This window comes from Diplotaxodon limnothrissa, linkage group LG13 (assembly GCF_057381915.1).
Source record: "Diplotaxodon limnothrissa isolate DT_005_m linkage group LG13, D_limnothrissa_male_GT1.1, whole genome shotgun sequence".
Lineage (NCBI taxonomy): Eukaryota > Metazoa > Chordata > Actinopteri > Cichliformes > Cichlidae > Diplotaxodon > Diplotaxodon limnothrissa.
This window is the reverse complement of record NC_140608.1, coordinates 33,049,252-33,103,863: the sequence shown is the minus strand read 5'-3', so window position 1 is coordinate 33,103,863 and position 54,612 is coordinate 33,049,252. Positions and strand designations below refer to the sequence as shown.

Genomic DNA, 54,612 nt, shown 5'->3' with positions numbered 1-54,612 from the left:
AGGCACGGTCAGGATCCTGTTTCTTGACTTTTCCAGTGCCTTTAATACCATCCGGCCCTGTATGCTTCAGGAAAAACTGAACAGGATGGAGGTGGACCCCTGCCTGGTGGCTTGGATCTCCGACTACCTCACCGACAGGCCACAGTACGTCAGGCTGAAGGACATCACGTCTGACACAGTGGTCAGCAGCACAGGAGCACCACAGGGAACTGTGCTGTCCCCTCTTCTCTTCACCCTGTACACCTCTGACTTCTGCTACAACTCTGAATTATGCCACATTCAGAAGTTTGCAGACGACACGGCCATCATGGGGTGTATCTGGGATGATCAGGAAGAGGAGTACAGAAGTCTGGTGAGGAACTTTGTCGCATGGAGTCACACAAACCACCTGCAACTCAACACCTCAAAGACTAAGGAACTGGTTGTGGACTTCGGGAGGTCCAGAGAAGGTCCACTGCCGGTTCAGATAGAGGGGGAGGAGGTGGAGGTGGTCAACAAGTACAAGTACCTCGGGCTGTGGGTGGACAATAAACTGGACTGGTCATGCAACACAGAGCACCTGTATAAAAAAGCCCAAAGCCGACTGTACTTCCTCAGGAGGCTGAGGTCTTTTAACATCTGCAGGAAGCTCCTGAGGATGTTTTACCAGTCGGTGGTTGCTGGAGTACTTTTCTATGCTGTGGTGTGCTGGGGGAGCAGCACAGCAAAGAGGGACTCATCCAGGCTGGAGAAACTGATCAGGAAGGCTAGCTCTGTGGTCGGCATGAAGCTGGACACTCTGGTGACAGTGGCAGAGAAAAGGACATTAAAGAAACTGATGGACATTATGGACAATGCTGGGCATCCTCTGCACACGGCCATTAACAACCAGAAGAGTCTGTTCAGTGACAGGTTGCTTCTCCCAAAGACAAGAACTAACAGACTTAAAAACTCCTTTGTCCCACACGCCATCAGACTGTTTAACTCCTCTCTGGAGGGGAGAGGGAGGGGAAACAGGAGGACAAAGGAGGGGGGAACAACTAAGCTGTAGTGCCTCTTCACCTCACTGTACAATACCTTGTGCAATACTTTTGTAAATAGTCAACAGTGCAATAGACTCAATACTTGAAATGTGCAATTCACTTGTATTTTTATTTTTTATTCCTATTTATTCTATTTATCCCCTTCGTATATTTTATTTATATTGTCTCTGTATTTATATATATATATGTGTGTGTGTGTGTGTGTATTATATATATATATATATATATATAATATTCTGTAACTCTGTAACTTCTGTCGGTGCTGTGCTTTTTTGGAAATCGAATTTCCCAGAGGAACCCACCCGAGGGATTAATAAAGTTCTATCTAATCTCTAATCTAATCTAATCATTATACTTGGAACCACTAGCTCAATTCATTAGGCAAAACGAAGAGATTAAGGGAATTTCTATCAAAGGGATGCAATATAAACTGGCTTGCTATGCGGATGACATTTTGGTCTACCTTGGACACCCAACATATTCTTTACCCAAACTGATGCAATCATTTGAACAATACGGCCAATTATCAGGCTATAAAATTAATATAGGTAAAACCCAGCTACTCTCATATAATTATAGCCCACCAGAAGAAATAAAATGTAGTTATCCCCTGGTATGGCAAACGGAGTGTTTTAAATATTTAGGCATAAATTTACCGAAAGATCTTACAAAACTATTTGAACAGAACTACCTACCTTTATACAAAAAAATAAAGGAAGATATAGTAAGATGGAACTTAATTCCTTTCTTTAGCTTTAATTCAAGAATTGATTCTATTAAAATGAATGTATTGCCAAGATTTTTGTATCTATTTCAAACCCTACCAATAGAGATTAACCAAAGTCAATTTAATGAGTGGGACAAAATGTTATCTAGATATATATGGCAAGGTAAAAGACCAAGGGTTCGCCTCAAAACTCTACAGCTGGCTAAGCAAAAGGGAGGATGGGGCCTCCCTGACCTCAGATACTACTACTTTGCAGCGCAGATGAGAGCAATAATATGCTGGTGTAACCCATCATACACTGCCCAATGGAAAACCACTGAGGAACAAATGCTGTCTATTCCTATTCAGGCAACTCTAGCTGACAATAATCTACAAACCTATATAAAAAACATTGATGACCTGTGGGTGAAAAGAACCCTTAAAACATGGAGAACTATTATAAAGGAATATAAACTCGAGACCAATATTACAGTTCTTAAATGGTGTGCTTACGACTCAGAGTTCAAGCCTAATGAATTGGATTCTAGATTCAAGGACTGGACAGGTAAGGGCATAACAGCCCTGTGTAGTATAATGAAAGATGGAAAATTGTTCAGCTTTGACACGCTTAGAAAGACATTTTCATTAGAAAAACAAGACTTCTATCGATATTTGCAGTTAAGGCACTATGCTGACACGAAGATGAGAAACGTAACAATGATAAACACACGCTTGATGGAACTGTTTATAAAAAGCTATAACTTTATATATAACATGTCTCTATAAGGGTCTAATGGATTTGAAACCACATTCGACTTCATATATTAGAACAAAATGGGAGAAGGAAGGAGGGATAAAAATATTAGAGGAAGAATGGACGGCAATATGGAGATATCAGTGGATGTGTACCAGCTCACGAAAGTGGAGGGAATTCGGCTGGAAGTGCCTAATTAGATACTTTATAACACCTTCTCAGAAGTCTCATTATGATGATAATTCCCCTGCTTGTTGGAGGAACTGTGGAAATCAAAGTGCAAATCACTACCACATTTTCTGGGACTGCTCTATCTTGAGGGATTATTGGAGAGAAATACATAATGCCTTACAGGATATCTTTAAATGTGAAATACCCCTCGAGAGTAAGACTATGTTCTTTGGATATATACCTCAGGAATGGCCTAAATATGATAAACATTTAGTAAATATTCCACTGGTGGCCTGTAAAAAGAGTATCACCAGAAAATGGTTATCCCCGGAGAGCCCAAACATACAGTGGGGCAAAAAAGTATTTAGTCAGCCACCGATTGTGCAAGTTCCCCCACCTAAAATGATGACAGAGGTCAGTAATTTGCACCAGAGGTACACTTCAACTGTGAGAGACAGAATGTGAAAAAAAAATCCATGAATCCACATGGTCGACGCTTCGACGCCGCAGCAATTAAAACAACAAACGGCTGCGCGCGCTCGGAGTGCACCAGTGAAGAAAATGCATTCGTCATCACAGAGCATGCCGTGAGGAACACCTTCAGGAGGGTGAACACCAGGAAGGCAGCAGGACCAGATGCAATCCCTGGCCGGGTCCTTAGAGCCTGCGCTGATCAACTAGCACCGGTGTTCACGGAGATCTTCAACCTCTCCCTGGCCCAAGCTGTGGTTCCCACGTGCTTCAAACAGTCCATTATTGTCCCTGTTCCAAAGAAACAACAGCCCGCTTGCCACAATGACTACCGTCCAGTAGCACTGACTTCAATTGTGATGAAGTGTTTTGAAAGACTGATGAGAGATCACATCACTTCTTCACTTCCTCCCACCATCGACTCACTTCAGTTTGCTTACCGGACTAATCGTTCCACAGACGATGCCATATCTCACCTGCTCCACACATCCCTGAGTCACCTGGACACTGGCAGAGGGAATTATGTTAGGATGCTGTTCGAGGACTACAGTTCAGCATTCAACACAATAATTCCCTCTAAGCTTTTCACCAAGTTGACGGATCTAGGACTCAGCTCATCACTGTGTCAGTGGATCCTCAACTTCCTCACAGACAGACCCCAATCAGTGAGGGTAGGAAAACAAGTCTCCCCCTCCATCTCACTCAGCACTGGAGTGCCTCAGGGCTGTGTTTTAAGCCCCCTGCTGTACTCACTGTACACTTATGACTGTGTAGCCACATCCGACACCACCTCCATTGTCAAGTTTGCTGACGACACTGTTGTTGTGGGCCTGATCTCCGACAACATCGAGACGGCCTACCTGGAGGAGATTAGGAACCTGGAGACCTGGTGCCAGGAGAATAACCTCCTCCTAAACATCAGCAAGACTAAGGAGCTGATCATGGACTTCACTACAAAGCAAGCGAGGAATTACAAACCCCTCATCATCAGTGGCACGCCAGTGGAGAGAGTGGACAGTTTCCGATACCTGGGTGTCCACATCACTCAGGACCTGTCATGGTCCTGTCACATCAACACCCTGGTTAAGAAAGCCCGTCAGCGTCTCTTCTTCCTCAGAAGACTTAGAGACTTCCATCTGCCACTGAAGGTGCTCAAGAACTTCTACTCCTGCACCATCGAGAGCGTCCTGACGGCAAACATCTGCACCTGGTTTGGGAACAGCACCAAGCAGGACAGACGAGATCTGCAAAGGGTGGTGCGCTCGGCAGAACGCATCATTCAATCAGAGCTCCCTGACCTGCTGTCCATCTACACCAAGCGGTGCAAGTCCAAAGCTAGGAAGATTATGATGGACCTCTCCCATCCCAACAATGGACTCTTCTCACTGTTGAGGTCTGGGAAGCGCTTCCGCTCCCTTAAGGCCAAAACAGAGAGAATGAGGAGGAGCTTCTTCCCACAAGGCTATTCGGGGCCTGAACCAGGTGTAGGACTGGACTCTCCCAAACACGTCACTATAAGACTGGACTCTCACGTCACCACACGCACCACCACACATTTCCTATAATCCTATAATTCCTATAATTTATAATCCTTATCTTTATAATCTCTTCTGCTATTTGCACATTCTTTACTGTAAATTCCTAAGTTAATTTGTAAACTTTTGTAGTAAATTGTAAATATTGTAAAACTTTTCTTCTGTCATTTAATGGTCGGGCATTGTACAGCTACAAGCATTTCACCCCCATGTCATACTGTGTATGGTTGTGTGTGTGTGTGACAAATAAAATTTGAATTTGAATTTGGTAGGATTTGTAAAGAATTTATTCGTAAATCAGGGTGGAAAATAAGTATTTGGTCAATAACAAAAATACAACTCAATACTTTGTAACATAACGTTTGTTGGCAATAACAGAGGTCAAACGTTTACTATAGGTCTTTACCAGGTTCGCACACACAGTAGCTGGTATTTTGGCCCATTCCTCCATGCAGATCTTCTCGAGAGCAGTGATGTTTTGGGGCTGTCGCCGAGCAACACGGACTTTCAACCCCCGCCACAGATTTTCTATGGGGTTGAGGTCTGGAGACTGGCTAGGCCACTCCAGGACTTTCAAATGCTTCTTACGGAGCCACTCCTTTGTTGCCCGGGCGGTGTGTTTTGGATCATTGTCATGTTGGAAGACCCAGCCTCGTTTCATCTTCAAAGTTCTCACTGATGGAAGGAGGTTTTGGCTCAAAATCTCACGATACATGGCCCCATTCATTCTGTCCTTAACACGGATCAGTCGTCCTGTCCCCTTGGCAGAAAAACAGCCCCATAGCATGATGTTTCCACCCCCATGCTTCACAGTAGGTATGGTGTTCTTGGGATGCAACTCAGTATTCTTCTTCCTCCAAACACGACGAGTTGAGTTTATACCAAAAAGTTCTACTTTGGTTTCATCTGACCACATGACATTCTCCCAATCCTCTGCTGTATCATCCATGTGCTCTCTGGCAAACTTCAGACGGGCCTGGACATGCACTGGCTTCAGCAGCGGAACACGTCTGGCACTGCGGGATTTGATTCCCTGCCGTTGTAGTGTGTTACTGATGGTGACCTTTGTTACTTTGGTCCCAGCTCTCTGCAGGTCATTCACCAGGTCCCCCCGTGTGGTTCTGGGATCTTTGCTCACCGTTCTCATGATCATTTTGACCCCACGGGATGAGATCTTGCGTGGAGCCCCAGATGGAGGGAGATTATCAGTGGTCTTGTATGTCTTCCATTTTCTGATGATTGCTCCCACAGTTGATTTTTTCACACCAAGCTGCTTGCCTATTGTAGATTCACTCTTCCCAGTCTGGTGCAGGTCTACAATACTTTTCCTGGTGTCCTTCGAAAGCTCTTTGGTCTTGGCCATGGTGGAGTTTGGAGTCTGACTGTTTGAGGCTGTGGACAGGTGTCTTTTATACAGATGATGAGTTCAAACAGGTGCCATTCATACAGGTAACGAGTGGGGGACAGAAAAGCTTCTTACAGAAGATGTTACAGGTCTGTGAGAGCCAGAGATTTTCCTTGTTTGAGGTGACCAAATACTTATTTTCCACCCTGATTTACGAATAAATTCTTTACAAATCCTACCATGTGAATTCATGGATTTTTTTTTCACATTCTGTCTCTCACAGTTGAAGTGTACCTCTGGTGCAAATTACTGACCTCTGTCATCTTTTTAAGTGGGGGAACTTGCACAATCGGTGGCTGACTAAATACTTTTTTGCCCCACTGTAAGTACATGGATGGAAATCACAATGGAAATCTATAACATGGAAAAGATAACAGCTTCTGTTAACCACAAGCTGGAGAAATTTACATCATACTGGGAAAACTGGGTCAAATATATCACGCCTCACAGGCCAGATTTTATTTTTACAAACCAATAACTGTGATGTATGAGAGCATATATTTATAGGATCACCCCCTACCAACACATCCGTTTTTTTGTTTTTTTTGTTTTGTTTGTTGGTTTTGTTTGTTTTCTTATTTCGGATTATGTGATTGTTTCAATTGCTTCTATAGTTGTAAATATTCTCTCTTTATGACTTGGATGTAAATTAAAATACTATTTTGGTATCTAAGGCAGATAACCTAAGCAAGAAGTATGCTTACATGATGTACAGACTGTGAATGCCTGCTTTTGAAACCTTAATAAAAAAAAATATAAATCAAAAAAAAAAAGAGTTTCAATTCAGGACATGAAACAGTTCCTTTATATTTTAAAACTTGTTTTAAAATAAGACAAGAACACAAGTGCACATTACAAACTACCAGTCAGAGGTATGAAGGAACCTTACAGTAATGGGTAAAAGCAACAATCACCCTTTTCAATATTCCACTCATTTGTTTTATTTCATTATTTGTTTGGCAACTGGCAGCTCGACACACCAGGACATAATCCAAATTAATCTCCGAGAGCGTCCTAGTCCAAAGCTGTACAAGAAGAGCATTAAAATGTTTGTGTATCAGATCTCTTTGCACAGGTTGGGATATCTCTTCAGAAGCGCCGTGGCTTGCTTTGGTGGCAGACGTCCTCCCTGGATGTTGCTCTGTCCAGCTTTATTCTTCGCATCAGCCTACGAAGGAAGAAGAAGATTTATTACAGATGTGTTTATGAGAGTAATGTTTCTAAACTACAACAAGGACACTTCTGCCCACTTTCAGCCCAACATTTTGCAGGAGTTCAGAGTTTAGAAAGAATAATGAGGAAGAAGCACAGGTGTGTGCTTCTAGTCTCCCAGGGCTGTTGCTGAGCTGGCCGGTTCACTGAAATGTAACTGTACCTTCTATAAAGTAACCGAACTCTCAGCTCAATGTCAAAACACAGAAAACTGATGTAAACCACCAGTCAAAGGTCGAATGTTTTTTCTTTATTTTCATAACTATTTACATTGTAGATTCTCACTGAAGGCATCAGAAGTATGAATGGACACATTTGGAATTATGTAGTAAACACAAAAATGTGAAATAATTCAACTTTTTTTATACTGTAGATTCTTCCAAATCCCCCCTTTGCTTCGATTAATGCTTTGCACACTCTTGGCCTTCTCTCCGTGGGTTTCACGAGGTCGTCACCTGGAATGGTTTTCCAACAGTCTTGAAGGAGTTCCCAGAGATGCTGAGCACTTGTCGGCCTGTTTGCCTTCATCCCAAACCATCGCCACTGGGTTTAGGTCAGCTGACTGTGGAGGCCAGGGCACCTGGTGCAGCACTCCATCACTCTCCTTCTTGGACCAATAGCCCTCACACAGCCTGGAGGTGTGTTTGGGGTCATTGTGCTGTTGAAAAATAAATGATGGTCCAACTAAGTGCAAACTGGATGGGATGTGTCTGCAGGATGCTGTGAGCCACGCTGGTTCAGAATTCTGAATAAATCCCCAAGAGTGTCACCAGCAAAGTACCCCCACACCATCACACCTCCTCCTCCATGGTCACGGTGGGAACCATGCATGCAGACCGCAGTGGACCATCAGACCAAAGCACAGATGTCCACTGCTTGTGTTTCTTGGCCCAAACAAATCTCTTCTGCTTGTTGCTTCTCCTTAGTCGTGGTTTCTCTGCAGCTATTTGACCATAAAGGCCTGATTCACACCGTCTCTGAACAGTTGATGGTGAGATGTGTCTGCTACTGGAGCTCTGTGTGGCATCTATCTGGGCTCTAACCTGAGGAGCTGTTAACTTGTGATTTCTGAGGCTGGTGACTCGGATGAATGTATCCTCAGCAGCAGAGGGGACTCTGGGACGGTCCTCATGTGAGCCTGTTTTGTTGTAGTGTTTGATGGTATTGTGACTGCACTGCACACAGTCAGTTTTAGCCATTTTTAGGACTGACTGACCTTCAGTTCTTAAAGTCATGATGGGCTGTTGTTTCTCTTTATTAGCTGATTGGATCTGTCAAATAGGGCTGTCAACTATTTACCAACCTGCCCTGCACAACACAACTGATGGTCCCAACAGCAATAAGAAGGCAAGAAACTCCACAAATGAACGCTGACAGGCTCACCTGTGAGGTGACCATGTCAGGTGACAACATCATGACGCTCACTGAGAGAAGGCCGAGGGTTTGCAGCCCTGTCAACAAAGCAAAGTGTGGCTGCTTTGAGGAATCTAAAATATGAAACATATTTTTATCCATTTATTTAGTTATCTTGTTTTTTTCTTTGCTACATAATCCTGTGTATCTTGCTTCATATAGCTGATGCCTTCAGTTTGTATCTACAATGTAGAAATGAGGAAAAATAAAGAAAAATCATTACATGAGAAGGTGGTTCCAAACGTTTGACTGGTAGTGTATATCTGTTAGGAATGGTTGTTTTCTGCCACTTGGTTAAGGTAAGTTGTACATCAAGATCACACGAGGATACATAATTTGCATATGATGCATAATTTATTTTCCATTTGTGTTACTCTAAAATAACAGTAACACTCTTCTCCATCCCCATTCTTAGTTTTTCTGTACTGCTAGAGTCACAGTTAATGCATGGGCATGTTTCACTGAATTCTGCAGAGCATGGACATACCTGAGCCTTTTCCACACACATATAAAAGCTGTTAATCTCATTAGAGCACAGAGTGTCCACAAAGTTGTTCTGCTTCCAACAGGCCATCAGGACTGACATTTCAGTGATACAAGAGGCCTCTGTGGAGAAAGACATTCGTGTTTACACATTAATCCAACTTGAGTCATTCATAATAAATCATTTAACTGGACTTCTACAGGCAACTACAAGTGTAAAGTAAATCCAGATACTTGTGTATAAACACAGAAACGTAACTCTGTTGTAGTTCTTTGAGAAAAACGTTTAATAAATGAATAAAATGTCTATTTGTGATTGATCTGAAACATCCTGCAGATCAAACTGACGTTTTAAATCATCTAAAGGCGGAGACATCTGTCAATTAATATTGCTCTTCTATTCTTCTACGACATCAGTATCCGGTCACTTTTGCAGCATTTAGTTCAATTTGAGTGGAGCACAGCCCCAAGCTCCACCCTGCTGCTACCATCAGCACTGAACTACGCTGCATGTAGTCAGCCTGTGGTGGGCCTTCTGCAGTCAGCCCTCTCGGTCCGTTAATCCTGCCGCGCTGATGTATTCATGTCTTTATGTTCTTACCCCCTTTCTTGGGTTTTCGGTTCGCTACAGCGTCTTTCAGAACCAGAGCCCTGTTGGGTTTGAGCACTGGTTTTCCGTTCTGTCCGCGGAGCAGTCTGCTGACCTTCTCCTGGAACACGATGCCTCCCTGCGTGGCCATCGTAGTGTGAAAGTCCTCCCCTCACTGTGCCTCAGCTCCACGGGGAGCTGCTGCCTCGCCGAGGAAATATTTTGAAACTTTGAGAATGAAAAAGCAGAAGAAAAGCTCTCAGTGTTTGTCTCGGTGCTTCATTACCTCACCAAGCTTAGCTGCGCGGCGCCATGTTTTACCGTAGAAAGAAATTAATTGTCGTAAAGGTCTTCTTCTGCTTTATATTATTATTGGCATATATTAGCATTGCAGCAAAACGCTGCATTACCGCCACCAACTGGCGTGGAGTGTGGACCGAAATGTCAAAAAATAAAGATAAAAAATCAAATCCTCCCAAACAAACGAGTCTGCCTTAAAAACAAACTATGGCCTGATAACTCTCACTTCTCCAGTTCTTACGAAATAAATCAACCAAGTCCAGCTTCACGTTCACATCACCAAGCTTTTGGATCATTGTCTTTTTTACAGCATCATATTTCTGACGATGCACTAAAACATGTTCTGTTGTTTCTTCTTCTCTATTGCAGAGTCGGTGTCGTAATGTGTACGTGTGGCGTGACATCATTTGCAAACGTTTTTTTAAATAATTGAAGGAAAACAAGTTACAAGAACACAAAAACGTTTAAAAGACAAGCCAGGGACTCACAGCAATAGCATTAAGAGTCAGAGAATATAATGAAATAAGACAGTAATAATGTTTTCATAAATAAGTAAATACACAGCAGGAGATTTTAAATAAAAACTGCAGTTTCTTACACAATTCAAGTTGTTTTCACAGCTTTCTGGTTGATGCAGCCAGCAATAGAGCTTCATTAATGTAAAAAATAGGACAGGGTTCTTGTTGCTAAATTTACAGTTATGAATGAACAGATTGATGGCATTATAATGGCATGGTCCAAAGCCAACAATAAAAGGATACTCAGTGGTAGCATCGGCTTGATACAAATCTTTATAAAAATCAAAAAATAACACAAATATTACTTTCAATGAGATGAGAATAATTATACTCGATAATAATCAATAATATAAAATATACAAGTTTTCTATTACTGGAGATATGTTGAGTTAGTTTTCCAGAAAATAGCTTCACCATTCCAGGAAGATACATCAGGGTCTAACTCCTCTAATACTGAAACCAATGAAGAAGTGAAATGATAAAATTCTAGCATCAAGCAAAAATGTAATTATATGCAACATTCTCTGACTGGAAGAAATTAGTTTAACATTTAAACTTATTTTCTGCACATTCCAGCACATAAAATAAAATATTTTGTGTGTTTACACTCAGTCTTTCAAATAGATGCAAGTAAAACACAGCAGAAAATAAATAAAGTCAAAGACTCAGCGGTCCTGTTGCTCTATTTTCACCTGTAAAGCAGGAGTGGGGTAGGCGGAGGTTTACCCTGGTGCAGGTGTGCCGCGGTCAGTGGAAGAATCCGCGAGTTTCTCTGTGAGTTTCCCATTACGTCGTAGCTACTCGGTGCTTGTTGGAAGTTTAGGGGTTTTTTCGCTGTAAAAAGAAGTTTTCTTCCCACGCACAGCGGACACTAATGTTTTTGTCACTTTTTATGGAATCAAACTCAAAGTAAGGTCAGTACTTCCACGCTTTAAACGCTGCACGCTCATACTCTCTCCACACTCGATATGTGATCCATTGTTGATCTGCACACAGCTGTTGTCACGAACGTCGCACTCGCTTACGTCACTGTCATGAGACATTCTCGCAAAATAAATCATGGTTTTAGTAACGCAGTAACGCAGCGTTCCTACGGGAAAGTAACGGTAATCTAATTACCGTTTTTGCAGTAATCCCTTACTTTACTCGTTACTTGAAAAAAGTAATCGGATTACAGTAACGCCATTCTCGTCCTTTTAGATCTGAGCTCAGCCTTTGACACCATTTCTCACTCTGTCCTTCTAAGCAGACTTTCCTCTCTCTGCATCTCTGACACACCCCTCGCCTGGTTTCAATCATATCTCCTCGACCGCTCCCAGTTTATTCAACTAAGATCATTCCGCTCTCGTCTATTCCCCGTCACCTCTGGTGTACCCCAAGGCTCAGTTTTAGGCCCTCTTCTCTTTATAATATACATCCTCCCTCTAGGTACCATCTTCCGCAAATTTGATCTTCAGTTTCACTGTTTTGCTGATGACACCCAGTTATATCTCTCTTGCAAACCTGATTCCTCCCTCCCACCTTCTTCCCTTACAGAATGTCTATCCGAGTTAAAATCCTGGTTTTTTAATTTTCTAAAGCTCAATGAGGATAAAACTGAGATCCTCCTTATTGGCACCAAATCCAGCCTTTTGAAGGCTAACCTTTTCTCACTCACCATCACTCCACAGTTTTCCCTTCTCCTCAGGTTAAGAGCCTTGGTGTCATCCTAGACAGTTCGCTTTCCTATAAATCTCCCATCAGTAATCTCACCCGTTCTGCCTACTTCCATCTACGTAACATTAACAGATTGCTTCCTTCTCTTTCCACCCAGTCTACGTCCATTCTTGTACACAGTCTTGTTACCTCCCGTATTGACTACTGCAATTCTCTTCTGCATGGTCTCCCCCAAAAATCCCTCCATCAGCTTCAACTGGTTCAGAACTCTGCTGCTCGCATTATCACCAGAACCCCTCCTACCAGCACATCACCTGTTCTTCAGGAACTTCACTGGCTCACAGTGAAATTCCAGATAATTTTCAGACTTCTTCTGCTCACCTTCAAGGCCATTCATAACCTCGCTCCTCCTTACCTTTCTGACCTGTTAACCACCACCTGTTCTGCCCGTTCACTTCGTTCTTCTTCTTCTATCCAGCTTGCTGTACCTTCCTTCCGCCTCACCACCGTGGGAAGCAGAGCTTACAGCTGCTCTGCTCCCAGGCTGTGGAATTCTCTGCCCCCTGAAATAAGAAACACTGGTTCTCTCCCAGTTTAAATCCCAACTCAAAGCTCATCTGTTCAAATCTGCATATTCACTGTGAATCCACTGTTTGTTCATTTTATCTTGTGCTTTTGTTTTATTGTTCTTATTCTGCCATTGTTTTACTAAGTGTTTTATCCTATTGTAAAGTGTCCTTGGGTGACTTGAAAGGCGCTCATAAATAAAATCTATTATTATTATTATTATTATTATTACTGCCCATCTCTGAACCCTAGTAAATACAAAATGCAGACTCTTTTTGATGATGGTTTCATTTATTGAAGGAAAAACGCTATCCATCTACCCGCCCATGTGACAAAGTGCCTAACCTTGTTAAATTCTGAATTTCTTTAAATAACAATATATTTTGGAAAGCTCAGATCAGTTTCAGGTGTGAGTACTGCCACACCTGCTGAATCAAGAAATCCCTTAAGCAGAACCTGTCTGACAAACTGAAGCAGGCTAAAAGATTTAATTTTGTTTGATTGTCAGTTGTTGGGATAGGATATCTTTCTAAGCCATGCTATAGCTATTAGGAATGGTTCTTGGTCAAAGTAGACATTCATTTTACCCGAATCTTTCCACTCATAATTGTTTCCCTCCATTTATTTTTCACAACATTAATTTCACCTTCCTCTGTATCCTCCTCACACTTTTGTTGGGACCATGGGTGCTTCTGCACAGCTGGTGCTAGTAACAGCAGCCTCCTGTGAGCCTTGTTGTTGCTGCTACAGTTGATGGTGCAGCTGCTGCTGCAGCCCTGACTTCTAACACGTCGGTTCATCTGACACACTTTGCTGCATTTATTCTCAATTTTACAGCTCCACCATTTCCCCATTTCTTCCACACTATACTCTGTTGGAGCGCGAGCTCACCGCAAAGGCCAGGAATGAGTCAGCTGCGTTAAGAGATTTAACTGGGTAATCTAATGAAAATCAAGGAATGGTCAGCTGTCAGTGTTTGTAAGGCCAACCAAGCAATTTGCAATCACGTTTACCTTCTGGTGCTTTCAATAGTGAGACATACCCTTCCCCCCAAAGTCCTTAGAGAAGAAGTATAAATACAAATATGTGGTGCTAATTATGAGATATTAGCCTTAAAGATAAAAGTGATTCCCAACAGTTACTCAGTCCAGCTCTGTCCACAAATGGAGAAAACCTGGAACAGAAGAGAACCTTCCCAAACCAAATTACTCCAAGATTGCACTGATGATTCATCCAGGAGGTCACAAAACCCAGGCGTCCATGGGAGCTTTCCAAGGAGAAAACTCACATTTAGTCATATTACTACCACACACCTGTATTTGTTTAGGATATCATGATAAACCAACACAAAGTACTGTGGAATTGTGAAGTGGAAGGAAAATACTACAGGGAGTTTAAAATGTTTTACAAATAAAAGTTTGACAGATGTGATGTGATTATTTATTAAGCTTCCTTTGATACCCAGTATGAATCCAGCTGATCTGTGAAGGCCTCAGATGTTTGTGAGAGAACATTAGTAAACAAACAGCACCACCACCAAGACTGAGGAACACATCTAAGGGGGTCAGGGATGAAAGTGTGGAGAAGTTATAAAAACAAAAACAAACCCCAAGTTTTAAACATCTCAAAGCGCACTGTTCAATCTATCATCCAAAAAAAGAGTAAAGTGGACCTAGTTTGGAAAGAAGAATGGGTGAAAATTACAATCTGTGGATGTGCAAAGCTGGTAGAGACTTGCAGCTTAATTTCAGTTAAAACTGTTCAACAAAGTTCAAAGAAAGTTTGATAAGACTGTTTTATTCCTTTGCCCTATGGGTCACTAATTTTCTCTGCCAGTTTGACACCTGTGAAGATAAGAAAAATAAGGATTTTAGCCATACTTTATTCGACTTCAGCACTCTGGAGGACTGCAAACAAGACCTGGACAGTCTACGGTATTTTATTGATGTTCCGAGCACGCTCCGTAAGTCTGTGGAGTTCAGCCCAGAACATCACGCCACTCAATCAGGTGATCTGCATCCACACTAGAGGCTTTCTGTGCTTCTCTATTTTCTTGTCTACACAGAACAATTAATGCAGGTTTAATCAGCATATCACTTTCCTGTTTTTCTTGTTATTATTATTGTTGGTTTTGGGTCAATCAGACTAAATCTTGGGTGGCTGTACGGTCTTATTCCACTTGCCCTGAAATTGAATTAAATATTTGTGTTGTAAGTGAAAATGTTCTGATGTCAAATCTTAATGTTCAACCGATATGCGTTGCTGAAATTAACATGCTGTCATCTACTTGCCCTTTACAGAATAGAAACACAGATTTTGCCTAATGGAGTACTCAAGACCCCTCGCGTTGAAAAAAAACTAAAGGAATGTCAGATTATAAGTGGAGTGCACATCACTAAGATACATTAATTTAATCTGAAGAACATTTTTAAGGTGGCGAAGTAGATGTCCATCACTACAGTCATTTGGTCTCATTCTGCCTCGCCTTCCTCGATCCTCAGTATGTGCTCGGCTTCTCTTCTACTTGGTCTATGTCTACATGGTGTTCAGAGAGAATGCAGGACAAGTCTTAACATCTGCTGTTGTCTGAGGGAGGCGGCATCAGCACAAATAACACTGGTACGGTGCGTGGTATCATGTGCCAGCTTTGTAACAACAGCTTTCAGAGTAAATAACACACCCATACAGTCATACTGTAAAAATATATGAGGAAATCATGAGACATAATCTGAAATGTCACCTTAGCTGCAGGACTGGCTGTACTCAGACTCCACTCTTCAGCCTTTTGAAGCTCTCTGTCTGAAAATAGCTGCGAGCGGAACGTGTGAACGAGAGGGCAGGAGGAATATCTCAGAACAACAAAGAGACAGCTAAATAATTCTTTGTTCATCACTATCAGAGATGAACCCTGACTCGTTAAAGGAAAGTGTGCGTTCAAACTGCTTTCTGTATTTTAGATAATCTTTTAAAACTTTCACAAAAACTACAATTTCATTTTGAAAACACACACACTTTACTCATTAGTTAAAAAACTGGTAAATCCACTCTTTAAACCCCTGGTGAAACTCTTTCCTGTTAACTCCCCGTCGGCTCACACACTTCAGAACATGTTTCAACACATTCTGTCAGTGTAATTTCCCCCCAAAGGGCTGGAGCATGTATTCACTTCAGTTTGGTTGTCTGTCTGTCTGTTAGCAGACCACTTTTTTTTTTCAAGATACCAATACCAGCTGGAGCTGATTTAACTTTGGTGAAAATCGGGTCAAGATCACACCACAATGTGACAATTATTCGAACTTTATATTATTCACAATTTTTCCAGGATCATTTTCCAACTTCACAACAATATACTAAACCTTGGGAGTACCTAGGTTATAGTCATGACCTGTTTGAAGCTGAGGCTGAGCTTCAGAAGCATTGTGTCAAGGCTTGGTTCAGCTGTCAGGTGATCAGCTGACTTGTGAATCATTGTCACGATCTGATGTGTGTTTAGGTGGTGATTTGGTGAAAGAGATAGCGAACCAGTACGCGACATAATGGGACATGGAAGCAGTGATGACCTTCCACCTGTTCATAAGTAAACGTAATCTTTTATCTGTTTTGGTATCTATCTATCTATCTATCTATCTATCTATCTATCTATCTATCTATCTATCTATCTATCTATCTATCTATCTGTCTATCTGTCTGTCTATCTGTCTGTCTGTCTGTCTGTCTGTCTGTCTATCTCTATCTCTATCTCTCTCTCTCTCTCTCAGGGGCGTGCTGGGTGTTTTTTATATAAAATATAAAACACCCAGCACGCCCCTGCGGGCGGTTTATCCTTCAAGCTCGGGTCCTCTACCAGAGGCCTGGGAGCTTGAGGGTCCTGCGCAGTATCTTAGCTGTTCCCAGGACTGCGCTCTTCTGGACAGAGATCTCCGATGTTGTTCCCGGGATCTGCTGGAGCCACTCGCCTAGCTTGGGAGTCACCGCACCTAGTGCTCCGATTACCACGGGGACCACCGTTACCTTCACCCTCCACATCCTCTCGAGCTCTTCTCTGAGCCCTTGGTATTTCTCCAGCTTCTCGTGTTCCTTCTTCCTGATATTGCTGTCATTCGGGACCGCTACATCGGTCTTGCCTGGTGTGATAGACCCCAGCCTCTATGGATCTCAGAGCTTGTTCTTGTGCTGCCATGATTAGTGCCTCTGTGCTGTCTTTCAGTCCAGCTTTGTCCAGCCACTGGTAGGATTTCTGGATATCAGCCACCTCCTCTATCTGCCGGTGGTACATACCGTGCAGGGGCCTGTCCTTCCATGATGGTTCCTCGTCTCCCTCCTCTTTCTTGGGTTTCTGCTGCCTGAGGTATTCACTGAGCACTCGGTCAGTTGGGGCCATCTTCCCAATGTATTCTTGGATGTTCGTTGTCTCATCCTGGACTGTGGTGCTGACACTCACCAGTCCCCGGCCCCCTTCCTTCCGCTTAGCGTACAGCCTCAGGGTGCTGGACTTGGGGTGAAACCCTCCATGCATGGTAAGGAGCTTTCTTGTCTTTATGTCAGTGGCTTCTATCTCCTCCTTTGGCCAGCCTATTACCCCAGCAGGGTACCTGATCACGGGCAGGGCATAGGTGTTGATGGCCCGGATCTTGTTCTTACCATTCAGCTGACTCCTCAGGACTTGCCTGACCCTCTGCAGGTACTTGGTGGTTGCAGCTTTTCTAGCGGCCTCTTCATGGTTCCCATTCGCCTGCGGGATCCCCAGGTACTTGTAACTGTCCTCTATGTCTGCAATGTTGCCTTCTGGTAGTTCAATCCCCTCAGTTCTGACTACCTTCCCTCTCTTTGTTACCATCCGACTACACTTCTCCAGTCCGAACGACATTCCAATGTCATTGCTGTATAGTCTGGTAGTGTGGATCAGTGAATCGATGTCTCGTTCACTCTTGGCATACAGCTTGATGTCATCCATGTACAGGAGGTGGCTGACAACTGCTCCGTTCCGTAGTCGGTATCCGTAGCCAGTCTTGTTAATGATCTCACTGAGGGGGTTCAGGCCTATGCAGAACAGCAGTGGGGACAGAGCATCTCCTTGGTAGATCCCGCACTTGATGGTGACTTGTGCTATGGGCTTGGAGTTGGCCTCTAGTGTTGTACGCCACATCCCCATTGAGTTCCTGATGAAGGCTCTTAGGGTCCCATTGATCTTGTACAATTCTAGGCATTCCAGTATCCAGCTGTGGGGCATTGAGTCATAGGCCTTCTTGTAATCAATCCAGGCAGTGCACAGGTTGGTCAGTCTGGTCTTGCAGTCTCGGCTGATTGTTCTGTCTACCAGTAGCTGGTGTTTTGCGCCTCTGGTATTCTTGCCAATTCCTTTCTGTGTCCCGCTCATGTATTGACCCATGTGCCTGTTCATCTTAGCCGATATGATGCCTGATAGGAGCTTCCATGTAGTACTGAGGCAGGTTATTGGTCGGTAGTTGGAGGGGACCGGTCCCTTCTTGGGGTCCTTGGGGATCAGGACCGTCCGGCCTTCAGTTAGCCATTCCGGGTGTCTCTCGTTAACTAGCAGCTGGTTCATTTGTGCTGCCAGACGCTCGTGGAGTGCAGTCAGCTTCTTCAGCCAGTAGGCGTGAACCATGTCGGGCCCTGGTGCTGTCCAACTCTTCATACTGGAGACCCTTTCTTGGATATCTGCCACTGTGATGGTTACTGGACCCTGTTCAGGGAGGTCGCTGTGGTCTGCCCTCAGATCCCCTAGCCACTGAGCATTGCCGTTATGGGTTGCATCCTTCTCCCATATGCTCTTCCAGTATTGCGCCGTCTCCAGCCTTGGTGGTGCTGTTCTCTTATTGTTCCCTTGCCACTGAGAGTACACCTTTGCTGGTTCTGTGGAGAACAGCTGGTTTATTCTCCTGCCTTCTATCTCTCTGGTGTACCTCCTCAAGCGGCTGGCCAAGGCTGTGAGTCTTTGCTTGGCAGTTTCCAAGGCCTCAGGTATGGACAGCTTGCTGTATTTCTTATGCACCTTCTTTGTCGCACCTTTCTGCAACTCCGTTAGTTGGCTAACCTCCCTCCGTGCTACTTTGATCTTGCCCTCTAGCCTCCTTCTCCATGGAGGGTACTGCCCCTTGTCGCTGTTCAACTTGTAGCCAAGCATCTCACTGATCACTGCTGCCGTATTGTAGATCAGCTTGTTAGTGTCGGTAATCGTGGTTGTAGGTATTGCCCGTATTGCTGCATTAACATCATCTAGCAGACCTTCTGAGGGTATATATATATATATATATATATAGATATATATATATAGACTGAAGGTGTCCACAGCAGAGTGGGCAATTTCTAAAAAAAAATGTATAAAAAGAAATGTGTATCCTCTCTTAGTCATGTTGCAGTAGGCTTTGGCTGCCAGGGCTTTCAGTGATACACTCACATTCAAACTGCTCTTCATATTTGTGGCCACCAGATGTTACCAAAGAGGACTGTGTTGCAAAGCTCCTCTGCCCTTCTGTCTCTTCTCCTCTTGCTCTCTCCCTCTCTGTCTGTGTGAGAGTGTGCAGCGAACCACGCCCTTGTCTTGCAGAGGTGATCCTTTCTTTTTTGCTTCCCATCCTTTGTTCCTGCTCACCTGAGTTTAATTAACTGTCTCACCACTAGGAGAGATCCTTACCTGAGTACAGAACTGACCGTGTTTGTGAAACTCAAACGTGTAGAGTTACAGCTGCAGTTAGCGCCTGCCTAATGCGTCCCTTAATTCTGGCAAAGCATTGGCCAGGGTTTAATCACCTGTTGGGGCAGTGTGTTTTGATGCATTCCCGACCTATAGGAGTGTGTAGCAACTTTGCTGCACTCAGCTGCATGTGACGCTGAAACAGCTGCAGTAATTCACTCCTTCACTTTCACTTTTCCTCTAGAGCAGTCTCGTGATGACATATTACACTCAGCCTTTGACCAAGTGATGAAAATTGATGGTGATACTCGCACGCAAGAGGAAAATACCCAGTTGTTGGTGCTAACAATCTACCGGGAAATAACTTTCCAGGCGGATTTTCCGATGGTGCACGCCCTGCCCTGAGTGTGAGAACCAAATGGAAAGTCCTAAAGTGCCCATGGGCCCACTGCTTTTAATGGAGGTGCCTTCTGAGCGCGTCAGCTTGAACCGATTTCTCCAGAGATGTGCGGATCAATATCGATAGTATCGATACCAACACTAGTATTGGTATCGGATCGATACATTGCTTTTATCCTTCAGTGTGTAGCCCGCTGAACTGTGTTAATTATGTCTTTGGGAAAAATAAACCTCCAACATGCACTATGAAAAATGTCCAAAGCTTTTTGTGTGCTGAAAGACACAAAAACATTCCAGGTCTCCAAAAACCCAGTTTCTGTTTAAAATGTTTCACAATTTGCTAGTTGAGAATTCGTCTCATTAATCGTGGCACACTACTCTCCCCCATTTAGCTGCCTGAGTCACATCGACAGTACTGGCCCTGTATTTACTTGGTACTGGATCGATACCAAAATGTGTAGTGTGGCACAGCACTGCTGTGAACGAGGGAAAGTGTGAATGTTGAAGGTTTTTGTTGAAGCGTCCAGGTAAGTATCTACATGTTAAATGACAACATATGTGTGTTCAAATAGCATCGACACACAGCTTCAGGTTCTTTATTTCTATATGATAATTCTTCATAATTAAACAATAAGAACAAGCAGTCTGATGTCCTGCAATCATTACGAAGCTATAATCTGAAATACAATAACACATTAAGTTTTTGCACAAAGTATCGGTATCGGATCAGTGTCATCGATACCATCCTGAATTTTACTCGGTATCGGATCAGAAAGGAGATCAGTGGTATGGCACATCACTAATCACCAGCGTGCATGGAGATATGGCTTTGTATTAGTTGTGGCGAATGATTCAACTCACTGTACCACAGAACTGAGAAAAAAGGAAGAAGTGGTACACACGGGTCTTTATTTGTTAGAGTGTGACACCGTGTGTGCAAAAGAGGGTATTACAGCTAAAAGGAAAAAAAGTGGTAGGACTGAGCTAAAGTACTCTCTGGCTCCATCCGGTGGAAGGAGCGTGAAACTGCAGGTCACTCCCCAGCCCTGGTGGACACGGGTAGAATTCATTAGAAGAGTAATAAATGCATAAATAATAAATAAATATTCTTGTTGCGTTCCCATATGTCTCCACTTCGTTAGTGACTCTAGTCACATGTATATAATGTTTCCTCTGTGAGAGCGTCTGTTCCTCTATCCCTGTGTCGCTCAGGATCTGTGTTCCCAGAGTTTCCCAGCCTCTACAGTTTTTTCAGTTCAGGTTTTCTCTTTAGTTTCTCATTTTTGATTGGTTTTCTTATCTTTGTACTGTTTTAGAATCATTAAATGGTTCACTTTTCGTTAAGTTCATTTCCTGCCCTCACTCTGCACTCTACATGATCTGCTGCCCGCAGTCTTGACAGGTCCTTTACTTCTGATACATGATTATTATCATCATTATTTATTTTTATTGTTATTAGCAGCAGTGGTATTTGACAATAGTAACTCATTCAATTAATCAGAGTTGTAAATCATTAGTATAGTATATTTTATGAAACTGATAAAACTAATAAGTGCTGCTGACCATTAGTCAGGATTACAGATGCCCACTCAACAGGTAGCAGAGGACATTACCTTATACGCACAATCCTTTGTACCAGCTTTGAACCAAACTAAGCTTTATAGACAGGAACAGGCAATCCTCACAGCCATGCCTCTTAGGCTACGTTCACACTGCAGGTCTTTATGCTCAATTCCAATTTTTGATCAAATCCGATTTTTTTTGTCATGTTGCTCACACTACAAATAAAATGTGACAGCAAACGCGCTCTAGTGTGAACGGTTCACGGTCCTCAAAGCGGCCCACATGCGCAAAAGAAGACGTCACACACAACGTGCTCTGTTTACGGAAGTAAAAATGGCGGCTACAGAGCTGGTAGGTGTTGTTGCAGGAATCTATCAATTTGTGCACAGTCGTAACCGACAGAATTTTGACAAATTCATTAGAGAAAGAAGGACACTGAGAAAACAGAGAGCCCGTGCTTTAACAGTGGCCTTGTTTGGAGCAGTGGCTGCTACCTCGGTGCAGAGGTATATATGGACATGGAGTCGGAACCAGTGAGTGGCCCTTGACTCGCTCCGTCTCCAGTTTCCGCCACCATGCTTTCTCGTTTGTCTTCTCCGGCGCTGATAATTGGCGTCTGTCTTGTGTCAGTGACGTAAAAGACGGATTTAATGTGACTTAATAATGTAAATAACCTAATAATGATCCTTATTGCTGTTTTAGAGAGGAGCGGTGCTTCAAAGGATAGTTGCAGATTTCTGTCAGACTCTGCAGATTATACAGAACAAATAAAATGTTCACGTTGTCTTCCCAACAGTTTCACTGACATCTACACCGGATGGCCAGGAAGCGTTCACGATGTCTTCTCCGGCACTGATAGTTGGCGTCTGTCTTGTGTCGGTGACGTAAAAGACGGATTTAATGCGACATGACCATCAAACAGCAGTCGCTTTCTGAAACATCGGATATGTATCGGATTCAGCACCACATATGAAAGTGACCCAGGTCGGATTTGAAAATATCGGATTTGTGCCGTTCACACTGTCACACCATGATCGGATAGATGGGTCGCAGAGGGTCAAAAAATCTGATTTGATGCGCTTTCGCCTGCAGTGTGAACGTAGCCTAAGTCTTCCCTGTTTTAGTTCCTGCAGCAGCACAGATTCCAGTACAGTTCCTGAAGCTGAAGCATTCGAAATGTAAACTCTCCCCCAGAGAGTGAGAGTGGGGGAGAGATATAGGAGAAGAGGATAATGAACTTAACCTGGGTGTCTATTGTCTTGGGTAGTCTGGGAGATGAGTGGATGATGGGGTGGGTACAGTTTTCTCTGTGGTGGGGTCGGGTGGGCTGCTCCAGATTCTGTGGGGCTGGGCGGTGCTTCTGTGGACCCCGGTCCAGATGAGCCTGGGCCCCCTGGTCTTGGTGGGTTCCAGAGAGCGGGGGTGCCTACTGGGGTCAGTAGGGGGAGCTGGCCCCAGGGAGGGGCCACTTGCCTAACCCCCACCTGTCTCCCTCTTCCCGCTCCACCACAATCACCCACACATGCAGGGCCTTGGGGTGCAGGTGTGTCACCAGGGTGCAGGGGAGGCATGTCTGTGTCTATATGGTCTGGTCTCCCCACTCTCCCTGCCGGTGGCTGACGTCCTCAGACATCGGTGCTTTGGTGGTTCTTGGTGTCCGCGCCTGGGTACTCAGGTATGCACCGGCTCCCGGTGGCTGCTTGTCGGGGCCTGGCGCCTGTGGCTCGGTCGGGCCCCTTTGGGGGGTGGGGTGCCCTCGGCCTCTGGGCCTGCGGCTCAGTCCCCTCTGGCACAGCTGGCTGCCGGTGGAGCTCAGGGGCACGTCACTGCAACCCCCTCTGGCTTCTGCTCCGTGGGTGCTGGGTGACCCCTCGCCCGGGCCTCTCCTCAGCTCTTTCCAGGAGAGTGGCGTGGTTGCCCCTCCGTTGGTCTTCCTTGGACTTTCATGCTCTGGGGGCCTCTGGATGTCTGGAGCCTGGATCTCCTCCATACCTGCTTCATGCCCTGGGGGACGGGGCTATGGCCTCTGTATAGGAATTTCTTTTACTTATGTATTAATCACATTATTTTATTGTATGATGCCTTGGTGCCACTGGATTTTAACATGTCTCACACTCATACAGTAAGACAAATGGTGGGGGGTCCAGTAAGGAAGTTGGGGGAAGCAGACGACTCCACAGGAAGAGTCTTTTGTGTCTTCGAGGACTCTGGGAGGCAGCAAGGGAGTGTGAACCTTAAGGTGTGAAACAGCTGTGTCCTGCCTTTTGTTCCTGGAGAAGGTATTTCACTGAGAGCCATGCTGGGCTCAGACTCTGCTGACCGTCTGCCCCGCGGTCATGCAGGGACTTCATCAAGCTTGGTTGTCTGTCCTTTGTGTGTTTGATTAAAGAATGTTAGCTACCGCTCGTCTGCAGGCTTTATTTAATGGAAAACTTCCACAACACCCCCCACACCCTCTAGCAGATTGTTACATGAAGGAACCTTTTGAATACAAGCGTGCTCATGCTCACAGGTGTACACACGGGTGCTCACAGACACAAACTACACCTTTCTTGGCTGCTACCTCAAAGCACACTATGCGCTGTCGCTCTTACGTGCTGCACAATGCTATCGGGCGATCGTGGCTCAAGAGTTGGGTGTTCGCCTTGTAATCGGAGGTTGCCGGTTCGAGCCTTGGCTCCGACAGTCTCGGTCGTTGTGTCCTTGGGCAAGACGCTTCACCCGTTGCCTACTGGTGGTGGTCAGAGGACCCGGTGGTGCCAGTGTCCGGCAGCCTCGCCTCTGTCAGTGCGCCCCAGGGTGGCTAATGTAGCTGCCATCACCAGTGTGTGGATGACTGGATGTGTAAAGCGCTATACAAATACAGGCCATTTACCACATAGATATATATATACACATAGATTATCGCGATGGTTTTTATGCTTGTTTTCTCTTTTTTTTCTCAACTGGTGATCCAGGTGATACATATATATATGTATATGCATGTGTATTTTTTGCCCCCCCCCCCCCCCCCTTTTTGTTGTATTTAGTATAATCCTTTATGATTATTTCTATTGTTTTTAAATCATTTATTGTATTTATCTATTGTATAAGTGTTTTTTCTCCTCTTGGGTATTTGTTACAGACAGCAAAGGAAGAATTTGGGGGGAAACATGTTTCTTTAGTGTGCATATGACAATGAATCTTTAACACACTGGGCTATTCAGCGTGATCGATCTGAAACACAGCAGCAAGTCCACCTCTGAATGGCTCAAAAAGAGGATTTGGGATGGCGTAGTCAAAGTCTGGACACAAATCAGACTGAAGCATGATTTAACCAGGCAAACCTTCCAGAGTGGGTGAACTAAAACACGTCTGTAAAGAACAGTGGGCCAAAAATTCCTGTACAGTGATGAAAAAGTCTCATTGCCAGTTATTACAAATTTCTTTTTTGCCATGAAGAGTGACAAACACATTTATTCGAGGGCAATCAGCTTTTGTTTTTGTTTTACACACGAGGTCAGGAAGGTTTGGATAACCTTTTTATCACACGCTGCATTTTGTGTTTACAAGAGTTCTTTATGTCAAATATTAAAAGTTGACCATCTGAAATATGCAAAAAGAGAAAAAATCAGAAAGGGCAATGCACACAGACACGCACTTAAGTTATAGCCTGTTTTCCCAAAACATTTAAAGAGAAATATTTGTATTTCATTTGTAAAAACTCCGCAGATATTGTCAGTCTTTTCTATGTGATATCATGTTTACACCATCAGTCTCTAAACTAGTCCCTTGTTTTATATGATAAAAATATACATACAATAATATATAACAGTGAAATATATTTTTAAAAACATCAAATATGTAAATATCACCGTGATTTGCTTGTTATATTGTACATAATTGTCTTTGTTCGTTTGTAGCTTTTCTTTCACCACCTGTACTTTGAATTTGTCAGGCAGAAAGAATGAACACACGATGGGAGCAGACAACGCACGCGCAGTGGGAGCAGAGAAGGGCAGCGTGAAGCGAGGCAAACGAAAAGGAGAGTTAGGTAATAGGATTAGTGGAGGAAGAGCAAGGACAGGGAAGCAGGCAGAGTGAGAGGCGGGACACACCTGACTGAATCAGGGAGGGCGGCCTCTCTGCACACAGACGCGCACTCAGTGCTAGCAAGCAGGCGAAGGCAGTTAGCCAGCAGTTAGCCAGCAGCCATGACAGACACTGGTGAGTAGCTACAGCCTCTGTGTGTGTGATGCTTCTCTGTATAAAAGGTAAAACGATTTGCAGCCGGCGTGGTGCACTGTGCTGTTGCGCCACTCTGCAGACCAGCAACAGTGAGTTGTTTGTGCCACCGGCCAGTAAGATTGCAGCACTGTGCAGTTCAGGAGTGGATGGACATAAACTTACCAGCTGAGCCACACAATCAAACAACCAGCCTCGTCTGTGCAGCGGCTTCTGCGGTCTGTGGCGTTGCTGACTGCTGCTCTGAGGCATGAACCATTTCTTTGCGTCCTCATTGCTCATAGATACCATCATAATACCAGTACTATCCAAAATGTACCGCGGAGTCTAACAGTGGAATAAACACAACGAGCATCACAGTGACAGGATTTAGTGGCGGACGGACTGATGGGATTGGATTTCCCAGTTGTTGCTGTTATTGTGTCCATGCATGCAGTCACGTTTGTATATAGGCACCCTGGGGACTTCTTGGCATTACATTGTGAGACTGACTAGGAAATTGTTGGCCTGTGCTTTAACACAGACGCATGCACACAGTGCCGCCCTGACTGCTCAGCTGGTTGTCCACCAATCCAAAGGTTGATGGATCGATTCCCTGGCTACTGCAGTCTGCATGTCAAAATATCCTTGGGCAAGATGCCGAGTTGCCTGCGCTTCATTCGTCTGAGTGTGTGTGGATGAACGCTATAGAAGAAAGTGGTTGTATGAATGTGTGTGCGACTGGCTGAATCAGGCTTGTAGTAACAAGTGCTCAGCACAGAAGAGTCTATAAGTGTCTTTACACATGCAGAAGGACACGAGGGCTAGATCGTGACATACAAGTGTGTGTATCCGTTTCCTAGCCCCCTCCACCCGGGCTATTTTCAATCGACTTTATAGGGATTAGCCGAGGTGATTACCATCTGCACTCTGTGTGTGCGTCTGACTGAAATGGACTGTATGTGTTTAAGAAGCTCTTTAGCTTTGTTATTGAGTTATGCTCCGTGCCTCTGGTTGAAGAAATGTGCAAGCGTGCACAGCCCTTTGCTGGCACGTGTAAACTGTTCAGACTTTATCCAACCACATCAGAAACATCAGTGTTGGACGGCTCCTGAAAAATCTGTTGTTTCCTTTATACTTATTTAAAGGTTTAAGTGAATAGGTTTAAGTTTAACCAAGACTTTGTTTATTGGTGGGTAAAAGAGGAAAAAAAGCATCATGTAAGTCGTATTATATATTGTACAAGATCAGGATTAGGAGAAATATAATTTTGTTGTGGGAGTTCAGCTGAATTTGGCAAATAGTAGATAAGATAAGATAAGATAAGATAACCTTTATTAGTCCCACACGTGGGAAATTTGTTTTGTCACAGCAGGAAGTGGACAGTGCAAAAGTTATGAGGCAAAAATTAGAATACAATAAGAATAAATACAGTACACAGCTGTACAGAATAGAATAAAATAATATACTATATACAGTAGAATAAAATAAAATAAATATACAATAAGATAAAAATAGAATACAAATACAAATACTATATACAACTGAGTAAAAATACAACGATGACAGAAAGGATTATTGCACTTAGTATTATTGCATATGTATGGATGTGTGTGCTTGATCAGTTAAAGTCTTTATTATGGAGTCTGACAGCAGTGGGGAGGAAAGACCTGCGAAATCTCTCCATCCCACACCGTGGGTGCCGCAGTCTCCCACTGAAGGAGCTGCTCAGTGCTGTCACAGTCTGCTGCATGGGGTGGGAGACGTTGTCCATCAGGGATGACAACTTAGCCGCCGTTCTCCTGTCACTCACCACCTCCACTGGGTCCAGAGGGCATCCTAGAACAGAGCTGGCCCTTCGGATCACCCTGTTCAGTCTCTTCCTGTCCCCAGCAGAGATGCTGCCGCCCCAGCAGACCACGCCATAAAAGATAGCAGAAGCCACCACAGAGTCATAGAAGGTCTTCAGGAGTGGGCCCTCCACTCCAAACGACCTGAGTCTCCGCAGCAGGTACAACCTGCTCTGCCCTTTCCTGTAGAGGGCGTCTGAGTTATGAGTCCAGTCCAGTCTATTGTTCAGATGAACACCAAGGTACCTGTAGCTGTCCACAGCCTCAATGTCCATACCTTGGATGTTCAGTGGTTGCAGTGGAGAATGCTTGTGCCTGCGGAAGTCTACCACCAGTTCCTTGGTTTTACTGGCGTTGATCTGGAGGTAGTTCAGCTGGCACCAGTCCACAAAGCTCTATAAAACACTCTAAAAATAAGGAGGATTTTCACTCCTGATATTTGATGTAATTAAACATTTGTCCCCAGTTCTTGTTAACCTTTCAGCTGATGTCTGCGAAGGTTCTCAGTCATCCAGGTCATCGTAGTCTAAGGAGCTTGGAAAGTTTCTGGACTTCTTTAAGTTGCTTGAAGACGTTTCACCTCTCATCCAAGAAGCTTCTTCAGTTCTAAGAGTCAATTGGTGGAGAGTCCCAGTCCCGTCTTCATGCAGCTGAAAGAAGTCCAGACGCTTTTCTTTCTGACCTCGTTAGACTTTCAGCTGATGATTTCTTGAAGAAGTTGTGTTGTTGGCAGGACTCTAGTGTGGTTTTTAGTGGTAGTAGCTCTGGTCTCCAGCAGCTTCTTCATATACGTTCTGCATGTGGTGGAGCATCATATCAGCTACAATACCCGTAAGAGCGCTGCCAAGACTTGTAGAAGAAAATAGGAAAAACATTTTTAATTGTCGGATAATGACGTCGGCAATCTCGCAGGCTAAAGCTCTAATGCCAGTTTGTCACTTTTTTCTCAGTTGCTGCTTTGTTGATTATTCTGCTTTTCATCGTGTCTTTTCTGCTTATAATGAAGCTTTATTAATTAGGGTAGCTTGAATGTTTATAGTCCTTATCTTTCCAGACTGTTTTCTCACTATTTTTGAATTTTATTATATATTTATATTTTAAGCCGTCAGCAGTGCAACAAGGAGCAGGATGAGCACTGCCAGAGTCCTACAAAATGACCTCCAGCAGGCCATTGGATGTAGGGCTGCTCAATTAATCGAAACCGGAGGAGTTGTACTTACATCTGATGCCATCAGCTTGTCCTCGGTCACGGTTTCGTTCCACATATAGCTTTGCAAAAATTGCATAAAAAGCGCTTGCAGGAACAAAAACATAATATTCCAGAAACACGCTTTGCCGTTACTATCAGCTGTTCGTAACACTTCCCACAGTGAAATGATGCACCTGCTGTTTTCTTTGCAAATTTGCAGCATAGGATTGTTTTTCGTTTTTCCTGCAGTATATAAAAATTGCTGTATCTCCAAAATAAAACTATGAAGACACTCAAAATAAATTTCCTGTTGTTGTAAACTATTTTTTGCAACTTTATTGTATTTAAAGTTTTGAGGGATAAACCTCTTAAACTTCTCCAAGTAGAAATATATGTAAACAAAACAAAAGCGATTTTCAATTTTTTTTGTAGTTTATTGCACTTTTTTGCAATTTATGTAATTACTATGGACTTAATGCATACATATTATTAAAATATGGGCTATAACAGTTGTATTGATGTATAGCAACTTGAAATGCTCCCACAAATGGCACTACAACATGTAAAAAAAATAATATAAGCTCTGGCGGACTTGGTTCTATGGTAGGTCTTAAAGGGTTAAATAAATATCGTCAAATAATCGTGATCTCAATTTCAGTGAAAATAATCGTGATTATCATTTTTGCCATAATCGAGCGGCCCTAATTGGATGTGAATGTCTCTGACCAAACAATCAGAAACAGACTTCATAAGTGTGACCTAAGAGCCTGACGTCCTGTAGCGGACCCTCTGCTCACTGTGGAGCTGTATAATCTACTGTATATCATTCTGGGTTGTGAAGGATCAGTCCTTCATCCCCAACCAGGTGCAGCAGATGGCAGCCCCTCCCTGATCCCCGCTCTGTCGGAGGTTTCTTCCTGTTAAAGGAGGGGTTTTAAAACATGTCTTTCCTCACTGCCGTGCAACAGCTGGGCTTTCTGATTGTTGCATTCTTTGTATTGTTGTCATATAAAGCGTGTTGAGGTAACTGTTGTTGTGGCGCTATATAAATGAAATTAAATTCCATGCTTTCACTTTGGTTTTTGTTGTGTCTTTAAATTCAGCTCTCTGTAAGTGGACCATTTTCATTTCAGTCTAACATTTCTCCAACAAAACAAGTTTTCAGTCAAACTTCATTCTTAAGGTTCCAGAAGCCATTCGTTGGTATGTTTTTTTATTTTTCATGTCAGGTAACACGATCACTATTTATTATGTGTGTGTATGAACACCTTGCTGTGTTGTGGGTTATAAAACCAAATGTAACAAATTGTAAGCTTAGCCTGTCAACAGATACGAACAAATGTCCTGTTATAAACGGGTCGCAGCAGATGGCCCCGCCCCTCCCTGAGCCTGGTTCTGCTGGAGGTTTCTTCCTGTTAAAAGGGAGTTTTTCCTTCCCACTGTCACCAAAGTGCTGCTCATAGGGGTCATATGATTGTTGGGTTGGGTTTTTTTTTTATATTATAGTAGGGTTTACCTTACAATATAAAGCACATTGCGGTGACTGTTATTGGGATTTGGCGCTGTATAAATAAAATTTAATTAAACTGAATTGAATTATAGGATCACTTAAACCTGAATGCCAAGTTAGGCATACAGGACTTAGTGCTTGGTAGCCACTAACCAGTATCTGTCTACGATTTTGTGTTGGTAACAAGGTAACCCAGCTCCTTATTTTGTCAGTGCTACAGATTTTCCAGATCTTGTTGGCAAATTTTTAGTTGCTTCGTTGTCAGAATCATAATCTTATTCAAGTTGTGTGCTATCTATAAAATGGCATGGCTCACCTTGACTTCCGTGTTACTAAAGCTAACAGCTAACTCTTGTTGTGTGTGGCAGACTCTCTGTGTGAGGCGTTAAAAGCTATTAGTGTGAGTACAGAGCTGATTGAAGAAGAGCTCAAGCCTCATTTGGATACAGTGCTGGCTGCGCTGCTAGAAAAGAGTAAGTCATATAACACACACATCCCAGGAAGTTGACTCTGTTCATCTGGACGTTTTCAGTAGGAAACATTTCTTCAGTCTCAGCTGACTCCAGGTTTCTCCAACCTTATCAACAGTACCTTTGGATAATGGCTGAAACTAGCACCACTAGGCCATGTTTAATGATCATTAACATGCAAATTGTCATAAACATTGATCAGTGGCCATGAGTACCATTCACAGAGAGTGGAGAAATGTTCATGCATGAAGACATTTTAACCCACTTTGACAAGGACTGCCTAAAGCTAGTACGTGAGTACGAGCAAACAGCACGAGAGATGGCTGACTACAGCTGCCACCAAAACAGGATTACTCCTAAAAGTCTGCAACTGAGATCTTCAGTTAAGGGCCTGCGCAACAAAAGTCCTCCAGAAGGCAAAGATCCAGCTGTTCGGTGAGCATATGAGACAAACTCATTTTACTCTGGTATCCTACCCTGCACACCGCCCAGTCATTGGTTCGGGTATGTGGATGACACCTGGGGGGAAATCAAATTTCAGGACGTGCTGAGTTCACTGATCACATTAACTCTGTCGATAAATGGCAGGCTAGCCTTAAGTTATACTGTGAGATTTCCATCAGTAATGGGAGACATTTAAACGTTAATGAGTACCATAAACCTACACATACGGATCAGTATTTAAGGTTTGACTCTCATCATCCATTGGAGCACAAACTGGGTGTCATCAGAGAGGAATACCATCCCCACAGACAAAGCAGCCAGGGAAGCAGAAGAACATCATACCAAGAATGTGCTAAGTGAATGTGGTTATCCCAGTTTTGACAAATATCCAACTGGGAAGGCACTTGAAGAAAGCTCCAGACGACCGAGGAGAGATGGAAGCGAAAACCTTTAGTGACCCTTTATGTGTCAGGACTATTGGAACAGCTGAGACGCATTTTCACAAAACACCGGTCCACCCTGAAGATCGGGTCCTCTCGGCACAAACAGTAACATGGTGTACGCTGTTAAGCGCCAGGAGGATTTCCAGGATTTATACATCAGGGAAACCAAACGACCTCTGGCAAAGCAGATGGCACAGCACAGAAGAGCCACCTCGTCAGGCCAAGGGTACATCTGTCACCATCTTACAATGCTGTGATTGCAGCCTTTCCCCAACTCTCTGTGAATGGTACTCATGGCCACTGATCAATGTTTATTGAGTTGTGACAATTTGCATATTAAAGATCATCAAACTGACCTCACGGCTCATTGTTAGTCAGTGGTGCTAGCTTCAGTCATTATGCAAATGCACCGTTTCTAAGGCTACGTGCACACTGCATCGTTTTCTCTCTGCTTTGGTCTCCCGTCCACACTGAGACGGCGTTTTCCTCAAGGAAAACCACAGCGTTTTCAAAACGTTCTCGAAAACGCGGACTTTCTAAAATGATGACACATTTTAGTCATCTGATGCAGTCAAGTGACCAATTAAAGCTAGCGGAGGACATTATACAGCAGTTGTTTTGATTGCTCTCAATTTTGACAGCCCTGTTTAAGATTAATATCAGTTTGCATGCTCCAGATAGCTTTTCTTCAAATTCTCACTCGCTTTTGTGCATGCGCAGGACTGGAACATAAGCGTTTTGGGCCGTTTCAGTGTGGACGCACAACTCTGTGAAAACGACTGAAAACACTAGTGTGGACGCGGAGCGTTTTCAAATCTATCTGGGCTAGTGTGGACGTAGCCTACGGTTGGAAACCTGCAGTCAGCTGAGACTGAAGAAGTCCCCCAGCTGAGTGCTGAAACATTTGTCCCACTGAAAACGCTTCGTCCAGATGAACAGAATCAACTTTTTGAGTCACTTTTCAACTAACATCACATATTGCACAGTGAATTTTATCATTCTAAATGAACGGACTTTTGCATTCACAGAGAAAGATGCTGCTATCGACGTTGCCAAAAGTGGTATTCTACCCATACTGGCTCAGGCCTTACAGAGAAAAAGCAGTCTGAGCTGCCAGGTGGCTTTGGTGGTGGCAGAGATGGCCCGAGAAGGTAGAACACTTGAATACTATAAAACTGGGTGTGCTTCATAAAACAGTTTGTACAGTATAAGCTTCCTTATTTTGTCTTGTCTCATGTTCTCTTTGAAGAGCTTTAGGATTCTACAAGGTCCTTAAAACCAGTTTAACTCATGTTAAGGACCTTGTACTATGTTTATTTTTAATTACAATAATTATTAAATATCAAATAAAAATATATTGCAGTGTATAAGGAAACATTTTTATCCCTTTTAAGTAACCTAAAGCCAGTATGTGTAGGATTATACAGATGAAGCCACTTTAGAAAACGTCCAAACTGGTTTAGTTTAGTGCCACTTTCAACTTACTGGGTTGACGTTTTATCTGTACGAGGTTGTTGTGTTTTTTTTAATATTATTTCTGATATGAAAAAATGCACTTAAATTCCACACAGAGTGGCTGAAAATGTGATGCTTTTAAAAAATGCTTATGCTCCAGTGATGCGTCATGAGACTAAAACACCAGGTTGCTTCATAGCTGTTGAGTAACATATGCAACATAGCATTTAAAATATACCAGCGTTTACAAGGTTTAATGTCCTTGCATGTGTTGTAGCTGCAGTGAGGGAGCCATGCATCGAGGCAGGCCTGGTGAAGGTGTTGGTTCCCCATCTGAACAGCGATGACCAAGAAATGCTGCTGAACTCTGGCAGGGCCATCGGGCGCATCTGCTTTGACAACTGTGAGTTGGTGGGACACTGCTGGCTCCGTCAGCAGGGCGTTCTCAGTGTGCTGATGAGTCTGATTTCTTTTGAAGGCTACAGAGAGTGACAGATCTTAATTCCAAACTACATGATATTCTTGTCATGGTAACTACATCATGTTAGGCAACTACAGATCAGTCATGCGAGCTGCTTTCAGAACATGTGTCAGGTTTCCTAGATGCAGCGTTGCTTTGCATCCATTATTGCACTATGCAAGATAAAATAACTGTATGATGCCTATTTTTGTTCCTGACTGCCAAAACTGTCCAGATCCTGCCATAATCGGACTGATATAGCGTGAAATGTTATATAGGAGCTAACTTATGCTTTGAAATATGTGAGACTGTCGCCATAAAAGCAGGCACACAGTCAACAACATTACACAGGGTGCGCTGGAGCATTCAAAGCATGGTTAACTGGTGTAGAGTAAGCCTGCCAGTACACTGTCTTAGTGTACTAGTTTCTATGGAAGAAAAAAAAAAAAGGATCCATAACTCAAAATTTCAAGTTATTAACTCAAAATTTTGAGAAAAGCCACTCGAAGTTTCGAGTTAGCGCTGCCAATCAGTAATCTACGTGAATGACGTCATTTCCTCGTTACCCAGAAGCTGAAGCGTCAGCTACAAATGCTACAGCTAAGCTAGGTATTACATCCAGTCGCACAGATTGCTGAGTGTTTTCAGCCTGGCTTCACAAATGATGAAATCCCTGTTATTAGCTGAATCACACGGTGTTACTATCAGCAAACGTACTCGCCAAAGCGCCAATTTGTTGGGATCCGTTTTTGAGTGCGCGCTCCTCTGCACCATATGCTTCCGGGTAACAAGAAAGCGACCTCATTCACGTATATTTTTGAGCTCGATAAGAACCAGTCCGTGTACCACAGAACTGCCTCTCGTTAAACGCTTAGAACTTGTCAGCATCCTGAGAAAAAGCTCTGAGATCCATTTTTTAACAAAATGATAAAAATGGATATCTAGAGGTCTCCCACTTTATTCCTTAACACTTATCTCTGTCTCCTACCTTTTTTACCTAGCATACCAGCAGGACCAGTTGGTCCAGAGTGGTGTAATCCCCAGACTCGTTTCCATAATGAGGGCGTATCCTGACAACGATCCACTGGTCAACGTCTGTCTGCTGGCCTTGTGTAACCTGGCAGACATGGGTGATTATTTACTATTTGTATTAAGTGCTGTTAGATGTAGTTTGATCGTCAGTGCTTTAGTGATTACACATGTTCTTTACAGCTACAGCATTGCCTTTAATTAATGTGCCTGCAACCTGTGTTGGGTAAGTTACTTTAAAAAAGTAATTCATTACTAATTACTTAGCCAATATTGTATTTTAAATACTTATCTAATTACTGTGTCAGAAAAGTAACTTAATTACTAAATAAGTAATTTAACCAAATACTTCTTAGAATCCCTCTAAACCTCGAGTGGCAGACGATAGAAATTAAACTCTTTAAATAATGAATAAAGACGGAGACTCTGCAGTACGCAGCGGCAGCATCTCTTCCACAGTGTAGCCTGCAGTCGTTTTTAAGCTCACCTTCAGACGCTTTCTGCGCTGCTGAAGTAAAATCAGGTTTTGCTGCCTAGCGGGAGTTGCCGCGGTGTTATCCATGGATGATGAACAAGGATCGCTCAGAAGTGTTCGTCTATGCTCCGTGTCAGGCGCTTCAGTAGATGACTCGTGCTATGAACAGCAGCCCATAGTTTTTACATATTACTGTAATGTTCTTGTCTGCTCGTTTCAGAAAAGTGAAGAGACGGGAATATGTCCACCTCAAAAAACAGCCACTCGCTTCAGTCCGACAGCTTCCGCTGTAGAAAACGACTGTGCAGCAAACCGGTGTGAAATGACGCGCAGCTGCACTACAGCCATGTTAAAGCGGCAGAGTTTACTTCTACGTTTAGAAGACAAATGATTGAAATGAAATATTCAGCCAGTTTAATTATTTTACCATGTAACGCAAGTACATTGTAAGTAACTGTAATTGAAATACCTAAAAATGAACAGTAATCAGTTACTTTTCCACTGAAAGAGTAGAGTAACTTAATTACAGTAACGCGTTACACCCAACACTGCCTGCAACCCTAAACATGAAGCAGGGAGGGTTTTCTTTTGTGAGCAACATGCCAGAGATAAATGGCTGACACAGTAAATACTTTGTCACTCACTGTGGTAACCACATCAGGCCAGAGTAATCTTTTTAAGCCTTTTAACAGAAGAAAGCATTTAGCATTTGAGTTTAGCCATGCTTTAGCACTCGAACTACTCAACAAACTGTACGTTACAAATGTATTGGTATTAATATGGCATGCACCTGGAGAGATTTAGGGTTCAGTATCTTGCTCAGAGCACTGACCTGTTGAACTGCTCTACCTCCTTAGCCACAGTTCTTTTTAGCTACTGTGATCTAATGGGGTGACTAATTACAGCTTACACAGTTAACATATCCAGGTGTCCCAGAGGGAGGTGGGCTAATACTTCAGAAATGAAAAAAGAACGATTCACTGTGCAGCTGTTCTGCTGTGATTATGATATGTCACTAACTCTGTAGCTGATTACACACCACATGTGTTTGCAGACTCTGCAAGGGAGGCGCTGGCACAGCTGGATGTTGCAGATGTACTGATATTTCAGCTGAAACAGGCCCCTGATGCTGAACGCCGACATGTCATTTTGGAAATACTGGGCTCTCTGGGAGAGAGCGGTAAGGGCATGTTTTTAATCGATCGGTGAAACGTTCTTTTTAGTACCGTGTACTTTTCGAACCTTTTGTTGCTCCACTTCCAACTTATTTGAAACATGCTGCTTTCATCCAATTCACAATGAGCTAATACGTTTCATGAGCTACTAAAATATTAAATCAGTGGTCTGTGTTTTAATGTCAGTTTAAATGCGTCTACGACATTTGCAGATCCGTTGTATTTGGTTTTCCTCTACTTTTTACGCAGAGCCCCAGCTTTTCTGGAGTTTGGGTTGTAGGAAGCTTGAGGGAGATGGAGAGCAGCCTTGGCATGTGCTTATTGTTTTCAATTTATTGTGAAATACATTGCCTTGACTTGAACTAAGAAAATGTGTCTCCTATTATGAAAGCACTCAAAGACTTTTACCACATGTGCTGCTCAGTAACAAAATAAAGTCCAAACATTAGTTTTCTTCATGCATATGTTCATGATTAATGGAGACAGTAGTAAAACTTGTTGGGTTGTCGTCCTGAGGCAACTGTTGTTGTGATCCGGTGCTCTATGAGTAAATTGAAATGAATTGTTCTGTGCCACCAGATACTCTGAAACTACAGTTTGCAGAGTCAGGAGTCCCAGAAGCTTTATCCGAGATGATTCGGAGTCTGCAGGGAGGGTCTGACCCACATGACCTCTGCAGCATCAAGATTGCCTCCAACCTAATGGTGTCCCTGCTTTTAGGGGGTACGTAATGCATAGCAACAACATTGTCTTAGTGTAGGTTTGAAAGGAAGAAGTGGTCAGATGACAAACAGGAAGACAAAGTGCTGAAATTGCACTGCGCTGGGATCCACTCACCAAGACGCTCGCATAATGCAGAGCTCCTGAGCAAAACCTCTGTTCCCCCTGGCTTTGCCTCTCATTGGGCATCTACTGTCTGTAAGTAGTTTCCCTTAGTGTTGAGAGGTTTCTTTTTATTTCAATGACATCTAAGAGTGGCATTGCTAAACAGGGCAGAAGCTATGCAAGCATGGTGACAGAGACCACGCTGAAAGTTCTAACAGCCTGGAGTATTGCATCGAATGCTTTTGTTGAACTTTGTCCCAACTCAGTAGTGTGCTTAAACAACTGCAGGAGGACGTCTGTGCTGTGAAAACGTCACAAGTTCAGTTAACACAGATATTGCCGACAGAAATGAGAGACTGGAAGAGGCAGATCGTCGCATTATGAACAGCTGGCTAGAAGCTGAAGACATCAAAGAGGCGTGACCAGCTAGAAAGAGCAGCAGTGTCTTAATCTGTGATTGTTAGAGTGAAGTAACGTGTAGAAGGTGCAAAACTGTACAGACCATATCAAACCTCTGATAGCACAGGTGGTGTACATACAGGTCCACAAGTATTTGGACGGAGACAACGTTTTTCTCAATGTTGTTCTGCACGTTATCACAGTGAAACGAAACGACTCAGATGTAGCTGAAGTGCAGAATTTCAGCTTTAATTCAGTTGAACAAAAAGCATTTTTGACACAATCCCTTTATTTCAGGGGCTCAAAAGTAATTGGACAAATTAAATAGCTGAAAATAAAAAAATCGTTTCTAACGCTTGATTAAAACCCGTTTGCTGGCAGTGGCAGCCTGCAGCCTTGAACTCATGGACATCACCGGCTTTCCTCCTTTTGAATGCGCCTCCAGGACTTTACTGCAGCGACGTTCAGTTGCTGTTTCTTTGTGGAATCGTCACCATGGACAATGATTCTGCGATCATCCACCACTGTTGTCTTCTTTGGACCTGCAGGTGTTTTTGCGTCGTTGTGTTCACCTGTGATTTCTTTCTACCAAACTGTAGGTTTTGCCAATATTGTACCAATTTCTCAGGTGTTTGTTTTCTGTTTTCGCAGTTTAAGGAGGCTTGTGTCACCTGCATGGAGAGCTCCTCTAACTGCATGTTGTCTGTTCGTAGCAAAATCTTCCAAATGCAAGCACCACCTCAAGTCAACTCCAAACCTGCTTAGTTGATAATGAAACAACAAAGGAAATGTCCACACATGGCATTGAAATAGGCTTTGACTCAAGTGTCCCATTGTTTTTGGTCATTTGCCAGAGTGGCAAATGTTAAAGAGCTGAAATTCTAAAGAGTTCATCCAATTTAAAGGCTGATACCTTCAAATAAAAGCTGAGAGTCTTCACAACATGAATATGTTTAGGTACACAGGGAAAAAACAAACTTGTGTCAGTGTCCAAATATATATATATATAGACCTAACTCTGCCTATTCTGGATAATGATCATCAGCTGAGACCTCTCTGTAAATGATCGGGACACTTTTCTTTCGTTTGGCACCGACGTCTTTGCAGCTGACTCCTCACTGCTGTCTCAGGTCACTAAAAAGGGAAGGAGACCTCACTAGAACCACATCTCCACCTGCTCCATCACCCTCCCTGCCGCTGCCCCTTGAGCCAAAGACCACACCACTGCCACACTATCGTTGGAATATTCCAGACATTCCTGGAATGTGAGCGAGTGATGATGCAGTGAAGGAGAAACATAAAACAGAGGTGCAGGGCATGGAAAAAGAATGTGAGATTATTAAAGCACGTAGAAAGTTGCAGACAAAGAATATTTGGCTCACGCTGACCTTCCCTGCCATGCTGTGACTCCGTTCTTGTAGATGAGGTTTGATGACCACATAGCACTGGATTTCATCACAGTGAGGGGTGTGTTGTTTGTTGGTGGGTTTGACAGGTTGTTTACTCAAGGGGAGGGGTATTTTGGTATTTTGTGGTTACTTCTGAAAACGTTTGTTCCTGGGCAAAAGTCAGAGGTATGTTAAAGAGTGGAAGCACAAAAGAAAGGATACCATATGAACATATATTATCCTGTATTAATAATATAGGGACAGAGTAATTTCATGGCATAGCAGGGGTGCTAATAATTCCATTATTATACAAGAAACATCTATGATTGGTTCAGAAACAGCTACATTTAGCAAGTATTTAGTGGCTCATTTAATAGTAAAAAACGGGGAGTGCCAAAATTGGATTTTGTTTCACTCAAAGAGCACGGAGGTAGAACATATGTCTGATCATCTGGCTAAAACTGATTACAGGCACACTTGAATCACTGGTGACGAGGACTAATAACCGTCAGGGAAAGATGCATTTTTCTCTCTGATTGTCCAGTAAATACGTTCATTGTGTCGAGTTACAAAACAAAAATTAGTAAATAAAAGAAACGCACTGCACTTGTCACTGAATGTGTTGTGACCAATCGAATATGTAATCTCTGGTGTTGGTGCACTAGTGTATTGATTTACCTAATGTCACTGCTGCATGTGAATCTAAATCATGTGATTTTGTCACGTTGCTTTTTCAGTTATTTTCAAAAGACTGTTTGTGTGTCAGATGAGTCCATGCAGAAGTGTTTTGGTGAAGGATCAGGTCTGGTGTACCAGGATGTTCTGTCATGGCTCCAGAGCTCCAACACCCAACTGCAGCTATCGGGAGCGCTGGCCATCGCCAACTTCGCCAGGAATGGTGAGATGTTTGTCAAAAGGACACACTACATGGTCTTTTTGACTGTTTTTGACTGAGTCTGGAGAGACAGTTCCACTCTTTACAGCTCTCTAAACTTTTTTTAAGATAACTTAAGATTTATTTTTCTTGGTTTTCACCCATTTTTTTCCGGGTGAAACATCTCAAAAACCCACTTTCTTCTACTTCCTCAGCAGAAAGGTTCCATCAGACCATCTGTCCAGACAGTTTACAGTTTATACATTAAATTCGAAATGGACGTTTTTTTAAATCTGATGTTTTAAACGGATCAAAACACGATATAGTCATTCTCATTCATTAACAGTTTCTTTAACATACTGTTTTTTGTGTTCAGTGGTATTTAGTGTTATCACGTGATGTTTTTCTGGGGTGAAATGCTCGTACAGCAGCGGTCCCCAACCTTTTGTGCGCCACGGACCGGTTTATGTCCGACAATATTTTCACAAACCAGCTTTTAAGGTGTCGCAAATAAATGCAACAAAATAAAACCAGTACCGGTACCAAAAGAAAGAAAATGTATTTATAACACACGGGAAAAGACCCAGGGAAACCACCAATCTCACACCTGAGCCCCAGCTCTCGCGGCCCAGAACCACACAGCTCCAGTCTCTGTCCCGGGAGTTGGGGACCGCTGTTGTAGAGCACACATCTCTAATCACCCCAAAAACAACAATTGGCTGCACAAGTTGGAATTTACTTTGAATTTTTTCTAATCCACGTGGAGTCAAAGTATACTAAAATACTCAATTATACCCTAATATTTGGTTTTATATCCCTTTACATATTGTACCTCGGCCAGATGCTTTTGGTAGCCATCGACAAGCTTCTGGCATAATGCTGGATGGATATTTGACCAATCGTCTTGGCAGAATTGATAGTTTACTCAAATTGGTTGGTTTCCTTGGATGAATCCAGATTTGAAATGTATTCCACAAATTTTCAACAAGTCTGAGTTTGGGGCTGTTAGCCTGCTTTATCTTTTCCTAATCCAGTCGTGTTATGTGTTTGGGATCATTGTCCCTTTGGAACACCCGGCTGTGTCCAACTTTCTGTCTTGCTGCTGATCTGAGATGAAGTTACAGAATTGGAGGTAGTCCTCTTTCTTCATTATTCCATCCAGCTTGTACCACTACCACTGGCAGCAAAACAGCCCAAGACCATAACGCTGCCAGCACCATGGTGGATTGCTGGTACGGTGTTCTTAGGTTTTGTTGATCTGTGGAACCAGCACCCCACTACAGGAAGTCTGGATCAGCGCTCTGTTTAAAAAGTCCAGTCTCTGATCCTATGAGCATTACCCAGCAGGCAGTGCAGAGCTTGGATGGAGCCGGTGAGTGAGGACGCTGTTCTAACTGCCTCTAGCCTCCAGGGAAAAAAAGCGAGACCCGAGTAGCTTTGCAGAGCCACTCCTACCAGCCATACCTGCTGCGGCAGCGCTTTTGGAAGAGGACGAGGTTTAAATCAGTGGCTTGGAAAGCTGCCCAAAGATCTGTTTCTTTAAAATGGGCAAAACACTACGTGTATAAAGGCTAATTTACACTACTGCTGTGCAGAAATGATAAGAGTTATGTGTGGAGGAGTAAAGCTGAGCTTTCCAAACCGTGAAGAAAGGTGGGATTGAAGTGCCCCCAGCTTACCTCTCATTACATCTGAGAGTGGGTGAAAGGTTTTATGTTTACAGTGATGCAAAGTGCTGTAACAGAGTTTCTTTATGCGCGTTTGCAAAAAGTAAATCATATTAATTTTGTGCATCCTCTTTTTAACCCTTTGTGAAACCATAAAGGTAAAAATCTGAGTATTAAATCCACATTAATACAAATAGTTCTTACTTTTTTACCCACTCTCAGATGTGATGAGAGATAAGGTAGACTTCAGTCTTTTTCAGGCCCACATCCAGTTTGAAAGGCTCGCCGTTACTCCTCCAAGCATGCCTCTTAACATTTTAGCTCAATCTTTGTGTCTTCTGACCATAAACCTTTTCTCCAGAAGGCATTTGGCTCATCCATGAGGGCAGCAGCAACTTTCAGTCACGGTTGAAGGTGTCGGTTGTGGAGCAAGGTTGGGTTTCTTTCTTTGTCAGCCCCCCCCAGACAATGTAAAAATTGCATCATTGTGGACAGTGTGGGTCTCAGACATGGACAAAGTGGGGACATATCAGAATAAATTGTTTGAAGTGGTGATTCAGAAATCTGTAGTTGTACAGAAATGGCCCCAGGAGAACTTCCCAGGTTGTGTAAATCTGCAGTTCTTCATAGATCTTCACTCTGGTCCAGTAGCTTGTGTATTGGTCTGCCCAGTGAGTACTGTCACACAAGTTGTCAGAGTTTTACCCCTCATACTGCTGGATAAACAGCTCACTCAGGGACGAGGTCACACAGAGCTCAGGTTTTCACTCGCGAGGGGGAAGCAGTTGTCTCCAACCCACTTCAACTTGCTTTCCCCCTGCAGGTTGTTTTTATTGCTTACACACATGAACATTCATAAAGCATGTTGCTGTATTACCTATGAGAAATTACTATAACTGGTTACAAAGTGTGATTGTGCTGTGCAAGCATGGTTATACAATGTGTGGTTATATGATGGGAGTGCAGCTCTGCCAGGTTGTTGTTGGTAGAATCTGTTCTTCTCAAGGCTGCTTGTTGCCCTTATCAATGTCGTGCACGTAGTCATGTGCGTGGGTTACCTCGATAGCAAACAGAAGCATTCTAGCTTTCTAAATGGCAACCTACAGCACATACATTAAACCTAACACAAGTCCTGCTGGCACAGACAAACTAGCAGTTAGTCAGTTATTCTACTGCACGAGTCATGTATTTGAGACTGTGTGTATAATTAATAAAAAATAATAACAAAATTAAAACTTGTGCACCAATTCTTGCTTTACACAGTAGAGAGAAAAGCCCCAAATGACCTTCATGTTAATGTTTGTTTGTTTTTAAGTAGTTGGGTTTTGAGGACTGTTGTTTTTCTGTCAGACAGTAACTGTGTGAAGATGCTGGACCTCGGAGTGGTTCCTCACATCCTGACATTGTTGGAGCAGCACGTAGATGAAGGAGACGTATCTGTTCAACATGCTGGACTAAGCGCACTCAGAAACCTTGCCATTCCGGGTACAGGCTTCCACTGCCTAAGCAATCAAAAGAAACAAGTTCAAGTACATTTCATAACCTAAAATGATCCTGAATGTGTTTTGTCCTTAAAATCAATGTGAATTGATAAAGTAAAAGTGAAACGCTGAGAAAGTCGATAATATGACGTGTGTGTTCCCAGCCACCAACAAAGTGCGAATGCTGGAGGACGGGGTGACTGACAGAATAAAGACGCTGCTGCGCTCGGACATGCCCCCAGTTCAGTTCAAACTGCTGGGCACTCTGCGTATGATGGTGGACGGACACGGTGAGCAAAATGCTTAAAATGCTTCAGTTTGGAAGCAACAATTGTTTAGTTTTGATGACATGTGATAACTTTGATTCTTCCCTCTGGTAGAAGACCTCTTATTGACCGTTGGGCACCAAACAGCATACAAACACACTGCTTTCCTGCAAAAATAAACTATGGGGCTAATGTATCAGCAGATCCAGTGAAACACCTGTCCATGTGGTGTAAGGTCTGAAGGGGATTGGGATAATGAGTGCTCTGGGTTTCTGTATGGGACACATTCTGTAGTCGTTACCAGATTTTCACACGTCTGAAACAGAAAGCCCGTTTAAAGAAATTAAATGAAAATATGAAATGAAAGTATGGAAACTTCCATCCAGGCCGAAAATTTGAAGGTATCAACGAGGCCATCGTCAACACAACGCTGAACAACAAAGGAAAAGCACCTCGCCAAGTCAAACACCTGACGTTAATTCAACAGAAATGTTGTGCGAGGATCAAAATTACATTTCACATGAGGAGACCCACCAAAAGTTCATGCTTCACTCCGATTAATGTAATACACAGTACATCTTTTCCCCCATGTACAGCTGGCAGTCTTTATTAACCGTTGTCAAAACAAACGTCTTCTACCCTGTGCTGCACTGTGTGTCAGAGGAAGCTGCGTTAGTGCTGGGGAGAGATGCTGACCTACTCGATCGGATCATGGAGTGGTGCGAAGCCAAGGATCATGCAGGAGTCAGAGGAGAAGCCAGTCGCCTGCTGGCTGCTCTCATCAGACATAGTCAGAACTCTGTGAGTCAGATTCTTCTACTGGGAATGTTTCTCTGCTTAAGTTCTAATTTGTTTGTGTTGGTTATCGAACTCGCTTTGTCGGATGTTCACTTATTATCTTATGATCGGCTGATTCTCTCTCTTTAACAGGAAGTTGTCCGTGAGGTAGCCAGAGCCAATGGAATTCGGCATCTTATTTCTATGGCATCAAGTGAACATGTCATCATGCAGAATGAAGCCCTGGTTGCCCTGGCAATTGCAAGTGCCATTGACATTGGTAAAGCAATTTCAAGTTCTTCGGCTGAATTTATCAGACATGTCAGAGTGTAGTTCTAGTGAGATCTCTCAAGTTGGGCCTGAGATTTCTGATGGCCCAAGAAGCTCTGCAGCGCTTCTAAATCCTAGAAGGATCCAAAGTGTTACTACGAAGGGTTCTCCAGGTAGGAATGAGCAATTACTCTGGAATATATTTGGGAACGTTCCAACACTGGCTTTGGTTAAAAAGTACAAACTATCAGACACTAGTTTGGTCTCGTCTGGAAGTGACTTTGAATTATTTGGTGTATCAAAGGAAGAGCCTGGCACTCCATTAGCAGTGTTGGGAAGGTTACTTTTAAAATGTATTCCACTACAGATTACAGATTACATGCCCCAAAATGTATTCTGTAACGTATTCCGTTACGTTACTCAATGACAGTAACGTATTCTGAATACTTTGGATTACTTAATATATTATCATGCTGTTTACAACTGCATGAATGTACGATTGCTGTGATTTATTACTGTTACTGAAGGTCCGCGGCTCCGAACCGTAGTAAAGGCTAATGGCTGGCTAATACGTCGGGTTCGTAGCTGAAAACTAGCTTTACTTTGTTGTCTGGGTCAAGTTTGAGACAGAGAGAGGCGTTGAAAGGCTGCTTATTGTTTCAGAGGAAAACAGGAACACGGTGTACAGTCGAGTCTTAACAGCTTACTCACAGCTGGGCTCGTCAGGCTCTCTTCTTGGCTGCAGTGGTTGTTATCATATTTACATGCTTCCAGCTCCCGTTTCTGCTCGGTGACAGCTCGTACCTTTTTCTCCCTCCCTCGCTCACAGACACATAACGGTATGGCGGTCCATTCTGCCTGCAGCACGGACTACACTGCCCATCAGGCTGCATGCTTTAGGGCGATGCCTGTAGCATTCGGCCTATTAGCTTAGCACAACAACAACAACAACAAAAAGGCGCTCTCTCACCCAGGAAACACACAGACGCAGAGAGCGTGTGTGTCACCCTGTAACCATGGCAACCATAACGCTGCCGCCTGGAACAACAGAACAAACAAAACCCAAACAGTCCTGAAACAGGAAAGTACCGCCATGGAATCCATTTATTTCAACAAAGTAACTGTATTCTAAATACCACCTTTTAAACAGTAACTGTAACAGTAATATTTTGTATTTTAAATACTTAACATGTATTCTGTTACTCCCCAACACTGTCTGTTAGTGTTCACAACACGTTGTAATTTGGTGTCTGTGGAAGTGAGTGACGTGTAGAGTATCACAGTAGTTTGGGCTCACGTAAATATGTTGTACATAGAATGACCTCATGATTGAAACGTCAAAACACTACCAGCCCATGCACACCCACCCGGGATTTAAAAATATTTTACCATAACCAGCAGGTTGTATGTTACACGCACACAGGTCCTCCACCAGATTCCCAGGACTGAGGATTCCTCTGGACAGGGTCTCGGAACTCATTCTTGGGATTTGTTGGAGCCACTCACCCAGTTTGTCCGTCTGTACCTGGACATCCCACAGTATCTTAGCTTGGTATTCAAAACCAGGGGGCGTCTCCCAGTGTGACCTGAGGATCTCCAGGCCATATTCAGCACAGATGTTTCTGTACACGATGGTTATGGCGTTCCATGTATGCCCTGCCTGCTAGCATCTTGCACCCTGCTGTTATGTGCTGGATTGTCACAGGGGCACCTTTACACTGGGGTCTTGCCTGGTGTGATAGACCCCAGCCTCTGTGGATCTAGTGCTCAGGGCTTGTTCCTGTGCTGCTATGATTAGTGCCTCTGTGCTGTTTTTCAAACCATATTTTGCTGGCTTCTAAAGTTTTTTGCTGTTGAAACTGTAATTTCTGCTTGACATCCTTTACAAGGTTAACGGTGCAACCACTGCTAATCAACACACCATGAAGGCTCCCGACTTGGTTTGTCTTCTACCAAGGCTGACTTTGTTTTTAGCCTGTCTGTCAGTTTTTTCTGTCCTCAAGCCTCGGCTGTCTGTGGTCTCCCACCATACTCAGTCTTCTGTGGGGCCGTCTGCTCCAGAGCAGGATGATGCTTTAGCATCCGTGGCTACTGGATGCCCCTCGCTCAGCCCAACGATAATGGGGACCGTTTGGACAATGAAGATGGGATGGCTGCCCAACAGGGATGCTGGTCCAATTTCATTCCTCAACATGCTCCTCCTTCTCATGGCCTGCTCAGCACTGGATTGGCTGTCGCAGCTGTGTCACCCCCGGACTTTCTCGCCACTTCAACACTCCTCCAGGCTGCCTGGCTCCAGCACAGACGCCTAGCCGTCTCTCTCCTCCAGGCTGTAGCAGACGCATGGCGGACCTGACCACTACACTTTTAAACACTGTTCTTTATTCTCAGTTGTTGTTTCTTTTGCACTCGGCTGCAGCTTTTCAGCTGCCAGCCACACATACACAACAACAACTACCCAGTACAGACTTGAATGCAGAGGAGGCGTGACGAGCTGCTGCAGCTCCAGTGTGTCAGCCTCCCTGCAGTGGCGCCACAGACCTGCCACGCAGGCCGTTTTCCTCTGCCAGGTACTACTACTATTGTCGCTGCTGCCACAGCTGCATCTTGGCGCTCACATGCGGTCATGCCCCTGCTCATCATCGACCACCTCCTCAAGGCCGAGTCTACCCACGTCTATGGCTCAACACTTGGCGATGCTCGGTGGCCGTACCGTTTGCTCTCCTGGGGCCTGTGTGAAGGATATTACTCTGACTGCTCTTCAGCTGTTGACCACCTGCACATTTGGTTCAAGGGTGCTGCAGGAATGAAAACATTGCCTATGTGGACAATTTCACATCATTCCTCAAACGCCCGGAACTATTTAAACAGCTTGTTGTATATTGTAATCTATCAACTCCCAAATCCTGCAATAATTTCTTAAATGAATTCTTTTATCTGTTATTGTTCATTTTGGTAAAAGCATCTTGGTAGCTGACTTTACATATTCATGGTGCCTCTAACTGCACTACCACAGAATTTCTTAACATTGCAAAGGCGTTTAATTTAGTGCAACATGTGGTGGCCACACACTGGACACAGGTTTTACTTTTGGCTTCTCTATAAGCACTTTGTACACGTCTGATCACAAATGCATAATGTTTGACACCGTTGTGCGTCCAGTGTTGTCTTCCCAGAGAAAAACGATTACACCTTGCATCTTTAATGAGCACTCAGCAGCTCAGTTTTCTGCTCTCTGACCTTACTGCATCAACAACTACCTTTTCAGATATCAGTGACTTAATGAATTGGTTGAATAATGTATGCTCACCAATTCTGCATCATGTTAAAATTCAGATTAGTCCAAGTTACAAATTCTTCCCGCTGGATCAGTGATCATATCCGCCACCAAAGAGAAAATCTGAATGTAAGTGGAAAAAGACTCCTCTCCATGTTAACTATCTCCTTATGATGCAGTTATTAGTCACGCTCAACCAACTCAGCTTAGGCCACGTACACGGGGGTATTTCTGAAAATGGAGATTTTCAGTTTTAAATTTTTTTAAATCCTGTCCACACGTGCAGTTTTGAAAAAACATCTCCATCCACGTGTAAACGCTAAAACCAAAGTCAAACGCTCATGCCAGATCCTGACTGTGTGAAATGTTGGCCAATCAGAAGTCTAGAAGCCCGGGAGGGATCCTGGCTCCCCCTTAGAGAGAGAGGTGCCACTGAGCGCTGGTTCCACAGATCAGCACACAATACAACACAATAATGACCTGTTGCAATTTAGCAAAACACAAGATGTTTGATGTCAATACTGAACAGAGATGATGTCCATCAAAGAATATATGTTTACCTATTTTTGCATGTCTGTAAACAATGCAGAGTCTATGAAGGATCCATTTGGGGAGGCAGACCTGTTACCCATGCTGAAGATGATGTTGGAGGATCCTGTGGGAGCGGTCGAGGTCAAGTTCAGTGCTTTAGGTCTCATTTGCAGCCTGGCTAACTCCAGTATGTGTCTGATTTTAAAGCAACACATAGAAATTGCAGTAATTCTGTCCAGTGGATGTAGAATGATAAAGCTGTGATGTCAGTGTCAAAGGAGCCACAAAAATGCAGCAAGCAAACCTCGTGTGCACCTTTTAGCTTACAGCTCAGTGTCACAGAGATTAAATCCCCACAGGCAGGTTACAGGAAGTATGAAATATGGAGGCCCGAAGAAAACAATAAAATCCAAGATTCAGCAGCACTGAGTCCTGTTGCTCTTAAATCTACGTTCAGCTGTTTAGCAGGAGCGCGGCGGGTGCTGCTCGCTCAGATTTGAAGTTTAATTTTTCACGCAGAGTGCACGGCGGACGCTGATGTTTTTGTCACATTTTACAGAATCAAAATTATGTCAGTACGTCCACGCTGTAAACGCTGCACGGTCGTACTCTCTCCATCACTCCATGTTATCCATTGTTGATCTGCACACGTCTGTTGCTGCCACAGACGCCGCACGCTCGCCACTGTCATGAGACGCTCTCACAAACACAATCACGGTTTAGTAACGCAGCGTGCTTACGAGAAAGTAACAGGAATATAATTACTTTTTTACAATACTGATTCTTTACTTCACTCATTACGTGAAAAAAGTAATTGGATTACAGTAACACGTTACTTGTGTTACTGCTCAACCGCTGCTCAGGAGACACTGAGCAGCATTCACCCAGGAAGCACAGGAAACCAGAGCTAGGAGATATAAAGCTATGTGGGACAACAATGGACAAGGGGAGACTGAGACAGTGTAACCAGAGAGGAAATGTAGTTGAAGACAAAGAGAAAGTAATTATAAACAGAAAGTCGTGATTAATTTAACAGAAGACTAGAAAATAGACCATGAAGTCCTAATGAAGACGACACCCTTCAACCCCGGGGACCATGACAACGTCACAAGTGTCACTCAGCTCTGTGTTTCAGATCGCGATGTTAATAGTAACAGGACACGAAGGCCATTCAAAATGGTTATTAGATATTCGGTTTTCTGAATTTCCAGTAGTAGTAGTGTGTTTACATTGGTGCCAATTTGGTGCAAAGTTGTCTTGGTTGCACAGCCTAAATGTGTTTCTCAGCCCTGAATGTTTGTGTAGCTACCTCGTGTACTTAAATGGTGGAAAAAATAAAGAGAATTTAAAAAGCAGAATTTTCATGCATCCTCAGCTATTTCAAAGACTTTTTCATAGAACGGCAGCATTATTGTAGAAATGGCTGATTCTTAGGGAGCCAGGTTTGAGCGTGTCACAGATTCTCCTGGTGTAGAATGACTCAGGTGTGTAATGTATTCAAACCAAGCTCTAAAGAACACAAAGTCTACTGTACACCCAATGATGATCAGAGAATATGCTACAGTGCATCTGCATAATTTGATCTGTTTCAATCAACCTCTTACTTTTCTCTTTTCTTTCTGTTCTTGTGTGCTCTAGGTGTCATGAAGGAGGCGTTGAACTCTGTGAATATGAAGGAAAGCATCAGTAAACTCACAGATCATAGCAGCAGTAAACTTGCCTCACAGGCCAGCTCCATACTGACCCTCCTGGGTGACACCAGCTAAACCAGCATCCTGCAGCAACAGGGACCCATCAGCTGAATGGATTTATCGAGCTTATTCAGTGGCATACTTAAACGACAGATATTTTACTGCACAAATATTGCAAAGTATTGAACTGGCTTCTTGTCACCTGTTCTGTAAAAATGAAGGGCCCTTTTTAGTCCCGGTGTGTGCATGTGTGGCAGGCAACAGATTATAGGAGTATTTGAGTTACGTGTTTGATTTGCTCAACATTATCTTTACACTGCACAATTCAGACATCATCTAAGCTCATTTATTTAGGTTTTCCTGTGAGTAGTAATGAGACATTTATGAATCAGATGGTCTGCAATGAGTATGTATGTGGGGCTCAAAGGTAACGACTGAATGAATAGCCACAGAAAAAGTATCCAGTCTCAGGCAGTCATGTACCATGACTAGCAACATCGTAGACATTTCACAAAGATAGCAAAAAGAAAGGGTAAGAGGGCAGGTGAAGTTAACTGGAGAACACATGTTAGGTGCACCGAGTTCTACAGTATTCTGGACCAAAGGGGATGGATGGAGAAATTTACTAAGAGCCACCTGATGGAGGCGCATGTGCACAGGTGTGGAGGGCACACAAAAGTTACGAATAAAACCTCAGTGCTAATATCTGTAACTCCAGTACCCGGTCATTGGCAAAGATTTTATTATAATATATGTTCATGTTATATAAAGTGTTATTGAATATCACTGAATGCGAGCACCACAGTGGTGCAGTGGAAGCTCTTTCTGCGTTGCGATTCCAAGCTTGTAATCTAATCCAAGTGCTGCACAGGAAGTAGGATGTCAGTAAACGGTACCAATAATTTAAGAACAATTGAAATACTCGGGGGGGCACTCTGGACAGGACCCCAGCCTGACGCAGAGATAAGTAATAATGTAGAAATGATCATATTAAATGCACTGGGGAAAATGGGACAAACTGGAACTAGTCTGAAGCCGAGAAAGCTGATGAGAAGAGGAATGTGTTTGGGTGAACACAAACCAAGCATTTATAATTCTCAAAGTTAATGTTCTAATTACAAGAAAAAGATGAAGAGCTGCCAACAGTGCTGGTTAGGGCGGGAACATGCTCAGACTGAGGAAATGCACCAGTGAGTATTTGTGCTATTGAGGCCTTGACAGCCTCCTGATATTTGTTAAAATTTCATAAGACACTGCAAGCTCTCCTGCACTGAGTGCCCTTCATTTAAGGCGGTATGACCTCAAAGGACAGCAGTGCAGACAGCGTTAAACCGATGTAGAGATAGAGCCTCACACTTCAGCACATATTCTGCAAATGGGCCAAGCCAGCTGATCACAAACGAGAGAGTGCAGCATGGTCACGACTCTTACTTCAGCAACCTTGATTTTAAAAGGCTGGCACGTGGTGAGAGAAAGTAGCATCCTCAGCGTTGCATGTACACACAGATTTGACAAGTAAAAGAACCAAATGAAGCGTCTCAGCTCGTATGACCGACGCACGTGCTGGTGAGCCGATACTAACGGGGAACAATCATAAAATCACCAAGAATGAAAATATTAGTCAGGTAAACGTTTCAGTGAGAAAGCCAAGAAAACCTTTGCTGGGCTCTAGCAGCTTGTGAACAGGGAATGGTAATTCCTCAACAGGTTGACCAGCCAGCTTTGCAAAGTATGGAGAGAGAACCCTGCTGTTAGATAACTGCCACTTCTAATGTGGCCATCGGTCATGTGCGTAGTTGTCTGTCTCTGTGTGACTGGTGACCTGTTCAGGGTGTACCCCGCTTCTCAACATATGTGGGATAAGCTCACACCCACCACGGCCCTAAATCGGATAAGCATTAGAAAATGGATGGATCGGATGTTATTGAATATGCAGCCAGAATAGTTCACCAAACAAACGGACCTTTTTCTCAATATCCCGAAGGTGAAGAAGTGACGTGTTTGCATCACTGATTAAAAGAAACTTTGACGATATCAAGGAACTTGTTTTGTCATGCCGGTGATATGAAGTGTGATGATTCTGAAGCAATATTGTTTGACCTAAAGTAGTTTTATTTTAATTACTCCAGTAACAAAACGACCTACTGGATAAGATTGTGATGTACAAGTGAATGTGCAATGCTCTGGTTTGTCTGTATTGTGGCAGCTGAGGTGATGTTTCTATTTATTTTCTGATAGGTTGAACCTGTTGAAGATGACACAGTCTACGTTTTATAATAAGCCTGTCAGCTACTATCAAACCAGGCTGTCTGTAAATCACCAGTGATATTCTGATGAGTGGACTCAAACATTAAAACTTGCTTTATGGCATATACTCTTCCAATAAGAACTGCAACAGATGTGAAGGATGAACATACAAATAACAGCAACAAAGGAAGAGCCTGAGAACAGCCTCTGGCTATGAGGTGTGTGTTTCTGAAAGATCACATTTATCTTCTCAATAGTTTTATTTATATAGCACCAACTGGGAGTTGCCTCAAGGCGCTTTACATCGTAAGTTAAAGACCCAGATGAACATGTCTTGATGCATGCGCAATCATCGAAGTAAGGATAGTTGACTGTGTTCCTCTGGACGTAGCACTTTTTGTTAGTCGGAGAAACTCATCCAGGTGACGTCTTCAGTCTCGGCTGACTGCAGGTTTCCCCGATAAAAATAAACAGTAACATTTGTGTAATGACTGAAACCAGCACCACTGATGAACAATGGCTGTGAGGTCAGTTTCTCGATCATTGATCAACAACCACTCATCGACGACCACCATTCACAGAGAGTTGGGGAATGTCTGCAATCACAGCATTGTAAGATGGTGACAGATGTCTGTGAAGGTTCTCAGGTCATCCAGGCTATCGTAGTCTAGGGCGCTTGGGAAGAAAAACGTCTGGACTTCTTTAAGTTTCTTGAAGATGAAGTCCAGATGCTTTTCTTTCCAAGCTCCTTATAGGGACACATGTACCCTTGATGGTCTTTCCCTTTTCACATAAATGTCCTCCTTGATTCCTCGCTCAAACCAGCGCTCCTCCCTGTCCACGGTCCTCGTGGTCTTTGATGACCATGGCAAAACTATACCAGGACATTTGATGTTGGTTTTTCTTTGAATTTTGTTTGTGTTATGTCACAGTGCTGGCTGAAGCACTTAACATATTTAGGATTGCAGTCATGTTGTCTGACTTATAGAAAAGCTCTACGATTGAAGACTTCCTAGTGGTCATGTCATGTTTTTGTAACTAGAAAAATTAGAATAGAAAAAGGTAGCATAAAGACTTTCCCAGAGCACGATGGGAACGTCCGATCAGCAACACAGCTCATGCTAATACCGCTCAGTGTTACAGAAACATTTATATATAGTTAAATAAAAGATCCAAATCATTTTATTTCAAATGGATGCATTTGTAGAATAAAAAAAATACACAACAAATGAACTGCCTGTTGGACAAAGTCACTGTTCTGCATTCTTGTAGGGTCTACCTTACAATATAAAGTACCTTGAGGCGACTGTTGTTGTGATTTGGCGCTGTCTAAATGAATTTACTCTCATCCATGTTTTGAATTTTACAGATTACTCAACAGACTAATGGGGCTCGAGCATAACAGCAATATCCATACCTACAATCCATTTTAAAGGAAGCACAATGTGAAGAAGATATTCAATACACTGCACTTTTTAACATTTGTATATAAACTAAACATTCTTATGTAGTAGCAACACTTTTTCAGTGTGCATCTGTAGCTGGGTCATTTTGGGGAGTGGCTAGCATGTGTGTTCTGTACAACATAAAGTGAATAATGTGCTGATGGGCGTGAAGCACACTTTTGCTGTGATGTTTAATGTAATATTTGTGTGAAAGTATGTTCTGGATGTAACTACAAATCACTCAACATGCGTGAACAGATCTGTATTTATAGGGAGGGCATTTTTTTGGCCTTTTAGAAGCTTTGTTCTAGAGTGAAAACAATAAAGTTATACAGTGTCTTCCTCTATTTTGTTTCTACGGTGTCATTTTTTTCAGTCATGTTATGGGTTTTAGGCAAAACAACAACAACACACAACAAAATCTGAAATCTAAGAAAATATCAGAAACTGAACAGAAACAACTCTTTGGCTGGTGTGAAATGACCTGTGTTTCTGAAGAGGCCAGAGCATGATACACACTGAACATACAGCTGAAGCTCTGCTGACGGATCTATACATACGCTGCTTTCATCTATGGCTAAGCACGTTTTCTGACATTCCAACATTCAATTCAATTTTATTTATAAAGCACCAAGTCACAGCAACAGCTGACTCAAGGCGCTTCACATTCCAATGGTTGCATCCTGAGAAACTGAGGGTTCATTATCTAACCCACAGGCGTCAAACTGCAGGCCTCGAGGGCCGGTGTCCTGCAGGTTTTAGATGTGTCCTTGATCCAACACAGCTGATTTAAATGGCTAAATGACCTCCTCAACATGTCTTGAAGTTCTCCAGAGGCTGGTAATGAACTAATCATTTGATTCAGGTGTGGTGACCCAGGGTGAGATCTAAAACCTGCAGGACACCGGCCCTCGAGGCCTGCAGTTCGACAACCCTCCAACCCAAGGACACAAAATACAGACTGGAGAAGCCAGGGATCAAGCCTTCAGCTTTCCAAAAGTAAATGATATGCACTAACTCTTGAGCCACAGCCAGCCTAAACTGTACTGACTTAAGGGGCTTTATATTATAACATAAAGACCCTACAATAATGCGGAAAAACCCCAACAATCAGATGACCATCTATGAGCAAGCACTTGGCAACAGTAGGAAGAAAAAACTGCCTTTTAACAGGAAGAAACCTCTGGCAGAATCAGGCTCAGGGGGAGGGAACCCTCTGCCATGACTGGTGAGGGGACGAAGACACATTGTGGAAGAGAGCCAGAGGTTAATAAGAACTAATGATGAAACCCAAAGTGGTGTAAATGGACAGGTTTTAATATATAGTGCTTTTCTACTCTGCCTGAGCACTC

The 54,612-nt window shown here is 43.3% G+C and overlaps 2 protein-coding genes across 2 annotated transcripts; one reads left to right on the top strand and one right to left on the bottom strand.

Moving 5' to 3' along the window:
* Positions 1-6,860: 6,860 nt before the first annotated feature.
* chchd1 (coiled-coil-helix-coiled-coil-helix domain containing 1) lies at positions 6,861-10,076 on the bottom strand. The gene is made up of 3 exons (XM_085369630.1): positions 9,774-10,076; positions 9,177-9,295; positions 6,861-7,232 (listed from the first exon to the last, which is right to left on the bottom strand). Exons 1-3 carry the CDS (start codon positions 9,910-9,912, stop codon positions 7,122-7,124), a joined length of 369 nt encoding a protein of 122 aa, XP_085225756.1. The 5' UTR covers positions 9,913-10,076; the 3' UTR covers positions 6,861-7,121.
* Positions 10,077-25,566: 15,490 nt separating this feature from the next.
* Positions 25,567-51,701, top strand: LOC146620564 (rap1 GTPase-GDP dissociation stimulator 1). The gene is made up of 14 exons (XM_085369629.1): positions 25,567-25,625; positions 30,540-30,644; positions 32,557-32,679; positions 33,261-33,386; positions 34,445-34,573; positions 36,002-36,127; positions 36,702-36,845; positions 39,501-39,632; positions 42,626-42,760; positions 42,921-43,046; positions 43,684-43,823; positions 43,953-44,079; positions 47,936-48,064; positions 49,516-51,701. Exons 1-14 carry the CDS (start codon positions 25,613-25,615, stop codon positions 49,641-49,643), a joined length of 1,683 nt encoding a protein of 560 aa, XP_085225755.1. The 5' UTR covers positions 25,567-25,612; the 3' UTR covers positions 49,644-51,701.
* The last annotated feature ends 2,911 nt before the right edge of the window (positions 51,702-54,612 follow it).

Coding starts and splice junctions, on each gene's coding strand:
- chchd1 (XM_085369630.1), bottom strand. CDS start 9,912: ATGGCCACGCAGGGAGGCATCGTGTTCCAGGAGAAGGTCAGCAGACTG. Junction 9,296..9,773: donor CCGAAAACCCAAGAAAGGGG/GTAAGAACATAA, acceptor CTTTCTCCACAG/AGGCCTCTTGTATCACTGAA. Junction 7,233..9,176: donor TGTGTGTGGAAAAGGCTCAG/GTATGTCCATGC, acceptor CTTCCTTCGTAG/GCTGATGCGAAGAATAAAGC.
- LOC146620564 (XM_085369629.1), top strand. Junction 34,574..36,001: donor GTGTAACCTGGCAGACATGG/GTGATTATTTAC, acceptor ATGTGTTTGCAG/ACTCTGCAAGGGAGGCGCTG. Junction 44,080..47,935: donor TGCAAGTGCCATTGACATTG/GTAAAGCAATTT, acceptor TAAACAATGCAG/AGTCTATGAAGGATCCATTT.